The following is a 57,798-nucleotide window of genomic DNA, read 5'->3' as shown; positions in this document are numbered from 1 at the left end:
TTATACGTTATTACACAGTCAACAATTCAAATGAAAACCCTTTTTCAGACTGAATGTATAAAGCTTGATAATACTTTAATTTGCCTGGTCTCATGATCTGGTTACACACGGAGATGGATATATATGTGGAAGGTACAGGAACAAGTTGATACTGATTTGATTAAAGGATTAGTTCACTTTCAAATGAAAATTACCCCAAGCTTTACTCACCCTCAAGCCATTCTAGGTGTATATGACATTATTCTTTCTGATGAACACAATCGGAGATATATTAATAAATGTCCTGATGCATCCAAGCTTTATAGTGGCGATACCAACTGAAGAACGTGCTTCCATCCACATCCATCCATCCATCCATCATAAAAGTACTTAATAGTGCAATATGTATGAATTTTGCAGTAAAATATCCAAAAACCACTAGGCCAGTGTTATATATTTTGTTCATTTGAGAACTTACAACATCCCAAATGTTTGCAACTATTTGTAAATCATGAGAAAATTGCAATTTTAACCAAGGCTCCGGGACGTGTGAGGAGTCGCCTGTCAATGGCGTCATACCTGCGGTCCTTCTGAAGCAAAGCGATGTGTTTGTATAAAAAAAAAAAATCACGTCATTTAAGCTTTTTCCGTAAGATGAATACGGAAAGCGTAAGACGGGGCGTTCTGGCGGAAGCTAGATATTTTACTTCATAATTTGTTAAATATGGATTTTTTTTCACATAAACGTATCGCTTCACTTCAGAAGGTTTTTATTAAACCCCCGGAGCCATGTGGAGTATGTATATGATGGATGGATGTGGATGGAAGCACCATCTTCAGTTTCATACTCGTTGATCCCGCTCACTGTCATTATAAAGCTTGGATCCGTCAGGATATTTATTAAAATTTCTCCGATTGTGTTCATCAGAAAGAAGAAAGTCATATTCAGCTAGGATGGCTTGAGGGTGAGTAAAGCTTGGGGTAATTTTCATTTGAAAGTGAACTAATCCTTTAATGGCACATGTCAGAAGAGCAGCAGAAAGTCATTAGTGACAATCATTTGTTGCGTGTGGTTGTGCACTGTGCTGTTGTGCATAGCCTGAGATTTAAGAGAACAGTATTAAAACATTAAAGCTGACTTGGCTTAGAAAATAAAGCATCTTAATGACTGTGATTAAAATACTGTCTAAAATAAATACTGAATCCAGTTCACAACAGCTGCTGTAGAGTAAAAAACAGGAGAAAGCAGCATGTTTCCAGTCTTTGTCAGGCGCGTAGGGACGGACTCTGGCCTACGTGGCATCCTAAAACAAGCAATACCGTGATTGAGGTGAGGTTGCCATGGATACCGTCCAGCATATGAGGTGAGTTCACTTCCTCCAGTGGCATCATGCGATTGTACCTGTGACGGCTCGCATTAGTGAGAGTCCATCAGCTGGGACGGCTGTCACCACTTTGATATGGTGAATACTAACTATCAGCTGTATGATGTGGATGTAATGTCAGATCCCATTGGTCAGGTCCTGAATAACGCCCCCCATCACCAGCTTCCGGAGAAACTCCTTCTCTTTGGATATGTTGTGTGTCCATGACTGGGTGTGTGTGAGAGAAAAAGAGAAACAGAAAGAGCACAATGGAGTCATCAAAAGTTTGTCACATACTGCGCTCAAAAGAGCCATGACGTCTGCACATGCAGGTTTGCTTTTGTTTTCACAAGCCACAAAAGCAGTTTGGATGGTCCGTCTCCAGTAAAACATGTAAAAACAACAGTCTGTCATACCATAATACACAACAATCACAATGAAATACAGTGCATCTACTGATTTCTGAAAAAAAAAAAAAAGTAAGTCAGTAAGATTTTTTTAATGTTTTAAAAGAAGTATCTTCTGCTCACCAAGCCTGCATTTATTTGATTAAAAATACAAACAAAAACATTAATATTGTGAAATATTATGCCAATTTAAAGCAGCTGTTTTCTATGTCAATATACAGTAAAGTGTAATTTATTCCTGTGATCAAAGCTGAATTTTCAGCATCATTACTCCAGTCTTCAGTGTCACATGATCCTTCAGAAATCAATCTAATGATGATTTGATGCTCAAGAAACATTCATTATTATTATCAATGTTGAAAACAGTTCTGTACAATTTTTTTTCAAAATTCTTCGATGAATAGAAAGTTCAATAAAACAGCATTTATTTAAAATAGAATATTTTCTAACATTATAATTGTCTTTACTGTAACTTTTGATCAGTTTAACTCATCCTTGATGAATAAAAGTATTGATTAATTTTATTTCTATCCCCCAAAAATAAAATTAAAATTCTTACTGACCCCAAACTTTTGAACGGTAGTGTTTAATGTTACAAAATATTTAGATTTCAGACAAATGCTTTTCTTTGAACTTTCTATTAATCATATCATGAAATAAAAATGTAAATAACTGTTTTCAATATTGATAATAATCATAAATATTTCTTGAGCATCAAATCATCATATTAGATTGATTTCTGAAGGATCATGTGACACTGAAGACTGGAGTAATGATGCTGAAAATTCAGCTTTGATCACAGGAATAAATTACACTTTACTGTATATTGACATAGAAAACAGCTGTTTTAAACTGGAAAAAATATTTCACAATATTACTGTTTTTGTTTGTATTTTTAATCAAATAAATGCAGGCTTGGTGAGCAGAAGATACTTCTTTTAAAACGTTAAAAAATCGTACTGACCCCAAACTTTTGAACGGTAGTGTGTGTATATATATATACACACACTACCGTTCAAATATATATATATATATGAATTTAATGATTAAGTTATAATACAGCTGAATGTTTGGTCTTGGTGTAATGGATCTGCTACACTGCTGCTGCAGAACAAGTATGGGACTGGCTACTATCAGTACATACACAACACACTGCTGTGAGCAAGTAAGACATGCTGCTGCTATACAAAATAGCATACATTAATTACCCATAGTAGATCTATACAGGTGGAGCTGGGGAAGGTGGAGGGTTTCTGAAAGCGCACTGCAACTGTTACTGCAAGGTTGAGCAGCAAGCTCATTGGCTACTGATACAGAAGGAACCAATCAGCAGTGCCCTAATGATGTGATTGCTGACAGACTGAGTTAAGGGTCTATCAGCCTGTGCCATCTAGAGTTTCATGACAGAACTTTGTACATATATACATTTTTTTTTAGCAAAAACATAAAATATAAAAATATATTGCCATCGATAAAAACTGATGATTCTTTTGTTGTGGGGCAAGTAAAACTACTGGCCTGGACTAGCAGAAATCCTTATTGTTGATCACTGGTTAGTATCCTGTAGTATCTGGCTACTCCACTTTGCTTGGTAAGCTATAGTATCAAAGTGGTTTCCTCAACACTAAAACTGCAGAGAACATGCACACAGCTCGACCTGCCAATGCTGGCTCATTACTCTGACCTCTCGGGTTTCTGCATGTTCCTGGAATAGAGAGCAGCGTCAGCCGTGAGGTCATGTGATTGTTTGTGGATGTGACTCAACGGATGGGATATTCCCAAAGGCCATCGATTTACTTTTATATTCTACTCTTCTTAGATGCCAAAACTAGGACATTTCTGTTAACTATCATAAGACAGGGGACAGCAAATAACCAGGGTTCAAGCTAAAAATGCCCCTGGAAGTGACAAACATCTGAGGGGAAAGCAGTGAATTCCTCTAATAATGGGGTTGAAAGGTAAAATTTTCCCTAAATACCAGTTCCAAATATTTCTCATCGACACGATCAGTGAAGCGGCTAGTTTTGGAACCGAGTAAGGCAGAAATCATTAAGCTCAAGTCAGTGTGGTGGCATTACCTCTTTGATTGCAGACATCTTGAGCTTCTCGTAATAGTGCAGAGGTGCATGAGGTGTATTCATGTCATATCCGAATCCAGCCACCGCCACCTCGTCGCAGTTATGGAGGGCCATTGTGATTGCAACAGTCCCCAGTGTGGGAATATTCTAGAGAAAATAAAGCACTTATTAGTATTACATGCTGATTAGTATTCAGTGACTGCGTATAAAGTACTTAGTAGTCATACAGGTACTTGTGTATGTAGCCAAAGATGCCTTTATAGAAAATGACTAAAGTTAAAGATTCATTAAGAAAAATAGAGGTTTCTGAGACTAAACTGAAATGACATCAAAAATGATCAATTGAATGAGTAAGTGTATGAGTGAATGTTTCAGAGAATTCATTTTGTAAATGTATCATTCAGACCAATTTATGAACCAATTTCACTGATTCACTGAAAAGAATTGCACAAATAAAAATGATTCATTTGCGGATAGGTCATCACTATCCACCTTACATATAAGAACAGGTGCGGCCATTGAATTTGAAATTGAATGTCTTGTTTCCGGGCTATTCTGGATATTGCAAACTGGTATTTCTTACCATATTATTTTAATGTATTATCGTAATTATAACACACTAGTTTGTAGTAAAAATAGGTTTTATTTTTGCACTGTGTTATTCTTCTAGTTATTTACCTAATGCAGCTCATGAATCGGTAGTTTGCACATTCACAGAAAATAGCTTACTTCCATGTTGCAAAATAACTTGTAGCTATATAATTTGCACAAAAGTACTGCATCAGAGTAAAAGTATTCAACTGCAAAAAGTAAAGAGGAAAAACATCAAACATTTACACTCAAGTAGTGATTTTCTATTAGTAGTGAAAAAAATCAAGTTTTAATTCATCACTATACATTATAATTCATAATATACAGTATGATTAAATGCATGACTCAAGATGGAAGTCCAATACTGACAATGGATGGACTGGATGCTACTGTCGAGTGCACTGCTCACACACTTCAGTGCAGATAATACAGCGTGTGACTGACTTTATCAGAGACACAGAGAGAGCAGGAGATGTGTGTGTCTGTGTGTTTATCAGCAGAGAGGGATCATCCAGTCACCACCTGATCCATCGGGGATACGAGTCTCATGGTGAAAGCCTTATCACCACAGTGAGACACTCTCTAGGCTAATCCTGCTCCAGACACTCCGCCTGCATGCTGATAACACAGGAAACGCATCACAGCTAGAGCCCCTCAAACACTTGTCTCCATGGCAGCAGAGGGCAAACAGACTCTGAATCAGGCAGGGCTCATAGTCAAAAATAATGATGACCAGCTACAAGCCGGAGCCAAGAGTCTGGGACATTTTATGTTGCTGTTTTATTATGTTTATATGCCGCAGAGACGATGTCTGGATGGGAGTTCTGGATGGATGTTGTTCTAGAACTTGGATATACCTTTCAGCATTGATGGTGCCTTTCCAGATGTGTAAGCTGCCCATGCCACACTCACTCATACAACCCCATACCATCAGAGATGCAGGCTTCTGAACTGAGCACTGATAACAACTTGGGTCGTCCTTGTCCTCTTTAGTCCGGATGACATGGCGTCCCAGTTTACCAAAAAGAACTTCAAATTTTGATTCGTCTGACCTGAGTACAGTTTTCCACTTTGCCACAGTCCATTTTAAATGAGCCTTGGCCCAGAGAAAACGCCTGCGCTTCTGGATCATGTTTAGATATGGCTTCTTTTTTGACCTATAGAGTAGCCGGCAACGGCGAATGGCACGGTGGATTGTTTTCACCGGCAATGTTTTCTGGAAGTATTCCTGAGCCCATGTTGTGATTTCCATTACAGTAGCATTCCTGTATGTGATGCAGTGTCGTCTAAGGGCCCGAAGATCACGGGCATCCAGTATGGTTTTCCGGCCTTGACCCTTACGCACAGAGATTGTTCCAGACTCTCTGAATCTTTGGATGATATTATGCACTGTAGATGATGATAACTTCAAACTCTTTGCAATTTTTCTCTGAGAAACTCCTTTCTGATATTGCTCCACTATTTTTCGCCGCAGCACTGGGGTAATTGGTGATCCTCTCCCCATCTTGACTTCTGAGAGACACTGCCACTCTGAGAGGCTCTTTTTATACCCAATCATGTTGCCAATTGACCTAATAAGTTGCAAATTGGTCCTCCAGCTGTTCCTTATATGTACATTTAACTTTTCTGGCCTCTTATTGCTACCTGTCCAAACTTTTTTGGAATGTGTAGCTCTCATGAAATCCAAAATGAGCCAATATTTGGCATGACATTTCAAAATGTCTCACTTTCAACATTTGATATGTTACCTATATTCTATTGTGAATAAAATATAAGTTTATGAGATTTGTAAATTATTGCATTCCTTTTTTATTCACAATTTGTACAGTGTCCCAACTTTTTTGGAATCGGGTTTGTATTAAAGTGTCTTTGGTGTCTTTCCTTGGTTTCTACGGAAGTAAAACTGGAAATCGAGGGTAACGAGGCGACAATTACACTGGTTATAATAGCTGATTTCTCTGACTTTAAACATTGTTGGAAACATTTAGGATAATGTAAGTACACAAATCAACAAAATATATAACACTTTTATAGTGGTTTTGGATATTTTAATTAAAAAATCTTACATATTGTGCCTTAATTTAACGCCATCTCTTGTGACGCTTTGCAGACAGACTCTGCTCAGGCTGTGCATGCTCATGTGTTTTTGAGGTGGCGTGGCTTACCTTTAAGGGAGGGCGGGATCTTATGTTTTTGAAGCTAACTTGCTATTGCCCTAGAATTAATAGCAATGACTGCTGGATTTCTCATGAACTGTCGGCTTTAATGATTATTGTGTTTGCTCCTCACCCCTCTTCCCATGAGGCCTCTGTTATGTGGAAGACCGATGAATTTGAAGGCCGCTTCCTGGATGAAATACGGGTTCAGGATCCGCATGTCTTCTGGATCTCTGGGAACGACACGTGCCACGGACTTCCAGAATCCCTCCATAGTCCGCTGAAAGACATGAAGAACACAACACACATCAGAAGACACATTGCTGAATGAACACTTAAAACAAATGCAATGAATAAACCTGCGTGACTTCTCTGATGGTGAGCAGAAGCAGCTTTTCTTTTCAAACACTCCCTTGACTCCTGCTCTGTGAATACGCTATTATAAGTCCAGAAAGGCCTTAAGTGAAAATGACACAGAACAGTCATTCGCGGCTACTGAATAACGCTTTCAGCTGAGTAAATAAGCCGCTCACTTTGATATTCAGAATAAAAAGGGTGACGCTGCGTTTGAGCCAAGAGCGTGCCCGAACACGGACCTCTCGCTCTCCTCGTGGGATGCCCACTTCACCTGCAGCCAATATCAAGGACCTTATGGACACACCTGGGAGAGTGTGACTGTTAGAAGCCGTAACTATGCCTGACATTCTGGATTAACAACTCCGGTGGGATTTCAAACGGGATCCAACTCCTGAAAGTCATGGTACCACAAATAAACACACCGTGTAATTACGTCCTGCACAAAGCTTGTTTTCTTTTCAAGGAAGGGACAGGCTTTACAGAGGGACACATAACTACATAAAAACTATAAGTGCTTTGACCCAGGGAGCCTTGTGGTTTTCTGGTTTGTCACAAAGCATGTGTAATACAAACAACGTGTGGCATGGCTGATTCAACTGATTCATGACAACTTCGTGGCATTCGCTATGTAGTAGACATTGAATGAAGCCATTGTATTTACAAAGATTTTGTGATTTATTTCTACACTACCATTGAAAAGTTTGGAGTCAGTAAGATGTTTTAAATTGTTCTGAAAGTCTCTTCACTCACCAAGGCTGCATTTATTTGATCAAAAATACAGTAAAAACAGTAATATTGTGAAATATTAAGTTAAAATACCTCTTTTCTATATGAATGTTTAAAAATGTAATTCCTGTGTTTTGTACCAAACTTTGCATTAATTTCTTAAACCCTAAAAAATATCAGTAACATTCAGAATCACTACACTAATAAGTCATGATGTAAAAGTCTGACCAGCATTACTAAGAATGCAGAAAGCAGGTGCAGGTAAAAATCAGTTTTTCTACCCTACCAGAGTAAAATTCTAGATAAAGTGGCAAACATTCAGCGAGTGCTCAAGCACAGGTGAATCGGGCAACGGTAAGACTCACTGGCCGAGAGTCATAAACACACAGGTGGAAAATGTGACGTGGCTCAGGCAGAGAGAGATGAACACAATACCCTGCACCGTGGAGAGGAGAGGGGCCATTTAACAGCCTCATGAAAAACAAGAAGCGCAAACAAAGCCACAAAGGCATGGACGACCCTGTATCAATCACCCCGTGGCAGGATCCACCTCCTACATTGCACAAAGCCTTTGTACACAGAGTTTCTCTGATACCTGTCACAGAGCTGCTTGAAACAGACCTGCAGGTAAAAAAAAAAAAAAAAAAAAAAAAAAGAGCTGACTAATGATTACAAACTCTGAACTCTGGCTGATGTGTGTCCGCCTGATAGTGCCATCCAAATGGCTCATTGTGCTGTATCACAGACACGGTCACTCAACACTGCCGTAGCAACAAACGGAAAACTAATCTGACCACAGTGTTTTCTGCACTGCTGCTGCTGAAAGAGACCTAGTGTGAGAGCTTAATGGTCTAATGCAAAATTATGATACATATCCACCTCTATATCTATCTATCTATCTATCTATCTATCTATCTATCTATCTATCATATATATATATATCCACCATATATAAACTTTTTCAGCAAACTTAGTTCCTAAATTATTTATCACAATTAAACAATATATTTTTAAAGTCTTAAATACACTTAAAAAAGATGAGTGTTTAACACACACGTTGCATTCCCAGTAACTGACAAAATGTACTTCTTTAAAATATATATTTCTTCCCAATATAGTAATTAATTATAAGTATAAAAATATGGGTTATTTTAGGTTTTATTGTAAAATCACATATAAGGGATCAACGTACAGCTAGCCTGTCACTGTCTCTAAATAAATAAACAAACATTTAATCTGTAATAATGATTGGTTATCTACAGAACTAACTAAATAAATAAATCTTATGTAAGGGATAAATGTAGTTAGCTGGTCATTATCACAAAAAAAAAAAAAAAAAAAAAAAATCTGTCATAGTAACTTGTTAACAGAATGAATAATTTAATAAATGTATGAATCTTATATAAAGGATAAATATACAGTTAGCTGGCCATTATCACAAAACAAACAAACAAATAAATCTGCAATAATAACTGGTTAACCAACTACCTAACTAACTAAATGAATAAATAATATAGTGAATAAACAAATCAATAAAGAATGAATTTATCTAGAGTATACTTTAATTGAAATTAATTTAATTGTCATAATGTCTCTTTTTAGTATTTTCAATGTGGTTGATGAAATAAAAATATATATGTTAGTTATCGTTAAAACGTCGAGGTTAGTAACGCCACCCCGTTACGTCCGACTGATGTAATGGGGTCTCGTTTGGGAGCCCAATCACCTCCAAGTGGTGACTAAATGAGCCAATGAAAATTGGCCAGTGAGATTTGCATGCCGAGTCACACCTACCGGGACATAGGGGTATAAATATGACCGGCATTACTCACTTCATTCATGTTTTGCTGAGGAGCCGAGACAGGATCATTCAGCGGTGGTTCAGGGCTGTGGAAGGTGGGATGTAATTTCCCTGTTCTGTCAGGACCATTATCGTCAAATATGATTGATAATTGCATAGAGTTTGTATTGGCGTTATGGTTCTGTTCTGGGCAAGAATTCCCTGCGCATCCATGCAGCCTAGCATGGATAAGAGCAGGGAGAGCAGCAATAAACCCCCTAGGGTAAACAGAACAGAACCAATATATGCAGATATAATTAATGTCAATAATTTAACATGTACACATATTTCAAGAATTAGTTTGAATCATAAGGCCAATCCTGACTGAAGAGAGGAGGAGCTGGGGATGGATGAGGGTAATTAGCTCCTGAGAATGCAATAGCTGCTGATAATACTGAAAAGCTTATATATGGATGCTGTGATAGGCATCGTATTCCTATAGGTAGATGTGAGTCAGCTGACGCGAGCTCGACTGACGTGACCTGCCAGAACTGATGCTAATGCTGGATTTCCCTTCTTCAGGGAACAGGGGTTACCTAGATATTCTCATTCTGTCAGTTAAGTTCGACATTATGTTGGACTGACGTAATGGGGTACCTACAGAAAGCGCTACAGCCACTGAACTGTGTTACGAGTGTCGGAGACGCAGATGCTGGCAAGCTGTAGCGTGCCCTTTTGGTAACTGCCCTCACACAGTCGTAAACTATCCAGCACCCCACATAAGCCCAAAGAGGGTAAAATGAGGAGTGCTGGGGCCTAACCCGGGAAGCACAGCATCCCAAAGTAGAGGCAGTGAGAGTGGTGCACTTACCTGGCTCCGTGGGTATGTGAGGAAGCGGAGCATCGCTCACTGTCACCACAGACCCAGTATGGCTCCGAGGCTGAATGAGGAAACTGCCCTTTTATTGTGAAAGTAGGTAACGCTGGTCATATTTACACCCGTCTGTCTGGGTAGGTGTGACTCGGCATTTGAGAAAATTACTTGATTACTTCCAGAACATTTGACTTCTGTTTCAGAAGTAAACCTCTCTATTCATTTACTCAAATAAATACATATTTCAATTAACTGAAAAAGACTCATGTGCTGAATCAATGTAACAAATCAGTCACAGACTGAACTGGATCACAAGTCATTACTTTCAGCCATATCCGATGTACACAAGCTCAGTTATCCACACATACTTTCCTTGATGGGTAATCCTCCGTTAGTTTTTAGCTCCAAACTTCCCTTTCTTTAGTTAAAAGAGCTCCTGACACATTTTTGAGTGATGATGCTGGCCTGTAACCTGTGGGCGTGGAGTGGGCGCTGTGTTTCCTTGCTCTTCAGAGGGGCTGTGGAAGCCATTACGGCTCATACACTACAATGGCCGCTCTCAGATGCTCTGGCACTCTGGAGGTGCGAGTAGCAGACTTTATCACAGAATCCATCAGTTTCCAGTGGGCTGACACACACTGTGGCATTCATAAACCACTGTGGCTTTCTGCAGCAGTCTGTGGAGTGGTAGAGGGCGCTGACCCTGACCTGAACCCCAACCCTCCGTCTCCTCATGTCTGAATCACCAGACTCTGAAGACACTTGACACTCATAAACACCATTGTGCCGCAGTGTGTAAGCCGAACATGTCATACAAAGCATCTAATGATTCATAGACATGAGCTATGTTCCCTAGTGAGCTGCCTTCCTAGACAGTATGTTTAGTAAGGCTTGATGACAGTATAGAAGAGCTCACCAGGGTTTGGAAGAGTTATATTATGTCCTTAGAAATGAAGGATCCACTAAAGAGTTTTCAAATTGTGCATGTCAAATCAAACATTATAGTCACATTGGATCTTCTTGAGTTGAATAAAATCTTGAATTATCTCAAACTTTGAATGTTCTCAAATTTGACTCACATCAAGTCATCTTAGTCCAATTAAATCTTATCTTTCAAATTCAATCTTTCTCTTAATCCTCTAGTGAAATATTCCTTCTCAAATCAAATCAAATCTTAAATTTTCTCTAATCTATTCTTCTTAAATGTTCTTAAATGATCTCAAACATTCTTAAATGTTCTCAAATTTGAGTCACGTCAAGTCATCTTAGTAACATTAAATTGTATCTTTCTAAATGCAGTCTTTTTTTAAATCTTATGACATGTTCTTGCAATGTTCCTTGTTTGAGTCAACTCAAATCTCAAATTTTCTCTCATCTATTCTTCTTAAATATTCTCAAATGATCTTAAACCTTTTTAATGCTCTTAAATTGGAGTCACATCAAATCATCTTAGTCAAATTCAATCTTTTCTTCTCTATTTTTACTTTTTTATCTTCTCATGAAATGTTCTTTGAACGGTCCTTCTCTTCTCTTCTCTTCTCTTCTCTTCTCTTCTCTTCTCTTCTCTTCTCTTCTCTTCTCTTCTCTTCTCTTCTCTTCTCTTCTCTTCTCTTCTCTCAGTCATCCAAAGCAGCTTGAAGTGACTCATTGCACTAACAGTGGAAACAACAGCAGCTAGTTTATTGACCCCTTGTCCACCTGCTCATGTTTACTTTTCTGTATGGCCGTGTTTGAAGCTGATTTCAAAGGAGACAAAAGCAAAAGGACAGCTACTACTACCCGTCCACAACTATGACAGCTGACACAACCAAAACCTCCTCAGCAGATCTTTGGCTGGGCTAACATCTCACATATGGTGGCATTAGTCTAAAAAAGGCCATGCAATGACTACAGATGATTTAGCTGTTTTGACGCATCATTTACGACAAGATATCTTGGCTGTTCTTTTGCTTTCAGAAGACATAGCTGCAATTTAATTCCAAATCAACAGAGATTCAAGTCAAAGAAACACAAGCTAAGATTACAGCCAATAAACACACACAAATGAAAAACATCTACTTCATCTCTGACCCCTCAATTATCCTCATCAGTATTCCTGACTGAATGTTTTGAACGGAAGAATATTTACAAGACAGTCTGCACACTTCAAAACCTTCACCGAATTAACACGTTCCGCTCAATTTCATGTGTAAATTAGAGCCGTGATTGTAGCATGCAGTAGGACGTGAATGAATGCTCCACTTGGACGGGTCAGTGACAGATAATGCTCTCAAAGTGGAAGAGACATTTAAACTGAAAACAATTATCTGAAGAATTTATTTCACTGGTCTTAGCCGTGAAGTTTTCGGTTTAAGTCTGTTTATCATTATGCAAAATTACACATAAATTCGTCTTAAATTGGTTCATTTATTGTTCAGTTTGTTCAGTAAATCACTGTTTTGGCAGTAAAAGGTAATGGATCTACTTAAAACGCACGCTATGGCATGAAACAATCTATCTTCTCTCTCAGAGTAGCTGCACATTTTAAAGAATGAAACATAAAACCTTTTCAAGACTTTTTAATGCAAATTAAGACTAAACTACAATAAAAATATAGTTGAAACAATTAAGGCTTGTTTTTTCACTAAATACCTCAAAATGTAATATGGTAAATAGTTACCACCAAAATATCATAGTTACTGTACTATATTCCTTGCATAAAAAGTACAACCATAAATTATGAATATTTAGTCTACAGCTGTCTTTACACTGCAGTCTGAAGCAGCATTTACACCATAAAAAAAAGTCGTTTAAACCCTTTTTAACGCAGTGGTCAGAACGATTTTTAAAAAGGCTTTTAAGATTTTTTTTTTTTTTTTTTCAGCAAGAACGCATTAAAATGATCATCTGTGACATTAAAAAAAATTACAAAAGATTCCTCTTTTTGATTTTTTAAAATTTAAGCCATACTAATTCTTTTTCAAGACCCCTTTCACATAAGAACACTCATGTACAGTACCATATTAAAGAGATTCTTTTCTCGCTCCTCTCTGAAACAACAATTCTCTCTCTAATGGCTTTTCGGCTGGCATTGGGAATTCTAATGGAGTAGGATATAGAAGGCACGTTATCTGTGTTTTTAGAAAGAGAATGAGTAAGTCAAGCTGCTGCCCATGGGAAACGGTGCTGTATGGAGACTTTCTAAAGACACATCAACAAATCTCAGCCACTAACCCTATCAGGATACAGTCAGACACAGAACTGATCTCCCACAATCACTGTGTGTGGTTCGTTTTGCATAAATCTCTACTACAAGACTGGCGTTACTCTACAAGCTTTTTTTCTCTAAGAGTAGCCCAAGATGATCACTGGAGAAGCGCAATTTGATTTTGAATCATGGAGTCAAAATGTGAATCAAAACCAAATGCACTGGATTGCAAAGATGGCTTATCAAATTTTGTTAAGTTTCTGCATAACAAAGAGGGAGAGAGAGGGGGACAGATTCACTGAAAAACAGCCTGTGCTAAAAGTGTGGTAAAAGAAATATTACAAGCAACTCCTCACCTCACGACCAGCTACACGTCAGTGACTTTTATTACAGTGCTGTGACCTGCGGATCCAAATAATGCGGAAACGTCCTTGAGCTGAGTGAACTAGAGTCAGCTTTCATCATGGGAGAAGGTCCTCTAGCAGAACAGGGACCAGATGTGTGCGCCATTTTTATTAGCATTCTGGAGATAACGCAGAGAAAGAGCTGCTTGACTGAACACAAACCCAGGAGATAAGGTGCCCATTCTGCAGCCCAGACCATGCAATTAAGCACATCATTGAGTTCCCGTCAGCCACCTGAGGAAACGCTACACTGGTCGTCTCACAAAGACATCAGCCTCGCACACAGCTGCATATCAAAGAGGAATGAAACACAAAGCCTCATCCGGCTCTACTCACAATGCCAATGCAGTTTCATAGGTACCTCTGCCCACATTTCATAAACTGAGTTTCAAGAGTGGTCTGCTTTTGACTTGGATTGGATTCAGCACTGCCTTGAGAATTTTACCTTCATCAATCTTGTAAATCCAGCCTTCTTCCTTACATTGTTATAACAAATTTTGCTGATTTGTCACCAAGATAATGTTGTCTACCTGCCTAACACAGAGCAAAACTGCAAAGATAAATGTGTAGTTTTGAAACCATCAGTAAAAATGTGTTCAAAACCAACAAAAAAACTTAGCAGTGCTCTGCTTTGTATGTCATTGCTTTGTTCCAGCAAAAGTGTTTGATATTTATGGTTACATTATAGCTGTATAATTTTATATTTTTTGGTAATAAGTGTTTTTTAATTTGAAAAGTTTAAAAATATGTAGCTAAAAATAAAAAATGCTAAATTAGTGGGGCCAGTGAAAATCAGGGTAAGTAAAAAACAACTGGGCCAGCCATAAAACAAAATTCTTATTGTCACTGTCATTATATTTAATATTAGTGTACAGAGCACACACTTTGCTGCCCCCTACTGGTAGATGTATTGCCCATCTACATCTAATAATCATCTTTTAAAATATTAAGATTGATTTTTGTTTAGCAGCAGACTTTTTTTTTTTTTTAATTTTTCTGAGCTGATTTTAAAGGAAAAAAACTGTGGAATAGATTTAAACATGTTATAAATGGAACTAAGAATACATACTGAGGATATGGATGCAAATAAAATCTAATTAGTCACAATATTTAATAAATACATTTGATAAAAAAAAAAAAAAAAAGAGAACGCAAATGTTTGTGAGCTTGTTTATCATGTACTGTAGGAGTGATCAGATTTTTGCATGTCTTACAAGCTTGTCCTTGAACACCATGTGACGCAGCCATTTGAAGTCCATGGCCTTAAAGGCAGAGAAGACGAAAAGCGAGCTCTTCTCGTAGCGCTCTGGTTTCTGGATGGCTCCTTCAGGGTAGGTGATGCGCATGGTGGTCTTCGAGCCCACGTCCTTCTCAAAACCGGCAACTGGAGCCTCGTTTAGTCTGAAACAAGAGGACAAATATCAACATGAAATCCAAACAGTCTGTGATTAATGTGCTAGACTTATCAGTGAACATTATTAAATGTTAATGCTTATTTTCATAAATATTCATCAAATGTAACTTGTTACCCTTCTGAAACAACAACTTCTTTCTGTTAATCTGCCAAATATCAAGTAGTGAATTTCTTTCTTGTAGTAAATTCTTGTTAAACTCTGCTTTTATTATCAAAAAAAAAAGAAAGAAAAAATAATTACATTTATATTAGATTTTTTTATATTAACTTACCGTACAACAACATCATATTGATCGATTTTGGAGCCCAAGGACTTATTGTACAGAATGCCTCCGTTTCCAATAATAATACACTTCTTACAACTGAGACTGCAGGGAAAAAATATAAAACTTGATTACTGATCAACTGTACAGCATTACAAGCTGAAAGTATGAAAATAGAAAGTTTTAATATATAAGATATGGTTTTTCATGTAATACACAAATGACATGTTTGATGGATAATTCTTGTAAAAGAAAAGAAGTGATTGCTGTTGTGTTTTGGTGTTTATGTGGACGTTAAATACCTGTCCAGTTCTGAACCCAGCGAATAGCTTTTTGTAGCTGATAAAATATGATCGATGATCTTTTCTGTAGACAGAGAAAACAATTATTTACTCATTTAGAGAGAAAAACTATAGAAAATGCATTAGAGCGGTGCCAAAAATCCACAAAGGTCTGAACCTCCTTTTCAACAGAAATATATTGTGACATTGTGCTTTTTTTCTTTGTACAAAATGGCATAAAATCAAACTTGTGGTGTTCAAAACCTGTCCTAATTTACAGAAAACAAGTTGACAAAAAGACTGAATCTAATATTTTGTGATAATATAGCATAACGAGAGAATATAAGCTTTTTTTTAAATTATTATTGTGTAGGCTGGTCATTTTTGATGGGGAAAACCACAAGTGTGACTTTCTAAATGTATTTCAAAACACACTTCCTGGTTAAACATTAAAGCACACTAGTGTGATAAGTGGTGCAATTTTTTTCTCTCCATATTTTGTGATATACAGTGCTTTTTTTCTATATTTTTCCATATTTTTATGACAAATTTATCCATTAATAATGTTTATTTCACTCAAAAACTTAGGTGCATAAGCTCAGATCAATGAAGCCTACGGTCAATCAGTTCAAAAAAGAAACACAAAACCTGTGCTAATTGAAAGAACACAAGTTGACAAAAAACAAACATTGAATCCAATATTTGGTTATAATACAGCATAACAAGTGATTTACAAATTTTAAAAGGCTGGTCATTTTGACCAGGAACACCAAAGGTGTTAAAGGGTTTTCAACACAGCCCAATGGTTAAGACAATCTTACTCTAGTCGTACATGCTATTTAGGGTTGATGATCTACGTGAATGATCTATGTGTCAATGTCGGATTACATTAAAAGGGATATTTCTAAAGCATCACAGTCTTACGCTACCATGAACAATGCTGTAACCTCCAGGGAAAGAACCTGCATCACATCCTCAAGCCCACTCAAGAATGAGGAAAAACCCTAAGTTTAGAAAGCCATTTATCCTCTGCATAATCCATTGTGCTATTTTTAGTAAAACCGAAAGGCTTTCCACTGGGAAACAAGCTCTTTATGCTAAAGATAATAGAGCAGGATTTGAATGTCAAGTCCACAACAACAAAACCACTGATCTGCATCACTTTTTGTCTATTTTATTAGTCTGCCTGCCTGCCAAAAAAAAAAAAAAAACATAAGCTAGATCACTTGAAAAAGTAATAGTACACCTTTCCTTAAAAAGCCATACTATTTAAGTTATCATTCATGTCTGTAGCACAAAACGTTTAAGGGGTCTGTTCAAAAGCAGTATTTTAAGTGCGTTTTCATCTCAACAGCACATTAGAGCACATTAGGCAGCAGTAATTCCCACACACGTAATTCATGCGTAAGTGTTGCTGCTGAAAGGCACAGCTTGAGAAATGTCAGCAGAACGGATGCAGAGATGCCGACAGTTCTGTTCTTAACATCCCACACCATCTGCCAAAACAGCTAAACTGACTCAGACGAAAACTCATCACTTAACATGCACATTTGTGATTTAATCAGGCTGGAAGGTAATTACACACAAACCCTCAAGAGCAGAGATGAATGAAGGTGATGGGAAAGGTTTCTGGTTTAAACGTATGTAAGCTCACAGGGTGAAGGAACCACTAAAGACGTGATTGAATAGATGCCATGAGAAAATGGCTTCCACCTTACCTGCATGAGTCCCTGATGACTAGTTAAGTGGACATTAGTTTAACATCTACCTAATTTTTTTTTTCTCATTTGTACTGCAAGTCTCATGCAAATGTTATTCAACACGAAAATACAGACTTTTTTTGTAAATCTACATGAATTCATCTTGACTGAACATACACTACCAGTCAAAAATTGGGAATAATTAAGACTTTGTAATGCTTTGCTCACCAAGACTGCATATATTTGTACATTAGAAACAGTAATATTGCGAAATACAGTATTATTACAACTGTTCTCTATTTGAATATATTTTCAAATGTCATTTATGTCTTAACATAATGATAAAGATCTATAATTACTTTATTCAACATTTCTTTCTCTTCCCTGCAAGTCTCCTACGCTGATCATGCAGTGCAGGGCTTCCGTGTTTATGTCCGAATGCCGGTTCAGTATTAGCTGACGCTGTTCATGTGAGCAGCACGACGCATTCGTGTGATGCTAACACAGGAGCAGGCCAGTAATGATTCGGCGTTCTGATGTAGAACACGGAAGTGCTACACTGCGTTCACTACAGTCAACAGCGTAGGAGACTGACATAGACAAGAAGAAATTGTTAAATAAAGTTGTTATTTTTGTTTTGTTTTTGAACACAAAACGTATTCTCGTCACTTCATAACATTAAAGTTGAACCACTGTAGTCAGGTTGACTATTTTAGCGATGTCTATACTACCTTTCTGGACCTATGTGTGATTAAGAAACTCGAATTTCATTTGAAGTATCTTAATTTGTGTTCCAAAGATGAACGAATGACTTACAGGTTTGGGACGACATGAGGGTGAGTACTTAATGGCAGAAACTGAATTGTTTTTGGGTGAACTAACCCTTTAAGTAGCCCACAGGTGGTATAATAAACTATAATATAATAAATGGCTTAAAGTTCAGAACAATGATGAACAGCAGAAGTGTAAAAGACATAGTCATAACCCTTATCATAAAAACTGATCTGAAGCAACTCAGAATGAAAGAAATACCTTGTGTTCTTACTCCAAAAGGAGGTGGGTAACTGCTGATTTTTGATAGCCTCTTAAAATTCGGATCAAGGAACATGGGAGCTGGTTTTGAAAACCTAAAAGAATAAATAAAAGACAAAGAGAGAGAAAACAAGTTAAAACAAGCACAAGTCTCACACTAATCACTGCACAGCCCACATGAGAAAAGGGGTGCGATACCTTGATAACCGGTGGAATATTTGATAGGATTATGTGGTTCGCATTACCCATAATCCACTGGCTACCAGTGTGTTTATCAGTTCGTAAGAGATGAGCCCTGGAATGTCCAGCCTAAACCTGACCTTTTCTCAAAACAAGCAGAGAGACTTATAAGGAGCTGAGCTCGCCAAGATACTCATCATCTACAGACGTTAGACTACAGTCAAGCTACACATCTGAGAAAGTAGTTAACTACACAATATACAAGAAGTTATTTAAGGGGCGCTATCATTTAAAAGCACACTTTGTAACTTTTCTTGTTCAAAATTTACAAAATTATATAATGAGCGAGTACATCATAAATCCATCTTCCAAACAGTGTTTTTGTCTTAACCTGGATCACTATGGTATGCCTATAATGAGTGTTTATATTCTGACTATTTTAGGCGGGATGACAACCGCTGCAGAGGAGCCCAGTACCTGCGTGACTTATCACATTCATAAACAGAGAGATGTTTTTCATTTGCAAGGCACTTGCAGTTTTGTTTATTAACCGCTAGAGCGCCAAAAGTTACATAGTGTACCTTTAAATATACAACTATGTAATGGCATCATTTATTTTTTACAATTGGAACAGTATTTTTTGGCTCAAAAACTACAGATGCACTGAAATTGTGAACAGAAACCATTACTTCCAATAACATCCAACCAACATCTAATAACATTATTTTTGAAATGGATATAAAGCAGCATGCATTTGAAATGATCTACATTTAATTATATTTAATGCAAATGTAAATGAGTTTAAAAGAAAAGAAACTTGACTCACAGTGATTGATGAGTTGTTTTTTTGAACAGTTTCATTTGCATGAGGGCTGTAACCACCATAGACATTGAGGAGGACAAGTCCCCCCCAAAAATTAGAAATGGGCAAATTGTCCCCCCCAATATTTTATATTCTTGATGCTGCTGTGCTGTCCATTACACACCGCTCTGTTTGTTATTAGGATGACAAAAAGTGTTAAAAGTAACATTTTTAGGCTGGTTTGCCTCAGCAGTCTAACAAAGCTTGTCAATGTCAAAATGACTGAGATGGCCAATCAAATCAATGAAGGCAGGCTTTACTGTTCACAGAAGTCGAGTGCAAATCACAACGCTTTAGTTTTAGCAGTGAAAGAATGAGTGGCAAGATGCAAGTAACTAAACATTTAATATTTCATCAGCACTGGTAAGATCATTTAGTCTCATTACTTTTAAAGGTGCCCTAGAATTAAAAATTGAATTTATCTTGACATAGTTGAATAACAAGAGTTCAGTACATGGAAATGACATACAGTGAGTCTCAAACACCATTGTTTCCTCCTTCTTATATAAATCTCATTTGTTTAAAAGACCTCCGACGCACATAACACCGACTGTTACGTAACAGTCGGGGTGTACGCCCCCAATATTTGCATATGCCAGCTCATGTTCAAGCATTAGACAAGGGCAGAACGTCTGGATGTGCACAGCTGAATCATCAGACTAGGTAAGCAAGCAAGGACAACAGCGAAAAATGGCAGATGGAGCAATAATAACTGACATGATCCATGATATCATGATATTTTTAGTGATATTTGTAAATTGTCTTTCTAAATGTTTCGTTAGCATGTTGCTAATGTACTGTTAAATGTGGTTAAAGTTACCATCGTTTATTACTGTATCCACGGAGACAAGACTGTCGTTATTTTCATTTTTTAAACACTTGCAGTCTGTATAATTCATAAACACAACTTCATTCTTTATAAATCTCTCCAACAGCGTGTAACGTTAGCTTTAGCCAAGGAGCACCATCAAACTCATTCAGAATCAAATGTAAACATCCAAATAAATACAATACTTACATGATTAGACATGCTGCATGATGAACACTTTGTAAAGATCCATTTTGAGGGTTATATTAGCAGTGTAAACTTTGTTTATGCTGATAAAGGCAAGCACGAGCTCCGTGGGCAGGGAGCGTGAGCATTTAAAGGGGCCGCAGCCTGAATCGGCTCATATTTAATGATGCCCCAAAAATCTATGGGGTATTTTGATCTGAAACTTCACAGACACATTCAGGGGACACCTTAGACTTATATTACATCTTTTAAAAAGACGTTCTACGGCACCTTTAATAAAGATGATTGTTTTTTGAGCATCTTTGATGGCGAACTATCAGTTTAATTTGTGGCAGTTTATGCGTTGCCTTGATGATGAGATACTCAGCTATTCATCTGCGGAGATGCATGTTGCAGTAGCGCTGTCATATCTGGGTATGACATGATATAAAACATGCTCTCACATGTTTATTTTTTACTATTTTGGAGGGAGTCAAATTTACATATGTGGTTTCAACAACCAGATGCATTTAGAGCCTGTTTACACCTGGTCACTTCATGCATTTTCTGACATGAACTATAAATTTGCAGATAGCGTGGGTACTGAAGATCAGATTTATATTGTTTTGCGGAGACACATTTATGTGGCCAAGTGTAAATGGAACCATTTTAACAAATCAAACAGCTATCCGATCAGTAAAAACACACAAAGTCACCAGGTGTAAAGAGGCCCTATAATTAATGTGATCTTCCAAAGCTAGATAGGCTACTTAAGCAATATTACAGTTCCCTAATATATACAAAATATAAGAAAAGAATATATAAGGAATAAGAAAAAAAGCATCTTGAGACCAACAGATTATAACAGGTCTTGAGCAATTCTTTACAAAAAGAAATGGCTTTATTGTTCTGTGCTATGTAGCACAAACACCTAACATGTTATACAAATGATCATTTATACTGCTATATCTCACTTTCCAGCCACAAAAACCACCTGGCAAAGCTGTATTTCATGGAGAAACGCCCAGATTTCTGTTTTATCGTCCACCCAACATGCACCTGATACAACTATCCACAACTCAAACTACGCTGAACATTTCACTGGCTGACAAAACAACACCTGAACACTTCCGTCATGTTGTTCACAGCTGCTTGACCCCTGGTGTAATGTACTAATGACACAGGTGGTCTGCTGTATTCAAGTTCCCATGACCACAATACTCTGCGCTTCTTCACATCCCAGCAGTTTAAGTGAAGGTGACACACACTCCCGCTGTTTCTCACCGGCTAAAACTTCCAAACACGTACGCTTGTAAGAAAAGTTTATGAACCCTTCATAAGTATCAGGTCTAGCACACTCCTAAACTATCCATGTTATAACACCAATTTTTAAAGGGCCATATTTTCACATATTTTGAGAATGAAGGTTTCAGCAGGTGTTTCAATTAATTTAGAAGTAGTTTTGACCTGCTCACTACATAAAACAAAGCAGACAGAAAGTGTTCCTTCAGGGCTTTACTTTTTTTCCCCAAGTTGAAAACTTCAGGAGCACTAAAAAACTTTAGGAGTGCAATAAAAAAAATTATCAAATAATGTGTTTGTTTTTAAAGGGTTAGTTCACTAAAAAATGAAAATTCTGTCATTCTGTCAATTACTCACCCTCATGTCGTTCCAAACCCGTAAGACCTTCGTTTATCTTCAGAACACAAATTAAGATATTTTTGATGAAATCCGAGAGCTCTCTGACCCCTCCATAGACAGCAATTTAATTACCACATTTAATGCCCAGAAAGGTAGTGAAGACATTCTTAAAATAGTCCATGTGACAACAGTGGTTCCACCTTAATTTTATGAAGCAAAGAGAATACTTTTTGTGCAAAATTCAAAGAAATTGTTGAATAAAGTCATTATTTTTGTTTATTTTTTGGGTCAGAGAGCCCTCAGATTTCATCAAAAATATCTTAATTTGTGTTTTGAAGATGAACAAAGGTCTTACGGGTTTGGAATGACATGAGGATGAGAACTTAATGACAGAATTTTCATTTTTGGGTGAACTTGTATCCCTTTATTAAACGGTTAGGAGAAATTTACTAACAAAATATTTCTATACACATTTTTTAACAGGTATATATAAACTTTAATAAACAGATTATTGTGCCAATACTAGTAAAATCTACATGTTGAATAATGCGTGTTAAATAATGTTCAGCAGTCTTTCCCTCCTGTGACGGGGCAGGAAAAAAATACGAAAAATTTGCAGGACTTTTATTTAGAAACAAGCTCAGACTCTTATTTAGAAATGTCTATGCTTTACTATTCTACTATATTATGCTGCTCATTCCAAAAGATGATGGAGATGAAATATGCACTCTTACAACCATCTACAACATATTACAATATAAACACCATAAAGTAAACATCATAATTCATCAACATTAAATCATAAGCAATCATTTGGTATAAATGTACAGTATTCCTTGATTGCGAGCATGTAGAACATGCAACAAGTGCTGTGTTTCTATTCTGAAACATGCAGCATTCATATTCAATTAATGAAATCATACTTTTGAAGTCTAATAATCACATTAAGGCATATCGCGATCCCCTTTTTTGGGTATCCACCTTAGAGATAATACCCATATTTATAATGAAACAATCATATTTAAAAATATAATATTAATCATATCATACAATAAAATATCATTTAGGCCTATTGTTACTACTGTAACAATAGGCCTTCAATGCTTTCAGAATCTTTACCTTTTAAAATAATTTTATTTCTGTATTTTTTAAATATATTTTTATATTAACATTTTAAATACAGTTTTATTTATCAAAATAAACAGAAAATATTACAAACTTTGCTTACCCCGTGTGGGTCGTAAAACTCCCCCTCGCCACCTCATACATTTATTAGATTTTTGAACAAAATGAACCGCTTTTATGATTTATTTTCTCACAAAATCTGCTGCTCCATTAATTTTCAGTACAAACATATATATTTTTTTCTCTAGTCGTACACTGAGAGTAGTGAAAAGCACATTTTTTTTAAGGTCTGCATTTAGCTCCATTGTACCCTACTATTAAATATGATAAAATCTTTTTGGGCCAGATTTACTAACAGCTTGCGCCAGCACGCTACACTCTTTTGGTGTTAAAAAACTACTGTCGGGGGTTTACTAAAGACACGCAGTGCAAAATTAGCGCTGAAAAGTCGTGGACTGAGTTGTTTTTGCCACTGACCTTATTGCATATATGCATTTGTAGGAGTTTCCCTTTCAGACACAAAATTTATGGGAGGACAGTATTTAAATGAATCACACAACGCGATTTACTAACGTTTGCGCTAGTCAATTTACTAGTATTTGCACCATTATTTAACGGCCAAAAAAAGCACGTCATTTTGCGACATGGCTTCAATTGTTGCTGCTAGGAGGAGACACCACAGAGAAAAGAGAGCACGCGGTAGAAGGGAGAAAATATTATCCACTCGTATTAATACATATATAACTTTTTCGCACAAAATATATGCACTGTATTAGCCTATATATTCATTATATTTTACTTAAACTTTTAGTGATGTCTTTATTATTTAATATATGTTTATATTAAACTGTCATGTAAATGATAGCCACTGTGCAGAAACGATTATATTTCAACAACAAATTGGAGTAAAAACATTTAGAAGTTAATGCAAACACTGCCTTATGTGCAGCTCGCATGTTTGCATACAATCTGTTATTTGAGTGTTGATTATTTTATCTAAAAATAAAAAGCAATTGAATTTAGGCTAATAGTTTAGGCTCAGTTGTTAATCTTTAATATTATATTAACAATGTTCAAGTAATGGCTCCATACATAGTTTATAGCATTAGCAAAGATATTTTTTTATCCTCAAGAAACTTTTAGTTATAATTTTATTTAATATATTTAAAGACAAAAACACAATTTGTTCAGTAAACTACTGTTTAATTAAAAAAAAAAAGCAATTTAATGTTTAGTTTTCTCCCCACCTGCTGTACCAAAAACCGTACCGAACCGTGACTTTAAAACCAAGGTACATACCAAACCGTGCGTTTTGTGTACCGTTACACCCCTAATATATACATATATATATATATATATATATATATATATATATATATATATATATATATATATATATATATATATATATATATATATATATATATATATATATATATATATATATATATATATAATGTATGTGTGTACACACATACACACACACACGTGTTTGTCAGATTACATGTAACAGGTTGCACCTGTGTCGACCCAAACCTGATGAGCATCAGCTCTGCTCATTTGCGACCAAATGCTAAGTTGCACTACTCTTGGTAGATTGCATTGGTCATTATTTAAATGATATGACTGAGTCTGTGTTCATTAATTTGCGCGTCAGCAGTAGATCACAAAACTTGATCTACTAAATTGCACTCAGATCTGCCAAGCTAACAAAGTCTGCAATCAAAAGTCACAGATCTCAATATGAACTCAAGCATTTCTCATGAAATTTTCACAAGAACTGATCTGAGGTGAATTTTTGCTTTTTGTCAGATGCTAATTACATGGCCAACTAGACATTTAGTGTCTCAACAAACACTGAAGATGGTCACGGTCTATTTAGTATTCCCATCTGACTCCAATTACACCAGAAAGGTTCAGCATCAAGGATTTAGAGTCATCTGATACAGCCCTGAGCCCCATTTTTCACAACTCTGCTCTATTTAACAGATAAAAAGCAAATTTTCACATGGATGCTGGGTAATTTCTGAAGCCATTACAGTAAACTGATGTTTTATAATGGATACAAAAAAAAAGAAAAAAAAGAAATTTCAGCCTTTCCTAGTTTATATATAAAAATGTTCCATTGAAAGGAAATGTTCCATTGATAGTATTATTTATTAACAATAATATTTATTTGGTAGCACTTCATAACAAGGTTCCATTTATTAACATTACATAAATTAACAATAGGGCCAATGGATAGATGCCAGTTTTGAAAAGAAAACTAAAACCATTTTTAATATTGACGTTTATTGTTAAGTTCAGCTAAATTTGTAATTTAGACTTACATGATGCCCTGTACAGCATGTCATCTTTCATTTTAATATTTAACATTATCTAAGCGATGCAACTGTCATGAGATTGCAAGCAGCACGAGGCTCAAGTTACTGCCAGAGGAATAATTGGACTGATTCAATTTATTTTTAATATAATTTTGCTTATTTTTGTATTTATTATGATTAACCACCCATTTTTGTCTAAAGTACAGAATAATGCTATTCAATCATTGCACTCGAACACGGAGGATATGACTCGTTGAGGATGATCAAACCAGTTATTTCTGAATAATCATCTGGGAATATTCCTTTATTTAAACAACTTCAATTTGATCTAATTATTGATGATTCGCTCATAAAGTAAATGCATGAAAAAAGCAAACATTAATGTTTAATACAATAAGTTTCCCCAAAACCTTTAACTGAATCCCTCCAAAACAGACTTCAGTCGTAATTAATCTTTTAAGATTTGTCCAATTAAAGCTCTTTAATGTGATCTGTTGTTTGTATTGTATTCTTGCAGTTCTGCGATAAAATATGGTGACAGACTCCCAGACAAGTATTGCGCATACACAGTAAAATCCCCAGTGTTAAATTAACACCCAAAGTGTACATATGAGACCATCTTACTGGGTGTTAAAAATTAACACTGAAGCAGTGTTAAAGTTAATGAGATAATTGATTGATGATTGAGTGGTGATTGACAATTAGTGGTGACACCTGATGTTAATAAGCAGAATCATTGAAGGAAAGAGAGAAAAAAGGTGTTATTTAATGTTTTATGGAATGTTTCATTTCAAGTCACCATGAAAGAGGTCAGCGTTTGCTTTAGTTGGGCTCTTGACTCTTTACGTTTTATTAATAATTTTTCTCTGGCTGCTTCAACTTTGGGTTTGTAAAGCACATTTGTTATGGTCAGAGAAAATATAATCCAGTCACAATATAATTTGATGATATAGTCATCATGCGATCATGGCCTGATGTAGTTTAGAGTCTAAATCTCTGACTGTGTACACATTACAGTATGGCTTGCGTGCTCCCCTTTAAATCACAAAATGTGTGTCGGAATATCATGACACCATTTTTCTTTGTTTCACAATACTCAATTAAAGGTGGTAAAGAGGATGTTTTGTTTTATACGTTTTTGCAATATTACTTGAAACTGTCTTTACTAAGTGATAAAAGACTATTTATTAGGTGCACTGAAAGGAATATTATTAATATACATCATCTGTGCACGAGGTAGGGCCTTAAAAACATCATCCAATCGTTTACGCGATCATCGCGTAAACGATTGGCCCTCTGGCTTGTCAATCACTGCCATTGTGAGAGACGTGCGCGGATTGGCCCTCTGGCTTGTCAATCACTGCCACGACGTTCCTTGTGAGAGACGCGCGGCTGCGTGCTCTAGTAACGTTCCACACTACATGCGCCGCATGCAATGTTTTTGTCAGGAGACAGGAGTAACAACTGCAGATTATGAGGTGAGTCCGACATAATGAATCCACTAAGTGTGTGCGCGGCTTAACGATTGTAAGGCCGATTATGAATGTAAATTGATACTTATGACTGATCGCGCTCAAACGCGTCCAGTCAGAGCCAGTTGCGTTCAGTCTGCGATTACAGTCGGTGTTCAAATTCCATGTGAAAGTACATAAATCTGCTTCAGGAGCAGGAAACTATCGCTGTATGTTGAGCACAGTCAGAATGTTTTAGCTAGTCGTAAAATGTGTATCATTTCAAACGCTCATTTCAAAAACTCAGTCGACGAAAACATCCTCTATACCACCTTTAATGATTGTAAAGTGAAGTTGATGTCTTTAGAAGAAGTATCTGTGCTGAATTTTACAAAAATAAATCACAACAAGCCAGTGCTATGGGCACAGCCATTGATTCAGGCTGCATGAATGTTTTTACACACTACTATTTGAAGCTTCCACTTTTCAAATGCAGAAGTGTGATAAAGGCCTATTATTGTTAATCTCAGCATTTACTAATATATTATTAAAATAAAAAGTTGTATCTGGTAATACTTCATTTTATTTAATGACCTGAGCTAACATGAACTAACAATACAGTTGCATTTTTATGAACTAACATTAAGAAATATTAAAAATACCAACAAACATATTGCTCGTTGGTTAATGTTAGTTAATGCATTAACTATAATGCTAAATAATGGGATCTCATTGTAAATTGTTTTCTTACATATATGACAATTAAGCATTACAATAACTGTAAATAAGAAAAAGAATACAACTGTGTAAAAATGACAGTATTAAATGAGAATTACAAAAAAAACCTTGACATTTTTTGTAAAATGTCCAGACACATGTTCCTTGAAAAATATGCCAAAAATGGTCAAAAAATGATTCTAAAAAAAAAAATTTTTTGATCGTGTTTTCATGACCTGAACCAGAAAACAAATTAGATCAATTCAGACTCTAACTGCAGAATCAACAGAAGACTCAAATGCGTAGATGCAGCCCATAGTGATGAAACCTGAAAGGATTCTGATGATCCATAAACTGTGGTTTATATTAATCTCAGAGGTTCTTGCGGCTAAACAAAACCTTTGCGTGTCATTCGTGTGAATCAGAAGCGCAGCTCTCTCACGCACTGGGAGCCCAGAAGAGCACAACAAACCCAAAAAAAGATCTGCATCCTTTCTGATGCTAGTGATGCGCTCTCTGGACGCATTTTTGAAACATGCCTTAAATCAACACTCAAAGGATAAAGAGCATTCACTGTGGGGAATCTTGTCAGATGCTAAATTATTTAAAAGGGAAAAGAAATATTTCTTTTTATGCCACTCTGAGCTTCTCCCAAGAGCTTTTCATGGCAAAACATCCTCACTGTGTAATGGGTGTAAGACAAACTTCACAACACACGTGCATTAATGCACGATTCTTAGAAAAAGAAAGGACAAGTCTTAAGCAGTCATCAAAACTGTGATAAAAGTCTTTGTTCTCACTCCTAAAAAAATGCAAACCTGCAAGGCTGGTTAAAACCAGTTAAAACTAATGCATTGCTAGTTACCAGTATAAGGCTTGTTTTTTTTATCCTCTTTCAAGATGATTTCATCAGGTCAAGCTGGTTTATCTGCAACAATAACCAGCACTGCTGGTGCAAAACCGTACAATTTCTCTGAAAGGTCAACATGAACTCAAAATGGACTCTTTTTACTTTCATGTACCAGATTTTAATGTCAAAGTTATTCATCTGAATCTTAATTATTTTGTAAATAGCAGAATAATGAGGTGCTTGTCTGCATGTGTATTTATAAATTTGATATTGTGAACTTCATGTATTTCACAATGTATGGTGAGATCAGCTTACTTTGGATAGATTAATGTCATCTTGGCCTCTGTATAACCCGGTTTACACTCTCCTTTACTGAGGTTACCATATTTATACTGCAGCTCCAGGGGCCTGTGAACCAATGACAGAAGAACAACATGAATACAAAAGACATGATGAGAGGATTAAACAGCAAATCCTTGAACCTTTAGGGTCAGGCATATGGTGGCCCTCAAAATATTTGGACCCCTCAGTCACCCTTAAAATGTGTGAGTATCATTGCATAACAAAATGTCATAGGAAGTGGCAACTGTAAAGAAATGTTGCACAAGACCAACTGGTCTTGTAGTGGATGTACAGTGCACAGCATAAATGAGTACACCCCCTCTGAACAAACACAAAAGATGTATTTTCTTTATGATCACTAATACATTCATGGAAAGATGTCAAAACTAAAATGTATTAAACATACACATGATAAAAACTGAGAAATGTGTCATTAATAGCCATAAAATAAGTAAATTAACTAATTTTGTTTCAATTAAGGACTGCAGAAATGAGTACACCCTAGATTTAATTCAACAAATGTATAATATTCTAGTACTACTTAGTATGCTATGCCCTCCATAATTTTGAATATACTGCTCTGACCCTTCTTGGCACGGAGTCTGTCCTGCAGTGTTAATTTTGGCAGCCATATTTGAATCAGTCTTAGTCTTTATCTTCAGACGAAAATGCTCTTTAGTCTTAGTCACATTTTAGTCATTTTTGCCTTTCCTATTTTAGTCTAGATTTAGTCAACGAAAAGTTATCACATTTTTGTCAAGTTTTAGTGATTACTTTTAGTCAAACTACAGTTAACAACATTAATTTTAATTAATTTTATATGTAGCCTTTAGACAAAATTGTCATTATAATTTTTCTCTTTAGACCAATTCATTTAAGCTTATGAAACATTTGAATCAAGGTAACAGGCTGTTATTGACATTGCACTCTTAGCAGTAGCACTTGTGCAATTCTACATATCCCTTTTCATTGGTTCTCAAACTTTCTAGAGGTTCATACCCCCTGAGAGATTTAACATCCTTCTGCGTACCCTCTCTTTTCCACTTAGACTGCAGTTACACCTTTTCCATTAAGGGACAATATTTGCCTTCTTAAATTAATTTTTCCAGTGCTTTTTTTCACCTTTATAAATCTCTTTATAAAATAAATAATGCTTTAAAAAAATTAATAAATACAATGATTATAAAAACGAAGAGATACTTTTAAATATTACATTAAAACCGCAAGTAGGTGGCAGTAAGTCACTATTTGTATGAGTGAATCATCAAATCATTCATTCTTTCACTATCAAAGCAAGCGGCTGTATTTATGAATGGGTCATTGAATCATTGACGATTCGTTCAAAGCCGCTGATTCGTTCACGAAACTGCAGTTCTGCTGTGGTTTTCGTTGAAAAATAGAGCAAAAATACTGACAATAGCATACTGTTTAAAATGTACATCACTTATTTTACCCTTTTGTTTGTTGAACTGTTGTATAAAATCAATGTCACATTTGAAATTGTGTGGATATTCGGGAAACGTTGCATTCTTGCTGGTATAATATGATCAACATTAAAAACAATAACTCACAGAAGGGTATGTTTTTGAATCAAAGAGAGTTTTAATCTTAAATCTCTATACAGTGCTAAATCCACACTTTTAAAAAGGTATATTGTCGAGAACAGCACTAATGTAGTACGATTTGCTGCTGTGGATGCAGTTTTGAACGCGAAAGATGAGGTAATTTGACTGAATGTTGTGTATTTATGGCATTTTACCTGCTAGAAATACATGCCCAGTCCTAATGTTATTTTAAGGTAGAGCAGAATAAAATGAACGGCAAAACTCAGAATTTTGTTTGCGTATGTCAGTTTGAGAGCCACTGCTGGATATCAGCCTACAATTTGGTCGCAGATTTAGTCAGCAAACGAGCAGCGCAATATAGACCGACTGAATGACACTTTAATTTAAGTAGAAAATCTCAAATGAAGATCACTGAGATCCAGCTTACTTGTCTGTGTTTCCAAATCATCCCCTTCCTCAGTTTAGAGAGAGCATGTGTGCGTGGTTGCCAGATTGCAAAGATTAAATAAAATGTGTTCTTTTAACAGAAAAGCTATGATTAGGGGTTTACATTCTGGAAATATGGCAACCGTAAGCATGACCGCTCGTAAAAACAATCTGTAATGTTTTGTCTCCTTTATTTAACAAAAATTAAATGTGATTTCAAAAGAGTAATTTTGGTAAAGTTTAGTCTTTTAGCCACATTTTAGTCTTGTCTTTTTTCGTTAATGATATTGCATGTGTTGATTTATTCACAGTTATCATTTAAAGACACTGTTGTCGTCTCTCGTCGTCTAGTCTTAGTCATGGAAAAAAAGGTCATCAACATTTTTTTGTCATAGTTTTCGTTAACGAAATTAATACTGCTGTCCTGTTTAACTCCTGGATGATGAGCTTATTAAATGTCCTGATTTTTAATGGGGAGTGTTGCTCAACTCGTCTCTACAGAATCCCCCACAGGTGCTCAAGAGTGTTAAGATTGAGTGCAATACATGTTCACAGAAGGTTTTTCACCTTGGGAGAATGCATATCCTCATTGTCATGTTGGAAAAAATGCCCAACAATGCAGGGAATGAGGAAAGGGTAACATCTTCTGTTTCAAGTTTGTGTATTAAATTACACAGTGGTGTGGGAATTCATGACAGCATTGATAAAGCACAACTCCCTCACACCTTCAGCACTCATTCATCCCTATATGTAAGAGCTTTACTACCACTGAACTTCATTGTGGGAACCAGGCACTTCTCACTGTACTCATCCTCTAGCAACACCATAACATTTTGGATGCTGTTAGATCCAAAATGTTTGATTTGGTCTCATGAGACCAGAGTATTAATTCCCAGAATCTATATTTTGTAAATATGGGCTTTGGAAATGGCCAAATGACTTTATTGTGCTTTGGCTACAGTTAGATAGTTCCTGTGAGAACAACAACCATGCATGTCATTTCTGCAGGCTGCATCTTACTCCGTGAGATAAACAGTCACTCTTTTCATAGCTTTTGCTGGCTCTGAAGCACTCACTTGGTATTTCTCCTGCTCGTTGTGTAGCAAAAAAAAAAAAAATCCCTCATCACTAAATGAAAGCTTAAAATGAAAGCCTGATTATTTCAGGGGCCTTGTCACAAGTCCATTGTTTTTGAATTTCTGTGTTACTTTTGCTATATTTTCACACTTAAAACAATGATTTGGTAATCCTCTTGTACAACTGTCCTCTTTTGTGCTAAGAAATAAGTCTCTTGACGATTCTCTCTCAAGTGGTTCCATTGTTGTCAGCATTAAGTCTGAGAATGATTCAGTGGGCTATATAACACTTTTAATCGTCAAGAAATTACTACTCTTTAAATGTTTTGGTTCAACATACTTACCTGTTGATCAAACATTGCCTTAAACTTACACCAGAAAATTTTTATTTCATTTTATTTAGTAACTTTTAGGAGGGTGTACTCATTTTTGCTATACAACTTTTTATTACCTTGATAAGAAAATCTTATTTTCCTGAATAATTTTGACATGCTTCTATGGTAATTGATTAAGCAGACTTGCTGGAACATTATATCTCTAGTTCACACAAATGTTTTAGCAGTATTTCATCACGTTCGCAGAGTGTCACAATACTTTTTGTCTTAATTTTCAAAAACATGTTCATTGCTTTGCCACTTTAAAACTAACAAACTTCCTTTTGTGACATGTGCTTGACCTTGTGCTATCTTTCTTCAAAGTAAATGCATGATTTAACTGTCCAAATATTTTTGTGGCCTTCATAATATCCAAAGTGACAGAAGGGTTGTGCTGCCCAACTCAAAAAAGAAAAGGAAAGGAGGTACTACCTTATATTTATATTTTTAAAGAAATTGTTTTTATTCAGCAAGGGTGCATTAAATTAATGAAGTGACATTAAAGACTTTATATTTATCAAAAAATCATTCAAAAAAATCTATCATGGTTTCCACAAAAAAATATGAAGCAGCATGACTGTTTTCAACATTGATAATAATAAGAGATGTTTCAAATCAGCATATTAAAATGATTTCTGAAGGATCATGTGACACTAAAGACTGAAGTAATGATGCTGAAAATTATTGTGTAAAATTATGTAAAAATTTCATTTTACAATATATTCAAACAGAAAACAGTTCATTTAAATTGTAAAAAATATTTCACAATATTTCTGTTTTTACTGTATTTTTGATCAAATAAATGCAGCCCTGGTGAGCAGAAGAATTTTTCAAAAACATTAAAAATCTTAAAATCCCCCGACTTTTGAACCTTTAAAACTCAACTTAAATGATCCTAGTTATCAAAACCAAGTAATTTTGTGAAATATAAAATATGCACACAAAAGATTTTGCTCCAAAGATGTTTGTAAGTTAAATGTCCATAACACTTAATTCCTAATAAATCAGGAAAAGTCATTTAAAATGCTCCAGACCATATATATTTGAAGATAATTAATTTGCCTGGGAATAACTCAACTTCATATTCATTAGATTAACATCCTAAAATGGATCTCTGAGACAAATCTTGCTATATGCTTTGGAGTCTGGAGAGAAGGGAAAGCAGCTGTAAGGGGGATGTACAATGATAAAGGCTGCTCAATGAGATGACAACCTGTTTGATGAGTAGTTTATTTTATATAAGCGCCAGTATAAACCCACTAATTCACAGGCCGGCAAATGGAAACTTTCTAGTAGGTTTACATCAATACTGTGGGTGCTGGACATATAAAGATGACCTGTTGACAGTGCCATTTATAAAGGTGGGCGTTAATGGTAATAAGAGAGGTTGAGCCATGTTTTATTTCGGGTAAACGGACCTCCCATATAGATACAATCAGGACTGTTAAATCAGACAACGCTGGGTGAGAGCCAAGACATCATTCTTTAGAAATGCTTTAGGGCGCCATTAATTATCCTTCCAAAGTAAAGCTCAAATAAACAACAAGCCAAGTTATTAAGAGAGACAAATTGCTGGACAGTACAGGCCAAAGTGAAACCACACATACGTGCATACATTGAAGCTCTGTTACAAAACTTGCCCTACATAGGCTGCCTTCAAAAGGCCAATTCACACCGCACAGACAGACGCCAACAAACACCGACAGACACGTTCGTTGGGATTTGTCGAAACAGTGTGTTAACCCTGACGGAGTTTGTTGCTATTGGTCAGGGTTTTTTTTTTTTCACCTGAATGAACATGTTCAATTGGCGTTTGTCGGGTCTTGGAATGACTAAGCAGTGTCATATGATTTTCCAACAAATGCAAACAAACTCTGACGTAGGCTACTCTAATGTAAACATCCTTTATTGATATGAAAATACCCCTAACCTCATGAAAAATCACACGTAAAATCATATACTATCGCAATTGTGTTTTTATTAGCCTCATGTTTCATGTGTAGAAACAATTCTCTCGGAAGTGAAAACACAAACAGACAGCGCAGGAAGCCACCAATGGTCATCAGATTGCATAAATCAGTGGATAATGAATAGAAATAATGATTCCGTCTAATAAATGTTAAAATAGCTTGTTTAACATATATCAGTATTTCTCCAAGTATGCATTTTCGGACTAAAAGCCCTAACAGGCGATATTCAGTACAGCTGTGTGAACACAAATAAACCACAGCAGACTTGACTGAATATGAATATATCATAAGTCACCAATTGATTATTTTGCACAACTTACAAAAATTAAGAAATTACTGTCACTGCAACTTAATTTTATCATAAACAGCGAACAAATATCAAAGCTGGAGTATTTAATCTTTCTAATGAAACTGTTTGTCAAGATCAACTGCAGTTCTCTGTATAAATTCAAGGCTGGGTATTGGCACAATTTTCAAGATTCGATTTGATTACTATTCACATGCTTTCGATTCAATTTGATTCGATTTCGATTATTTTGGATGTAGTATTTCAGTTGCCTGGAAAATCCAGCCTCACCACTGTACCAGCGGATGAGTCTGGTCGGCCATTGAATCAATTCGATTTCTAGGGCGGAGCAAATCCGAGCAAACAGGAAGCGGAGTAAACCAATCAGAGAAGGGCGGATTTGACGTTAGCAAAGCGACAAGAGTCAACAACGAAAAGTAAATAATTAATGTGTTTTTGGTCATTTAAAACTTAATTTATGACTAGAGTGACGCTGTTTGCGTCACTGAAATAAACGAATCTGATTGCACGGTACGGTTTGGAGTTGACTCGAATCGCGACGGAGGGCGGACTGACCAGACTGATATATCTTGTAGATTAGAAGATATATCAGTCTGGCCTTGCCAGGCAAGTATTTCAGAGACAGTACATGGCAAATTTTCTAGAGGAAAAAATCTCTCACCTAATGCTGTAAACTACACATGGGAGTCAGTTGGTACTACTATAAAAATACTGAAGGTTAAATTAACTTATTTATATACAAACCCTTAAATTACACTCAATGTTTTTATTATAAATAAAGTTTGGAATTACATAATCATATTCCTACTCCAATTCGTTTTTTTTTTTAAATATAAACATTTAAATCGCGCAAACATGCATTAAATATTGAAGAACATTAAAAATTATAATGAATATGTAACGGTGCATAGCTATATTTATCAGAATGTTGCTTTCTAGAGTACACTTTTCTAGCTTACTAATGAGTTTATGGTCACTGAATATGTTTTTCTGAGGTAAATGTGACGTTACGTGACATTGTTTATGAGCGGTTTTATTGACATCTTTCCGAGGTTGAAACACTGATTGAGCTATTACACGAGACATGATACGGATTTCGGTATGTTGAACTGTATATTTTAACATACCTTCAGATGTTTAGTCGTGTTTATTTCGAGCTGTAACTGATATTAAAGCAGAGGAGAGGATGTTCACATGCGCTCCATGCTGCCGCTTCTCTTTAACTGAGGCGCTAAAGCGATCTGTCATGTCACATTAAACAGCGCCAAAACAGGATTTATTTTTTGAATCTCATAATAAGATGGACATCATTTAAAATCTGAGACTATGCTTCATATCAAAAGTAACAAAGCACAAAGATTATTGCGACTTATTGGATGGGAAGCGCTACATACTCTGCTAATCAACTGAAAACAGACTAGACTAATCAATTCTTGGGATTTAAGAATCGATATCGGTTCGTAAAAATGAGAATCGATTAAAATTGAGAAATCAATATTTTTTTTACCCAGCCCTAGTACGCTCCGTCTTTACCATTTAGTTTTGTATGCCCTCTTTCCAGCCGAAAAAAGACATGTAAAGACAATCTGCCTCAAAGTTTGTAGGGCAATGTGAACATGACAGGTATTTTTCATAAAATTCTAAATCCAATGGCCAACTTGATTGTCTGTGTTTGTTGCCGTCTGTCTATGCGGTGTGAATTGGCCTTAAAGGGATAGTTCACCCAAAAATGAAAATTTGATGTTTATCTGCTTACCCCCAGCGCATCCAAGATGTAGGTGACTTTGTTTCTTCAGTAGAACACAAATTATGATTTTTAACTCCAACCGCTGCCGTCTGTCAGTCGTATAATGGCAGTAGATGGGAACTTCATCTATAAGAGTAAATAAAGCTTGCTTAGACAAATCCAAATTAAACCCTGCGGCTTGTGACGACACATTGATGTCCTAAGACACGAAACGATCGGTTTGTGTGAGAAACTGAACAGTATTTATATCATTTTTTACCTCTAATACACCACTATGTCCAACTCCGTTCATGACTCCTTTAGTGATGTCTGATCGCGCTCTGACAGTGGCAGTGATGTCTGACACTCATTGAAGTATATGCGCGAGACATCACTTCCGTTGTCAGAGCGCGATCAGACATCACTAAAGGAGTCATGAACGGAGTTGGACATAGTGGTGTTTTAGAGGTAAAAAATGATATAAATACTGTTCGGTTTCTCACACAAACCGATCGTTTCGTGTCTTAGGACATTAATGTGTCGTCACGAGCCGCAGGGTTTAATTTGGATTTGTCTAAGAAAGCTTTATTTACTCTTATAAATGAAGTTCCCATCTACTGCAATTATTTGACTGACAGACGGCAGCGGTTGGAGTTAAAAATCATCATTTGTGTTCTACTGAAGAAAAAATGTCACCTACATCTTGGATGCGCTGGGGGTAAGCAGATAAACATCAAATTTTCATTTTTGGGTGAACTATCCGTTTTAAGACAACATCCTAACTGAAATGGAACATTTGGAACACTCTTCATAGACAACAATTCTGTGTCATACAAAAATATCTTCATGAGTTCCACTGTAGGTTAAAACATATAGGCTTGTATTACTTTCATTACTCTGTAACCTGAACTCCATAGATGGTTATATGGGTAACACTTCACAATAAGGTCTTTGTTAAAGGATTAGGTCACTTTAAAATGAAAATTACCCCATGATTTACTCACCCTCAAGCCATCCTATGTGTATATGACTTTTTTCTTTCAGACGAATACAATCAGTTATAATAATAAACACCCTGACGCTATCAAGCTTTATTGTTCATTCTTAACTATTAATTAATTATTAATTTCATTGTTAACTAATGAAACCTTATTGTAAAGTGTTACAAATATATAAAAACATAAAATCAAAGAGCATTTATGCACATGTGGTAACAAGTGATGCAATGGAATGTTTTTTTTAACCAATTATTTAACCAAATTTATTTAATAATCAACACTTAAGTAAAAACTGAGTTGGAAATAACAGTTAAATTGCACATAAGTTAAATTGCCTACGTAGAAAACTAGATTTTGGATCAGAATCTTATGTAGAACCCATACGATCAAGGTGTTACTTACAGTTTTCTGTCAAGCTTGGTAAGGAATCCCTGCTTGTCGTACTCTAAAGAGAGAGAAATACAATAAATCAACAGAGTTTATGACCCAGCAAGAGAAAGGAGGGCGAAAGAGAGATGCAGTATGTTAATGTCAATGTGCCGACAGGAAGGGATGGAATATCTGCTGTTAAAGAAAGGGAGAGATTATTCTTGTGGTTAAACAGAAAGAAATGTGAGAGGCTGCTTACTCTTTATAGACCAACATAGGCGGTACATATGTAACAGTTAGTAGTAGCACAAAAACAATATATTAAGCACAAAACTTAATATGGATCTTCAGCTATACAGCATTTAATGACTATCTGCATTTATTCTGAATAGCCAGGAAGCAAAATGCTGAAACATACTCTATGCAAAAATGTAAATGCAAACACTGCAGAGCACAACTGATTACACAATGCAAATACGCATGGCATTCTCGCTTTAGTACAGCAATAGTTTGAAAAGAATTTTGATTAGATAGCTGGTTAAAGTCAATGTGTTTGTTTTTATCACTTTCTTACTAGGGATGGGTATCGTTAAGGTTTTAACGGTATACTCTTACCAATACTGCTTATCGGTCCAGTACTTTAACTGTATTCTTATTGGTACTTTTTGTTTATATAAAACAAATTAAGAGCTGCATTTCATTTGGTGTTTTATATAAGATACAGTAAGAACATGAACAAAGTAAAACAAACTGACAAATATAATAAAACAAATAAAATAAAGTGCTTTCATTTGTTCATGAGTTCAGGCATATAGGCCTAGCCTAAAAAAGAAATCTAAGTAACCAAATGTAAAATAACACTGGATGGTTTTCACAGTATAAATTAATAGATTAATGCTTATTAAAGCTAACTATATTCAGATGAAGAGCTGAGTGATTTTCTCTTTGCATTTTGTTGTTTGATTAACATTGATGGCACAATCATCAGAAGGTGACTGCTGTCACTTTAACACAATAGATATTAACACACATCGGATTTTCTCCCAGCTGTTCATGTCCACTTATGATATAAACTGCGTTTAAGTAGCTAAACACTCTCCAGGCCGGTCATTTTAACTTATTTTTGTGTGAATTTCATCGTTTGGATGTGCACCTGAAGCCCAAAGTGTAATTTGTTTGTCTATTTGCGAATAGCATCTCTTGCGCGGATTATTGTGCTTTCAATGTTTTAAAACGTTGATAATAATGATCAAACATTTACCGCAATTTAGCAACTGTAAAGACTGCATTTTACAATCACTAATTGTGCTGATTCTGACGTTAGGTTTGGGTTTAGGGAGGAACGAACGCGCACAGCTGTGAAGAGAATGAAGGTAGAGGAAACGCAGCTAGTTTTTAATAGTTTTACCTCAAATATCTTCTTTCTGATGATCCTTGGAAGCCAAAATTGAAATCAAAAATAAAATTAGCGAAATATCACAGGCCTAAAGTGTAAGAAGACGTTTAGTTTAGTTCTCTCCTCCATCGTCACAATTAAACAGGGCTTTCATGTTGTGAGCGGCTGTGCGCGCTGTAGCTCCTCTGCGTGAGCGCGATCTTATGGGGGTAGAATTGTAGCAAAAATTCCAAATAAATAGATTATGATCCACAAATAAATGTAAAGATATTCACAAAAAAATTATCGTTTGCACAAATTAATAGAATGAGTTCCACAAATATATGTTAGGAGTTTCACAAAAATTAATTGAATTCACTAATAAATAAAATGAGACTTGCTAATAAAAACATATTCACAAATATGCTTTTATGTCACAAGCACAACTCATTTATATTTTTGAATCACAACCTGTACATTTGTGAATCACCTCACGCATTTGTGGATTCTGAAACAATTCTAGCGTCATGAATGCAGACAAATCCACAAATAGGTCATGGACACTTATAATGTACAGGTGCTGGTCATATAATTAGAATATCATCAAAAAATTTATTTATTCCACTAATTCCATTCAAAAAGTGAAACTTGTATAATTATATTCATTCATTACACACAGACTGATATATTTCAAATGTTTATTTCTTTTAATTTTGATGATTATAACTGACAACTAAGGAAAATCCCAAATTCAGTATCTCAGAAAATTAGAATATTGTGAAAAGGATCAATATTGAAGACACCTGGTGCCACACTCTAATCAGCTAATTAACTCAAAACACCTGCAAAGGCCTTTAAATGGTCTCTCAGTCTAGTTCTGTAGGCTACACAATCATGGGGAAGACTGCTGACTTGACAGTTGTCCAAAAGACGACCATTGACACCTTGCACAAGGAGGGCAAGACACAAAAGATCACTGCAAAAAAGGCTGGCTGTTCACAGAGCTCTGTGTCCAAGCACATTAATAGAGAGGCGAAGGGAAGGAAAAGATGTGGTAGAAAAAAAAGTGTACAAGCAATAGGGATAACCGCACCCTGGAGAGAATTGTGAAACAAAACCCATTCAAAAATGTGGGGGAGATTTACAAAGAGTGGACTGCAGCTGGAGTCAGTGCTTCAAGAACCACTACGCATAGACGTATGCAAGACATGGGTTTCAGCTGTCGCATTCCTTGCGTCTAGCCACTCTTGAACAACAGACAGCGTCAGAAACGTCTCGCCTGGGCTAAAGGCAAAAAGGACTGGACTGCTGCTGAGTGGTCCAAAGTTATGTTCTCTGATGAAAGTAAATTTTGCATTTCCTTTGGAAATCAGGGTCCCAGAGTCTGGAGGAAAAGAGGAGAGGCACGCAATCCACGTTGCTTGAGGTCCAGTGTAAAGTTTCCACAGTCAGTGATGGTTTGGGGTGCCATGTCATCTGCTGGTGTTGGTCCACTGTGTTTTCTGAGGTCCAAGGTCAACGCAGCCATATACCAGGAAGTTTTAGAACACTTCATGCTTCCTGCTGCTGACCAACTTTATGGAGATGCAGATTTCATTTTCCAACAGGACTTGGCACCTGCACACAGTGCCAAAGCTACCAGTAACTGGTTAAGGACCATGGTATCCCAGTTCTTAATTGGCCAGCAAACTCGCCTGACCTTAACCCCATAGAAAATCTATGGGGTATTGTGAAGAGGAAGATGCAATATGCCAGACCCAACAATGCAGAAGAGCTGAAGGCTATCAGAGCAACCTGGGCTCTCATAACACCTGAGCAGTGCCACACATTGATTGACTCCATGCCACGCTGCATTGCTGCAGTAATTCAGGCAAAAGGAGCCCCAACTAAGTATTGAGTGCTGTACATGCTCATACTTTTCATGTTCAAACTTTTCAGTTGGCCAAGATTTCTAAAAATCCTTTCTTTGTATTGGTCTTAAAGTAATATTCTAATTTTCTGAGATACTGAATTTGGGATTTTCCTTAGTTGTCAGTTATAATCATCAAAATTAAAAGAAATAAACATTTGAAATATATCAGTCTGTGTGTAATGAATGAATATAATATACAAGTTTCACTTTTTGAATGGAATTAGTAAAATAAATCAACTTTTTGATGATATTCTAATTATATGACCAGCACCTGTAATCTGTTTGTTTATAATGATTATAATGCCTTCTGTTTGCTGCAGATTTTTTTTTAATCACACAAACAGCACTTCAGCTCAATTCGAACAATGCGCGCATGGTGGAATAGTACAGAGCTCCTTTCAGAGTCTGTTCCCGCTCCCGATTGTAAAGCAAAATGTGATTAGTTGCAGCGAGAGTGTGCTGCGATTGGTCAGCGCAACGTGGCCGTTATCTGATTGGCTTGAGTAGTCGGTGGGTGGAATCAACCTATTTGTGGATTTGTCTGCAGTCGTTAATCTAGAATTGTTTCAGAATCCACAAATGCATGAGGTGATTCAAAAATGCGCAGGAAGCAATTCACAAATGTACAAGTGGTGATTCACAAATAAATGCAGGCAGAGTTGTGCTTGTGACATAAAAACATATTTGTGAATATGTTTTTTTATTAGCAAATCTCATTTTATTTATTTGTGAATTCAATTAATTTTTGTGAAACATATATTTGTGGATCTCATTCTATTCATTTGTGCATATGATTATTTTTTGTGAATATCTTTACATTTATTTGTGGATCATAATCTATTTATTTGGAGATTAGCTGCAAATCTACCCCAAAACGATCTCTCTTCTGGATTGCAAAAAGCAAAAATGCATCATAGACAAATGTCATAATATTATTGCATACGGAAACAGCTGGCGACTCTGGCGAGATAGAATTTGCAAGATAACGTCTATATAGCAATAATAGATGTATGTGTATTTTATTCATAATTTATCCAGTACCGATAGCAGAACCGCTAACGTCAGAGCTTATCGATACACCAGTTTCGGTACCCATCCCTACTTACTACGTTAGTACTTAGTACAAACCTGGTAAAAATGACTGGTGAGCAATGAATGAAGAAAAACTCTGTTTTCCCCTCCAGGTGGTCATTCCTATAAGGGTGTAACGTCACTTAAAAACTATGAATTAAGTAACTACACCAGGAACATGCACTTGAAATGCATTGGTATTAAAGGGATAGTTCACCCAAAAATGAAAATTACCCCATAATTTACTCACCCTCAAGCCATCCTAGGTGTATATGACTTTCTTCTTTCAGCCAAACGCTATCAGAGTTATATAAAAAATATCCTGGCTCTTCCAAGCTTTATAATGGGAGTGATTGGAGGATGAGATATTTAAGTCCAAAACATGCATCCATTGATAATAAAGCGAACTCCACATGGCTCCGGGGGTTAATAAAGGCCTTCTGAACCAAATCGATGCACTTGTATAAGACAAATATCCTTATTTAAAACTTAATAAAGTAAAATAATGAGCTTCCAGCACAACAGCCATACGCATTTGACTTGCGTCTAAAAAACGTTAACTTCTGCGTACACAATGCCATGATGTTCTATGCTATGCCATGACGTACTACGCTATGTCCAACGTTACAACGCGTAGTACGTCATGTCATTGTGACTACACTGCGGAACTTAATGCTTTTTAGATGCAAGTTGAATGCAAATGGCTGTAGTGCCGGAAGCTCATTATTTTACTTTATAAAGTTTTAGAAAGATATCTGTCTTACACAAGCGCATCGATTCATTTCAGAGGGCCTTTATTAAACCCCCCGGAGCCACGTGGAGTATGTTTATGATTGATAGATGCACTTTTTTTGACTTCAAAATCTCAACCTTCAATCACTCTCGTTATAAAGCTTGGAAGACCCAGTATATTTTTAATATAACTCTGATTGTGTTTGGCTGAAAGAGGAAAGTCATATACACCTATGATGGCTTGAGGGCGAGTAAATTATGGGGTAATTTTCATTTTTTGGTTAACTATCCCATAAGTATATTTCTGGCCGAACACTTCACAAGCTTTAAATGAAACTATGTAGAGTCAGACAATCATTAAAAAGACATGAAATATTGATTGGTGTTGAAATGTATTGTAAGAGAATAAAAAGAGCATGGAAAATATGATGGATATGAAACTAGCACAGTGATGTAAGTCAATTACATAGTTTAGCTTCATTAAACAACATTTGACAACATAATGATAAGAAAGACATGCAATCAGAACTAATGAACATTTTTATGAGCTTGTGTAAGCTGATAGTTCACTGAACCAAGTAATTTTTTATAACCCATGAAGAACAGTGACGTGATGTCATCATGTTGAAAGTTAAAAATGGAAGGATAGAACGATAAGAATAAACATAAGAAGAGAACCCTGAAAAAACAAGCCAAGACCATTTTTGATAAAATAACCTCAGAAAGAAAGAGTCAATGGACAGCTCAGGATTTCTAGGGCAAGTAAATGCACAGGACACTCGTACAAACGTGGTGTCTGAGCGCTGCATTAGTGTGCTTGCAGTAGTAGCGGTGTTGAATTAGAGGTCGCAGGAGCTGCAGCAGGTGTTAGTTCACAGCAGAAATCACTGCGCAGGGAGCCTTACAAAGATCACAGTGCTTCTGTCAGCTACCTGCCACCTGTTATCATTGTGTAACTGAAGAAATATTCTGGGTCAAATGCAGCTTAAGCTCCACAGACAGCATCTGTGACATGCTGACACATCTTATGGCTATGAATGCAATTGCTGTATATTTTAGATGTTTATACTTGTACTACTGTGAACACATTTGTTTTAAACAGCAAGAAAGTATTTGCAGGTCACAGATATTGTTGATAGACCTTAAGTTGTATCTTACAGGAAGCCTTTGTTAATGATGTAATCATTACTGGTACATTATCTTTCAACATTCTTTCAACATTATTAGTTGTAGTAGTCTTTATTAGATTTTAATATGGGTAAACATTGTAATACTGTTTTTTACCCCATATTAACAGATTAATGTTTAGTACAGAACGTAAGACATTCCAGTTCTATGACTTTCAAAAGGGTTTTTCACCATTGCTTGATCTGGCAAAAAAAAATCTGCAAAGCAGAAAAATATAAATCTTCATTAACTTCATATAGTCAGACAGAAGCACGACGGATGTCTTTGTATTAAATTAGCATTGGGGATTCTCCTCAAGTAAATGCAATGGAGAAGATTCATAATGTTGGGAGATTGAATGTGCAATTTAATTATTTTCGTATTTTATTTGAGCTAGGTTGCTTGAGAAAATAAGTAAAGAAGTCCATATCATGTGTCATATAATCACTCAATCAGTGCTTCAAAAGCAGAAAGACGTCAATAAAACAGCTTGTAAACTGAATGTGTCATGTAACGTTACATTTACCTCAGAAAAGTCATTCAATAACCATAAACTCATTGTAGACAGCTAGAAAAAAATATTTTAGAGAGAAGCATTTTGCTAAATATATGCACCATATTACATATTCTTTTTTTTTTTTCTTTTTTTACTGTTCTTCAAGATATGTTTGAATAAGTCAAGTTTTTATGACAGCCACCATTAAAATGTTTATATTTGAAAAAATGAACTGGAGTAGAAACTTAATTAATTAATTAATTAATTAATTATAAAGCTAGTATTATAACTTTATTATTATAAAAACTTCCTGTTGTGTAATTTAAGTGTTTGTAATCAAATCAGTTCATTTTAACCTTCAATATTATAGTAAAGCACCAGCTGACTCCCTGAATAATTTACAGCATTAGTTGATTTTTTTTTCCTTGAGAAAATTTTAAATGTAATGTACCTGATATATATCCAGATTAATTGATAATGAATCGAAAGCTTGTGAATCAAAATCGAATAGTGAAATTTGTGTCAAGACCCAGCCCTAATAAAAATCTATACAATATGTATATACACACACAGCCATTCAAAAAGCCACTCAAAAACACCTTGTGACAACTAATCCTAGTCTTCCTCATAATGCAATTATACAGAGTAAACTCAATCTCCCAACATTAATGTAGGGTAACGGTATAGGGTGAACCTCTACCTGGAGCTACTACACGTCCCACGGAGTGTAAACTATCCAAACGAGCCTCTGAAACAAAAGAGTGTGAGTTCAGCATACAGAAGGCATGTCATCACCTCTGTTTGAGTGTGAACAGATGCTTTTAGTGTCTCTGTAAACAGTATTCAACAGCAGCACCCGGACTAGAGTGATGACAGCAGATCTGGGCCATGACTTCACTCAACATCCGACACACGGGTTAGCAGTTCAAACAACGGATGACACTCACAATATATAATGCAACTAAACCAGACAAACAGGCCTACAAAGAATGCAATACAGTACAGACTCGTATTCATTTGTAATGCAATCAGGTCCATAAATGAGAGAAACTGGACAACAAACAAAAGTTACTATGAAACTATGAAAATGCAAAATGCATACATTTAAATTCACAAATTTACTAATAAACCAATTTAGCTGTAACATGATTTATACTTAATCAATGATACATGATTTTAACAAGCTTCTGCTAAATACTTCAAATTAGTTTTGTAGACACATAACTTGTGCTTTAATGCATTTCTATACAAAAAAAAGGCAAGGACAACAGTTGAAATTGATGAATTGGATCAGACACAGCATGTGAACTCCTCAAAAAAAAAAAAAAAAAAAAAAGAACCTCAAGGCCCTGTTTCCACCTGGTATTGAGATGATTTTGGTCAATCGTATCACAAGTGGACGACACTAAAAACAGGTGTAAACTAGGGGTGAAACGAACCATTCTCCACACATGGTTCGGCATGCACTTGCACCATGGTTCATCTCATATCTGACGACGCATACGCATCTATAATATGGTTTGTTGAAAATAAATAAAACAGACAGACGGAGTTAGGCTAATGTATGTTTTTGTCGATGGATACGCATTCTTTGTTCAATGTAAGTACCTTATGCTCTATATGAGCAGTCATTTACGCGTCATCACCGAGTGTTGATAGCGCACGAGCGCAGGTGAGACCTGAACAGCACACGTTGCTATCTGTGTTTAGTTTAAACTCATTTTAGCCTTGTCAATTTTAACATTCGAGCACAAGACACGATTAAGAACTCGCGTGCGAGCTGTGAGAAGATCTGTGCACTCATCCGAACCGAAGCACGTGTACAGCTCCAAATATTGAGTTCTTTCAAGTCTTGCGCTTGAACGGACAAATTCACACAAAAATTATGTCAACATACCCGTCGTGGCGAGTATCCTAGCAAACATAGGTTCTGTCTTAAGTGAACTTAAAGACTGATCCGCGCATTATGTCTTAAAGTGACAGCAACCCTTGCATTCCCTGCTGTCTGTAATTTCTGAAAGGCAATTAATGTGCCTGAAAACTGCTGTGAGATACCAGAAAAACCTGAAAAGCACTGTTTATTTTATTTGTTTATATATATATATATATATATATATATAGAAATGCATTAAAGCACAAGACTTGTATTGTTTAGTCAAACTAAGTGCTGGTCACATTATCTATGTTAAATGTGTCCTGGGTCTGTGTTCATCAACTTGGTTATATGGACTCCATTTCCCACAATTCCCCATCTAGGAACTAATCACACACTCACACCTGTTTCCCATCAGTGACACTTTATAAGCGGCACTCTAACACACACACATATTGCTGAGTATTGTTTAGCCATTGGTTTGCATTCTGTTCGTTTCTTGTCCTGCCTTGTCTTGCCTAGCCTGTGTTTTGACCCTGGACTGTTTCCTTGTTTTTGATCGTTTGCTGCCTGCCTTGACCATTGCCTGTGTTTTTGGAGTACTCTTTTGCCTTGCCTTACATTACAATCTGACTCGTATTGCAAAAGGTTGATTAGTGTAGGTATAGCACAGAGAACGAATGATAGATTTGCGTTTGTTTTTCATTATCACAAACATGAAGGATATCGGTAACACTTTACAATGTTTCAGTCGTTAACATTAGTTAATGTAGCCTATTAACTAACATGAACTAACAATGAGCAATACATTTGTTACAGTATCTAGTTAGTTAATAAAAATAAAGTTGACCAATGTTAGTTCACAGTACATTAACTGTTAACAAATACAGCTTTTGAATTTAATAATGTTCAAATTAATGTTAATCTTAGTTAATGTTAATTTCATTAATAAATGCTGTAGAAGTATTGTTCATTAGTTAACTACTTTAGTTAACATAATTAAGAATGAAACCTTATTGTAAAGTGTTACCGGGATATCTGCTCTTTCATCTTGGCCTATTCTTTTACATATATTTACAGTATTTATAATATGTGACAATATACACTACCAATCAAAAGTATGAGGTCAGTAAGATTTTTTAAATAAAGAAATGAATGCATTAAATTGATCAAAAGTGATATAGTTTTATAATGTTACAAAAGATTTCTAAATTTCCACAAAACTATTAAGCAGCAAAAACTGTTTCCAACACTGATAGTTAGAAATTTTTCTTGAGCAGCAAATCAGCATATTAGAATGATTTCTAAAGATCATGTGACACTGAAGACTGGAGTAATGATGCTGTAAATTTAGCTTTTATCACAGAAAAAAAAAATTTAAATAGAAAACTGGGGCCGTATTCACGAAACTTTTTATCTTACCACTAAGAGTTCTCCTAAATAGCAGTAAAAGTTCTTAGCTAAGAGTTTCCTCTTAAAACCTATTCACAAAGCGGCTGCGACCAACTTTTACTAAGGAATAGACTGAAGTCTTAAGCTAAGAGTAAGGGCGGGGTTGACCTCGTTGCTATGGATTATTCACACAGTGATTGGCTGATGGGGGAGGAGTCAGCGATTTAATCATAGAAATATTGTAGAATGAGGTGCCATGTTTCCATATTAAAATAAAGGTTTTAAAATACAAATGTTTCCCTATTCAAATAAATATTTTTTAATAAAAATGTTGCTATAGTCAAAATAAAATGTTGCCATAAAGGTTTTAAAATAGGCTAAGTGTCACTAATTAAACTAGTATATACAGTTAATTGTCCACCTCTTGGATGTCTGCATCTCAAGAGAAAGCAGAATTCAAGCGACAAATTATGTTTTATAAACAAAGTTTGGGAGAAACACATTCAAACGGTCTTTCTAATCAGCTCGAGAGGAGGAATATATAAACAGACGAGAGCCGACTCGCCTATAGTTACTTCGACAGTTTTCTGCATCCCTCCGCCACCCCGCTCCTCACTCTTGGCTGGGGATACAGGGAGAACTTTGGGATTGGGCTAAATTCCAAGCTCGGAGCCCTCGATCCCCTTGGACAGCACACCAAATACGCTTATTATATATATTTTTTTTACTCTATTCAATCATTTGTAAGTGTGAACTCATGAAAACCATTGCCACAGGTAATCAGACTATATTTATTTATTTGTTAAAGTTTTTTTTTTTTTTTTGTGTCTCATCGTAGATTCAAATCTATAAATCAAAATGTATTGCATTTATGAAGAAAAGGTTCAGCACCCAAGTATCTATCGCTATTGCCTCAATAGTGTACAGTGTCTTTGGGTGGATTAGGACTGTTTGTAATTTGGTCTTAGTGACTTAGGAGTCCTCTTGACTACTCCTAACATTTTACACTTAGGAGCTAGTTTAAGCGCTAAAATGCTTTGTGAAATACTCTTAGAGCAAAAATTTAGGACTCCTAAAATTAGGGCTGAAAAGCCAATTATTTTTAAGAATTTCTCCTAAATCTGCAAGTTAGAAGCTACTTTTAGCCTTAAGATGTTTTGTGAATACGGCCCCTGTTATTTTAAATAAATAATGTTTCACAATATTACAGATTTTACAGGTGAGAATAAAATAATTCGGTAACACTTTACAATAAGGTTCATTAGTTAACTACATTAGTTAACATGAACTAATAATGAACTGCACTTATACAGCATTTATTAATCTTTGTTAATGTTAATTTCAACATTTACTAATACATTATTAAAATCTTGTTAACATTAATGCACTGTGATCTAACATGAACAAATGTATTTTCATTAACTAACTTAACGAAGATTAGTAAATACAGTAACAAATGTATTGCTTAGTTCATGTGAGTTAATACATTAACTAATGTTTAACTAAAAAACCTTATTGTAAAGTGTTACCAATAATTCTTACAAACCCCAAAATGGATGATAGTGTACTTTGCTGTTAATTATTAATATAATTACTTTCCTTTAGTTATAGGAATATGTAATATTATATAAAATATAAATATATTATATTATATAATATTATATAATGAATTCTCTTACTCATAATTTGACATCCGATACCATAGATTCTATTTTTACACTGTGACATTTGATCATGGTAGTGCTGCATTAAGCCTGTGAAACTACAGCGTGGCAGCTAAGACCTGTGGTGGGACAAAACCGTTTCCCCTACGGATTTACAAAACAGTTAACAGCTGCAAATCATGCCTTTGTGAAATACAAAATATTTGAATAGTCAAAAACAGATTATCTTCTTTCTAAACAAGCACACATGCTAGGTAATATTAAGCATGTCAGCAATAATCAGTTTGTGTATCATTTTGCCTTCAAAGCTGACCATTTTTTGGCTTGCTGGCTATTTTTTGACTGATTCCAGGTGAATATGGTCAGTGATTATGGGGTCTTTAGCTCCCTCCTCTGGCCATCATAGCAAACCATTTTATTTTTCAAGATCTTATCAGTTTAAGATCATGACTTCACTAATAATTTGATGCCAAACAGGAAGGCTAAGCAAAAGAATGTGTGTGAGAAGAGTTCCTAAACTGAAAGACTTAATTTTAGGCATGACATATGGGGGGGGGGAAATCCATATATGACAAAACAAACCAATCTAGAGAAGCAAAAGTTTATGACATTTCACAGTTCAGAGAAATGAAAAAGCTATTGGCATTATGGAAACAACCTCAGAAAAACGTCACAAAATCATTTTCAGAGATCCCCATGCATTGTCAAACATTTACTCTAAATGACACCAAACACACATAAGGGGATTCAGCCATGTGACTAACTAGAGCTGCTGAACTGCACCAAGATCCACTCATGAAAGTTAAGGATGCATGTTGTAACCACTTGTACTCTGACAATCATTTTAATTAGCCCAAAGGCATGCAGTTTCTGATGGGCTGCAAGCCCGAATTAACACATCTAACCAGTTAAACTAAATGTTCAGGATTACTAGAAACATTCAGGCAGGTGCATGATGTTGCTTTATAGTTCACCAAAAAAGAAAAAATGACAACATTTATACTCACGAGATTTCTGCACTGAGGTCCGTAGGTGCAGTCTGCCAGAGGAATAGTAGAGGAATATCAGCACCAGCATGGGACAAATTAAAAACATGAAGCTCCGAGTGGACTTCATCCTGATCATCTCACACAAGGCTTCATCTGGACTGAGTCACCTGAAAACACAAGCATGGACCGCTTTGGCAAACCGTGGACCTTTCGCAAGACAAATGTGAACTTGAAAAGTTTGGTCTTTCAATTCATGACATTATAAAACCTAAACTGGTTCGCTTAAAACAAATATAAAGATGTTATGAAACACAACCGAAGAGTTCATAAAAGGACAGAAATGACAGAAGTATAATGTTAATGTGGGCGCGTCCAAACTTCACAACATGCAGTGACAGGCCTGAAGGTGAAATGAAGCATGCTTACCTTACATGTTGTTAGGTTACCTTACCTAAAACTTTATAGGGTTGTGTTACAAAATTACTAAATTAAACCATACATTCTTAATATTTAGTATATTTTTTGAAAGGTATTTTCATTAAGAAATGTTTGTAAACTCAGAAGATCAGGTCGTGCACTGTGTCTCACTTCAGAAGCTCTGAGCAAAACGCCTATCCGCTGATGTACATCAAGTTTTTAATATGATCCGTATATCAAGAGCAATCATGAAATTACACTGTAAATCATGCATTAAATAGAGTTTTTATTTCATGATAAACCAGGTGACGGCTCACCACTATTGGAAACGGATCCAAGAAAAGAGAAAATTGTGGAGAACAAGAAGGGGATGGGGTAAAGTGGGGAGCAAGGTGTAAAAGACAAAAATTAGAGTTTTGAATGAGATTGATCAGCTGGTATCTTGGAGTTATCGTCTCCACCAATAAAGTCTGTTCTTTTGGCACCTGGAACTCCTGACTCAAGAAGTTTCTTCAGGATCGAGAAAAAGATTGACTTTTGCCACCACAAAATTCTGTTTATTTTGTGACTACTCTTACAAAAAAAGTACTTTAGCAACACTGTAAACCCTAATGCTCAAAATACTTAATTGTTTTGAGTAGGACAAACTTAAATTTAACAAATTAGTAAACTTAAATTTTACTCAAATGAGTATTTAGAACTTTCTTTTTCTTTTGAGTTCACAGAACTGACATATTTTAAGTAAACTGAACTGTTTTATTGTTTTGAGTTGTATGAACTAATTTCTTTTAATTTAGATTAACTTAAGTTTAAGTGAATCTGGGCTGGGATTTGTATTTCCCAGCATGCTTTGCCCATGGCACTCGAAAGGGAGAGTAAAGGCTAAAATTAAGTGTTATATAATGTTTTTTTGTGCAAAATTAATGGACAAGGGAGATTAAGTAGTGATTAATGTTTTGTCATGCTAATTTAGAAGAGTTTCTGTTAATGTGGGTTTTTAGAGAGTAAGGTAAGTTAAGGTAGTTACAAGTTGCTGTACTCATTCAGTAAGTGCTATATCATGCTATTGTTAACATGTTATCAAATTAACAAGTTGGCATTTTCTGTATTTTCTTATTAGGGTTTACAGTTAAGTAAATAACTCATTTGATTTGGAAGACCTCAAAATAGAAAAGTTAATTAACTAAATAATTTATGTTGATTGCTATCAAAATGTATGAGTTAGCTATACTTTTAAGCTAAGAGCAATTATCATGCATGAGTACTACAAACTCAAAACTTGATAGTTCTGCTTACTTAAAATTGGGAACATCATAACTCAAAAAATTTGATGCAACTGATTACCTCAAATTTTTTGAGGTAGTCCAAATTATTCAGGTTTACAGTGAAGCAATACTAGGTAGCCTATCCCTAGTAAAATATTTCAACTGGGACTTTTAGCATAATTTTGAACCAATCCTAAAAGGATCCGTATGGGAATTTTCATGTACAATAATTATAATAATATAATTTTAAATATATTATTTCATTTTATAATATATATAAATGTATATCATATAAAATAAAAACTGGATCTTATTTGACACATAGATTCCAACATCCTTTAAAAAAAATAAAAATAAATTGTTTTTCAGTGACTATTGTCGAAAAAACAGTAATGCAGCAATATGGTACAGTGATGGTATACCAGGTATCCCTAGTTTAAAAAAAACAAACAATATGATCATTTTTGTTTTTTACATTTTATATAGTTACATATTTTATATAATATGTATTTTATAATAATTATAATAATATAAAATATTATAAAATACAATACACATATTCTATTACAAACATATATTTTTATAAATATAAAAAAAATATATAAAACATTTTTATATTTTAAAATATATTTTGTATAACAAAAAATAACGAACTTTTCTGACACATAACTAACACCAAACAACAACACAATAACTAACAACAATAAAACACCACGTTATATACATGGCACTCCCAGATAACGTTACTTAAAAGAATACATGACATTATCATGACGTATTTCCAAATAACGTTACATAGTCCAACAATGCTAAAACACTGCATTAACATGATACTTTTTGGGTCATTTTGTTAGTATAGTCAGTTCATTGCTTCTAAGACTCCAAAACACACTATTTTAACAACTAGTGATCGTTAAAAAAACATTTTAACAGTAAGACTGACTTAATAAGACGTAACCAATGGAAACCGCACGGCGACCCTCGCTAGTGTGCTATAACGGGAACAGACACATCCGGTTAGCGCATTAGCTGCTGTTAACCTCAACCACCAAAGACTACCTTTAGCCCAGCAACTCTCACACATATGAATTACAAAATACCACAGTTACACGCAGTCCTAATAAGAAATACCTGACACCACCGCTGTTACAAGAGATAAAGTTGATAAAGAGATAAATGTTGAGAAAGGCTGGCTAACTCCTACCTCACAGAAACGGAGCGGTAATGTAAACATGTCCATAAACACCGCTGTCTCATTCGACGGCCACTACGACTCTTCTGGAGAAGCGGAAAAAAAACATTTGTTTTATCTCTCGGCTGTGTTCATCAGCTCGGTTCCCAGGGTGAGAGCTGTGAAAGTGAAGGAAAACAAACAGAGTTCATGCCATAAGGTAGAAGGAGGAGGGTCTTCTTTGGGGCCTGAACAGCTATTGGCTTGAACACACACCATACAGGTCCATAAAACATGATACTTCAATCTTATCACACTCATAGCAGATGGAAGCCTATTTCTTAGGTCATTTCCGTAGAAACATGAGAAAAAAAAATTGCTTTGGGAAATCATAAATTATCACATACTGTCATATTTGAGATAAAAAGTGGAAATAAAGATTTAAGATTACAGGTCGATTTAGTATGTCAATTTAGATTTAGATCACATAATGATTTTTTTAGTCATAATTTTGACTTTAGTATGCCAATTTAGATTTTTTTATGTCATAATTATGACTTTTTAGATCATCATTTCTACTTTTTATCCTATAATTATGACTTACAATGCCATAATGATCTACCAAACATTATTTTTTTTCTTCTTATGTGGCAGAACTGGGTTTTCATACATAGTTATCAGCACACAGTGTTGTGCTACCTAAAATAAAAATTATACAAATGAAACTAATATAATTATTAATATAGCCAGACAAGAGCAATAACACTAGATCTGCCATTAACAAGCAAGTACAGTGGCACCGTGTTACTATGATATTTTGGAAATCTACCATGGTAAACTGACACATTCTTTAAAGTACTGCCATGGAACTTCCATGGCGTATGAATATGATAATCATTGACTACTACTATGATAAACATTTGACACCATCAGTATGCCACAGTCATTTTTATAGGACTATGAATCACTCTGTTTTACTGGGCTCTTAAAACAGAAATGGATTGTTTATTGTGGAAATCTGTGTTCACACAATGGTGACGACCATGTAGCAACAATTAATCAATCTCTTGAATTTTCTGATTGCCTAAAAATAAAACAAAATCAATCTACAAAATAATACAAATACAGCCTTTTCAGGTGGAAAAGTCCTTTATGATGTCAGTCCAACTTTCAGAGAGGTCACTCTCAAGGACATGCACGTGAGATCTGGAGTCTTTCTTGCCTCATAACTGTTGACCACCACTGTTCCAAGGGAAGCTTTGAAAAGAGCATCATCTACACGGAAATGTGCACTTCACTTCACAATAACACAATGCTCTGTCTGTTCTCACTTATCCCTGAGCAAAGAAAGCAAGATTAAACCAAACAATTGTGTGTGTAATACTGTATTAAAGTCAATTTAGAAAAAAAAAGAGCATATTCTAAATTGCTTTGCAATTGCATTCTTCTAAATGCTATGAAATATAATTTTAAAAATAAATAAATAATAAAACAAACAAGTTTTCCTATACCTAATCTTACATACATAAAGATGTTTTTGTCGCTGTGCTTCATGAGCTTCAGTAAAGCTTCACCCCTGGATATAATATTATACAGTGCACAGCATAAATGAGTACACCCCCTCTGAACAAATACAAAAGATGTTTTTTTCTTTATGATCACTAATACAATTCATGGAAAGACAGAAAAACTAAAATGTATTAAACATATACATAATAAAAACTGAGAAATATATGTCATTAATAGCCATAAATAAGTCAATTAGCCAATTTTGTTTAAATTAAGGATTGCAGAAATGAGTACATCCTAGATTTAATTCAACAAATGTATAATATTCTAGTACTTAGTATGCCCTCCATAATTTTGAATATACTGCTCTGACCCTTCTTAGCACGGAGTGTACAAGTTCATGACAAATTGTCACATCTGTCCTGTTTATCACTTGGATGATGAGCTTCTTAAATGCCCTGATCTTTAATGGGGAGTGTTGCTCAACTTGTCTGTACAGAATCCCCCACAGGTGCTCAAGAGTGTTAAGATTGAGTGCAATACATGTCCACAGAAGGTTTTTCACCTTGGGAGAATGCATATCCTCATTGTCATGTTGGAAAAAATGCCCAACAGTGCAGGGAATGAGGAAAGGGTGACATCTTCTGTTTCAAGTTTGTGTATTAAATTACACAGTCGTGTGGGAATTCATGACAGCATTGATAAAGCACAACTCCCTCACACCTTCAGCACTCATACATCCCTATATAAGAGCTTTACGACCACTGAACTTTACTGTGGGAACCAGGCACTTCTCACTGTACTCCTCCTCTAGCAACACCAGAACATTTTGGATGCTGTTAGATCCAAAATTATTGATTTGGTCTCATGAGACCAGAGAACTGATTCCCAGAATCTATATTTTGGCTTTGGAAATTGCCAAATGACTTTATTGTGCTTTGGCTACAGTAGGTATTTCCAGTGAGAACAACAACCATGCATGTCATTTCTGCAGGCTGCATCTTACTCTGTGAGATAAACAGTCACTCTTTTCATAGCTTTTGCTGGCTCTGAGACACTCGCTTGGTATTTCTCCAGCTCTTTGTCTAGCAAAAAAAATCCCTCATTACTAAATGAAAGCTTAAAATGAAAGCCTGATTATTTCAGGGGCCTTGTCACAAGTCAATTTTTTTTAATTCCTGTGTTACTTTTGCTATATTTTCACACTTAAAACAATGATTTGGTAATCCTCTTGTACAACTGTCCTCTATTGTGCTAAGAAATAAGTCTCCTGACGATTCTCTCTCAAGTGGTTCGATTGTTGTCAGCATTAAGTCTGAGAATGATTCAGTGGGCTATATAACACTTTTAATTGTCAAGAAATTGCTTCTCTTTAATTGTTTTGGTTCAACATACTTACCAGTTGATCAAACATTGCCTTAAACTTACACCAGAACATTTTTATTTCATTTTATTTAGTAACTTTTAGGAGGGTGCACTCATTTTTGCTACACAACATTTTATCACCTTGATAAGAAAATCTTATTTTCCTGAATAATTTTGACATGCTTCTATGGTAATTGATTAAGCAAACTTGCTGGAACATTATATCTCTAAAGAACCCGAACATGTCTTCTAAGTAATTGAGTTTTTGCTGACATTCAGAAGTTCTCATTTATGCTGTGTACTGTATATGTGTGTGCCTCTGTAGGCTGCTGTACTGTGAATACTTCAGTAAACACATTTAACCCACACTGATCTCTGAGCAATGACCTCATGTTGGTTTATGCCACAATAAATACAGTTTGTAAGTTAGATCTCTATGACCTTTTCTCTTTTGCATCACAACGAAACTTGCTTTCTAAATAAATTAATAGACCTTTTGTTAATAATGAACAGCCCTTCAATAAGGGCGTCACTTCACAAAGAGACAGCAACATTTATCTTACAGTATTGGCAGGGTTCCATTCGAAACCTTTCCTGTTTCTTAACTGCTGTGGTTTCATAATCATGACGGCAATAAATATTTACGACTGACATTACATCTGTCCACTGTCACAGACACGTCAGGTTCCACCTCACTTCCTTACCCACGCACTCAATCACCAGCATACTAATCACCGCCACCTGAGGATCATCAGCACCGCCATCACCACCAGCACTTAAGCTCCACACTCACACACACTCACTGTCCGGTCTAGTTTGCACTACAGCCATTTGTATGCTTACCTCAAGGACTCTAATCGCTATACTTACCTGCCTCCATTGTCTCCATTGTCTCCAGTGCTCCTCGTGTTCCTACCTGTCTGTGTGTGAGAGTTCCAGTCATCTGTCTCCAACATCTCCTTCCACCATCACCTGCAACACAACAAAAGGACAGTATTACCTCTATTCATCTCCAAGATCATCATACTCACCATTCACCTACCTGTTACTCTGCTGATTGTTTAAATAAACCACCTTTACTGCTTTTATCTCTGCCTCCGGTGTCTCTGTTGTAACATCCACTGGAACCCAGTAGGTTATTAGACCCATAAATATTAATGGTTAAGGCGTCTCGCAGATAACGCGCCTGGCACTCGTGCACCTTATTGTGAGCACGGCAGCGTCTCTGTGCTGCAACTGACACGTTGAGTGAAGGGTCCTTAATTACAACAGGTTACTTACTCATAGAAATAATCTTAGACATGCTGTCTGAGATTATTGCGTGCTCTATCAGTAGTTTTTCTCTTTTTATCATTCTGATCATTGTTTATGTATCAATTATATTAATAAAATGATGTAGATTCCATCTGGATGCTATTGTGTGTTATTTATAATAACTCTGACGTTTAAACCCTTCTTTCACACTCTAGAAAGCACTCCACCCATCCCAGACTGTCTCTAATGCTCCTAA

General features: G+C 35.8%; 1 protein-coding gene across 4 annotated transcripts; it reads right to left on the bottom strand.

Moving 5' to 3' along the window:
* Window positions 1-1,072: 1,072 nt before the first annotated feature.
* Window positions 1,073-53,682, bottom strand: st3gal3a (ST3 beta-galactoside alpha-2,3-sialyltransferase 3a). 4 transcript variants are annotated; one of them, XM_048200197.1, is made up of 13 exons: window positions 53,448-53,682; window positions 50,580-50,728; window positions 45,344-45,391; window positions 42,306-42,371; window positions 37,924-37,966; window positions 29,053-29,145; window positions 18,594-18,688; window positions 15,883-15,946; window positions 15,590-15,685; window positions 15,118-15,304; window positions 6,709-6,855; window positions 3,829-3,975; window positions 1,073-1,571 (listed from the first exon to the last, which is right to left on the bottom strand). In XM_048200197.1, exons 2-13 carry the CDS (start codon window positions 50,695-50,697, stop codon window positions 1,482-1,484), a joined length of 1,194 nt encoding a protein of 397 aa, XP_048056154.1. In that variant the 5' UTR covers window positions 50,698-50,728; window positions 53,448-53,682; the 3' UTR covers window positions 1,073-1,481. The 4 variants fall into 4 exon arrangements, with proteins under 4 accessions (XP_048056154.1, XP_048056155.1, XP_048056157.1 ...); XM_048200198.1 differs by lacking the exon at window positions 45,344-45,391 and having other exon boundaries at window positions 53,448-53,681; XM_048200200.1 differs by lacking the exon at window positions 42,306-42,371 and having other exon boundaries at window positions 53,448-53,680.
* Window positions 53,683-57,798: the final 4,116 nt, after the last annotated feature.

The sequence above is a fragment of the Megalobrama amblycephala genome, linkage group LG8 (assembly GCF_018812025.1).
Source record: "Megalobrama amblycephala isolate DHTTF-2021 linkage group LG8, ASM1881202v1, whole genome shotgun sequence".
Classification (NCBI taxonomy): domain Eukaryota; kingdom Metazoa; phylum Chordata; class Actinopteri; order Cypriniformes; family Xenocyprididae; genus Megalobrama; species Megalobrama amblycephala.
Note: the sequence above shows the minus strand (reverse complement) of the source record. Positions and strands in the feature narration are given on the sequence as shown.

Bases quoted from the DNA above. Each gene is read 5' to 3' on its own strand.
- st3gal3a (XM_048200197.1), bottom strand. From the start codon at position 50,697: ATGATCAGGATGAAGTCCACTCGGAGCTTCATGTTTTTAATTTGTCCC. The intron at 18,689-29,052 runs GTAAGCTGATCT...TTATTCTTTTAG, and splicing joins ATGACATTAATCTATCCAAA to GTTTTCAAAACCAGCTCCCA. The intron at 3,976-6,708 runs GTGAGGAGCAAA...TATTTTCTCTAG, and splicing joins GAGGCCTCATGGGAAGAGGG to AATATTCCCACACTGGGGAC.